We start from the raw sequence: 72,089 nt of genomic DNA, 5'->3' as shown, positions 1-72,089 counted from the left end.
GCAGAAGACCTTTTACTGAGCCATCTCCCCAGGCCCCATCATGCCCAACTGTGTCTGTGCCTCTGTGTTAAATGTGTGTGCATGTTTGTGTGGGAAAGGTGAGTGTACATGCATGACCATGTGTGTTATACACATGTGCATGTTCACCCAGGAGAATGCATGTGTGCCTGGAAAAGTGGAATTAATATGACAGTTTCCAGTGATTCTTTTTTTTTTTTTTTTTGGTTCTTTTTTTTGGAGCTGGGGACCGAACCCAGGGCCTTGCACTTCCTAGGTAAGCGCTCTACCACTGAGCTAAATCCCCAGCCCCAGTTTCCAGTGATTCTTAAGTGTCGTGTATCTTTTTATCTTTAAGATGGGGTCTCTCTGTGGTCTAAAATTTTCCAAGCAAGGTGGCTGATTTGCTAACAAACCCCAGGGATTCAGCTTTCTCCCTCCCTGGTGCTGGGATTTCAAGCATAGGCCACAGTGTCCGACTGCCTTTCCTTCTTCTTTTGTAAGAAGTTCATTATAATTTACTTTACAGAATTGTTTCCATCCGTCCCTCTTCAGCATCCATCTTGTTCGTTCCACTTCCTCTTAAATTCATCCCTTCCTTAATTGTTAGTTTTTTTATTTATACCATATTTTTATCTCTTCACATGCAACATGCGCAACTTAGAGTCTCCTTAGTGTTGCTTATTTGTATATGTGTTTAGGGCTGACCAGTGAGCAGCTCATTCCTAGAAAAACTGTTTCTTTAGCATGGGTTCTGGAGACAGAACTTGGGCTCTTGTTCTTCTTGTAAGGCAAAATGTTGTGTTATCTCTCCGGAAGGTATTTTCATTTAAGAAACGCTACCAAGTGACTCATAGGCCATCTGGCAGGAAGGGATAAGCCCCTAGCCCCTGACATTCCGGACGCCCCAGCCTGCACATACTCTTTTGCTGTGTAACCATGCATCCGCGCCTCATTTGAATCCACCAATCAAGTCCCTGTAACCATGCATCTGCTTCTGTATGCCTGCTTCTGCTCCCCAGAACCCTATAAAAACCCATCCCCGGTCTTGCTGGGCGCACCAGTTCTTCTGAGTTGACTGAGTTGCCCGCAGGTACCTGTGTATCCTGACAATAAACCCTCTTGCTGATTGCAAAAAAAAAGAAAAGAAAAGAAACGCTAGCAAGGCATCAGTATATGGATATATTACATTTAGCTCCTACATGGGATTTTGTTCTCCTCATTCAATTTCTGCTTTCATTGTTCCTATCGAATATTCATCTGCTTTTCTCTATTATTTGTGAAGACACCTGTGAACAGATGACGAAATGTCTCGAAGTCCATAATGAGTCCGTTATATAAAATGCCTTAAAACTTAGTCCTGGGGGTCTGGGGAAAAGCAGGGCTAAGCACTCAAATATATGGATCATGGGGGGCCATTCTTATTCAAACCACTACAAACATTATTTTACATATAAACTTTTTATCTTATCACGTTTGAATCCTCCCCACCAGCCAAATTGGCAAACTATCCATTCTTGAATGTGAGCACAAAGAAAACGTAAAAGCTGAGAACATCCCTTGTTCATGTAACTCAACCTCAGAAGGATAATGTGAAGATCTTTAGGTGGAAAGTGGGGTGTGCTGGCTAATGTCAACCAGACACAAACTACAGTCATCTAAAAGAAAGGAACCTCAACGGAGAAGATGCCTCCATAAGATCCAGCTGTGAGGCATTTTCTTTATTAGGGATTGATGGTGGAGGGCCCAGCCCATTGTGGGTGGAGCCCTTCCTGGGTAGGTGGCCCTGAGTTCTACAAGAAAGCAAGCTGAGCAAGCCATGGGGAACAAGCCAGTAAGCAGCACCCTTCATGGCCTCTGCATCAGCTCCTGCCTTCACGTTCCCAGCCTGTTTAGAGTTCCTACTTTGATTTCCTTGAATAATAAACAATAACCTGGCTGTGTAAGCCAAATAAACCCTTTCATCTTCAACTTGCTTTTTGGTTATAGTGTTTTGTTGCAGAAAGAGAAATGCTAACTAACACATGAGGTGTGTCCAAACATTGACTGTAAAAACAATTAGGAAGTGTGGCTTCCGTCTCACAACTATCTACCTTGGAGTGTGAGCAACTTAAATTCTATGGGCCAGAAGTCCATGAATAATAAAATAATGTGGAACAAACTCCTTTCCTTAAAATAGTAATGTTCTAAATTTAAAGATGCTAATTGTATTCAGGATACCCAGGAAAAAAGTCATTAAATTACTGAAGTTAATGGCTAAAGTACAAAGTTCTCAAACTATAGTTTGAGATCAAACAGAAATATCTCCATAAGCAAATATTTATCCTGAAATAATCATCTCTTTAAAGGATCTCAATTTTAGCCCTTTCAAAACTACTCCTGCTTATTAACATTTGGAAAATTAAACATATATTCAATAACAGAAACTGATAACAGAGTATGCTACAAAAATATGGTGCTTCTGATTGGAAGATAGGATGTAAGGACACGAGAAATCTACACTCATTGTTTGGCTTGACATATAATCGGTCTCGGCCTCGAAGGTGACTGAAGAGTTGTTGTGTTATACAATGAAGTACACAGAAGTCATAGGCTGTCAAAAATATTATAGACTGTCAAAATGGCACCCAGTGCTCCTGGCGAACTGTCACTAGATCAGCTGGGAATGCTAGGCTGGAACCCTCTGGAAGCACTCTTCTACTAGATCCACTCATAATAGTAAATTACACCAGAAACCACAAAACCATTTGTTAAAATGGCTCGGAGCTGTACAAACCAGACGTGAGATAGATAATCTAGTTATAACCCTTCCTCCCAGCCATGCCGTTCAGTCAGTGGTGGAGTCACGGGTTATTGCTTTCTATAATCTGTTTACTCACAGATTTGGAGATCAGAACCCCAACTCTTCAAATACCCTGAGATACTACATTCTATTCTTAGTGTCTTGTCTCCTTGTCTTCTTACACAGCAGATATTAAGAAACTCAACAGTACATGTATTTAATTATAGGAGAAAGGACTGGAGCATCGAGGGGAGAAACAATCACCAGCTAATTCAGCATGCAATCTCTAACATCATAGTTCCTAAAGTGTAGTCGTTCTCCCCCAGTGAAAAGTTCCTCTATTTGCCTCCTCAGCTCCAGGACCAGAAAGGTTAAAGAAGTCATATGACAAAACTCAGAGGCTTTACAAATATCCAAACTTGAAATAGAGTCCACTCTCGTTTATCTTCTATGTGGCACTGGCTACATCCATAATTTCTTGATCTAAACCAAGTATATTTTATAAACGTGTCAGATACACAGTGCGTATTCAATAACAGGATTATCTATCAAGGAGTAGGATTGTTTCTTAGTATAAGTTTTAGATCATAGGCCAGGTGTTTCAAAAAAATAATCCCTTTTCCCTCTTAAACAACAAAATTCAACTTGAACCTTATCCTCCATGAAACTAGAGTAGCGAGAAATTCGACATGGTTTATTTCTCCTTGCACCCCTCTCAGATCACAAAACAACTCCTAGAGGCGAGTGTAATGCTAGAAAATCAAGAGGGAAAAGGTCTCCCATTGCTGTGATGTGCTTTTCTTCTTACTCTGGTTCTTCAAGCTCACACCACTTCAACGAAGTGGGAAGCACCAAGCTTTCCTTCTTTGGCGTTATGAAATTCGGTCATCTGTTAGGTTGGGGAAATCGATATCTGCATTTTTTTTCTATCATAAAGAATCACACAGCTAAGTCCTTTACCGTTGTGCTGCTTTTGGAGGGCATTCCCACAGATGGTTTTCAAGTTCCCTGTGACTCAAGAACCCATGATGACCATGTGGGTCCGCAGACCCTGCCACTTGCATTTCACCACTGTGTTTTTCTCTACATTTAAACATGCTTCATTTTTTCCCCTTTACTCCCAAGACATATTTTTCCCAACCTCTCAGAAACAATGTGAGGTGCACGTGTGGTTAATGACATAGTACAGTATATTGACTGAAAGAACAGTGTTGTCCAGCAGGTTTCTAGAGTTTGAATTCCCTAAATATCTACTCCCCATCTCCCCAACTCCCTGCAGACACAATTCTATCCTCCATTTCCTTGAATTTTATCAGCATTTTTTGACATTCCATGAGAGTGGAATAATACAGCAGCATATCTTGATCCCCTGTGACTAATTTATTTGGCTTAACAAAATGCCTCACATTCAGGCATTAGAAAATATAACATAATCCCATTGAATATGAATTATATATTGGGGATGTATATAGCATTTTCAAGATTTATTCATTTTTAATTAATGTTTATGAGTGTTTCACCTGTGTGTGTGTGTGTGTGTGTGTGTGTGTGATCTGTGGATGACTCAGATCCCTGGAACTGTAGTGACAGATAAAGAGTTGTGATCCAATATGTGAATTCTGGAAATTAAACCCAGATCCTCTGGAAGAGCAGCCAGTGCTCCTAACTGCTCAGCTATCTCTCCAACCCACACCACATGTATTAATCTACCAATAAACAGCTAAGTTTTTGTGTATATTATATATTATGAAAAATATGTAAATAAAGACAACAATGTCAATATCTTTATAAGATCCTGATTAAAATTAGTTCCTTGGGCAGATACCTGAAAGTAATATATCCAGATCATACTACATTTTTTCTATTTAAAAAATTTCATATATGTGTATCATGTATTTTGATCAAATCCCCCACCCTGTCCAATTCCCTCACTACCCTCACCACCATTTTTCTTTCCCAACTTCATGTACTTTTTTGATTTTTGCCCATCGAGTTCGTTTAGTACTATCTGCATGGGAATGGCCCTGGACCCAGCTAGTGAAACGTAAGTAGCCTCTCATGGCCCACATTCCTGAAGAAAACCAATTACCCCTCAAGCAGCCATTAGTAATAGCTCTTCAAACAGAGATGGGACTTCATCACCTCCCCATCCATGCTGAGATTACTCCTGGCTTGATCTTGTCATGTCTTATACTATTTCTTATCCCTTAATGCCAAGAAAACTGAAGTATTTGTTTTATTCTCTAGGCAGCACATTGCCTGGAACACAGTTCAGAGTGTTTTGTGAATGGTTGATAGTTGTGACAAAATAATTAAGGATAGAACACTGTTTTGAGATTCAAATCTTTGATCTTATAATTTAAAAAAAAAGTTTTTTTCCATAGACTATTGTTGTACATCTATTGAATTTGTGACAAATCCATGTGCTTCCAGGGAAACCTAAAAGGTCTAAAACAAAGAATACAACAAAAATGTTAAAAGATTTTTCAAATCATTCGATAGCACAATAGTATAATAACAAATTGGTATTTTTAAATTTGCAAAATTAAAGCACATTATTAGGTATGAGTATATTTCTTCTTAGCTTCAAAGTTATTATATTTAAAGATGATATCAGAACCTGGAGATCTTGAATAGAGTCAGCAAACTGTGTTTGTTATATGCCAGCTACTGAATATTTTAAGAGATTCTGTGACAGAGTATAATCTATAACTACTCCCTGTAGCTCAAAATGCCATAAATAATTAATAAGCACAAATGAATGAACATAGCTATGTTCCAATAAAACTTTACAAAACAAGAAAATGGGCCAGATTTACCGCAGAATGCTGTTTGCCCAACCCATGGTTTAAAGGTTGAACAATAAATATTGATCACAAAATAAAGGAAAGATACAATGTAACAGCAATTTGCTACCTCAAAAGACATAAAACTATTTCCCTAAAGGGCCAGAGAGAGAGCTCAATGGAGTCCAGGCCTACTAACGCCCACCCAACTGAAGCTCCAGCTCCAAAGAGATTTAGTAGCCTCTTGTGGCACCTGAACACGCACACACACACACAAACACACACACACACAAACACACACACACACAAACACACACACACAAACACACACACACAAACACACACACACCACACACACACAAACACACACACACAAACACACACACACCATACACACACACACAAACACACACACACCATACACACACCACACACACACAAACACACACACACCACACACACACACACAGACACCACACACACACCACACACACACACACCACACACACCACACACACACACACACACACACACACACATATATATATATATATATATATATATATATAATCTTTTTAAAATTTCTTCCCTAAAGCAAGATATAAATGTAAAGACAAACAAGAAATATACTCTAAAAATAGCTTGGACTGTTTTACTACTGTAAAAGGAAAAGGTGGGTGCCCTTAAAGAAGTTTCTGTTCTCTCAAACTAAGAGGCCAGAGAGAAGAAAATGTTTTGTGTCTTGGGACTTCACAGAGAAAGAAATACTGGCTCCTACAACAAACAGAATGTGATAGAGTGGAGCAAATTCAAATGGCTGAAACAAAAGCCATTCTTGAGTGTGTTGGCAATGGCTGTGTAGATGCCTTTGAACCACAGTTGGGATTGATGGGTCGTGCATGTGGTTGAGTATCCAACAGCAAGACTTCCTTTTATCGCTAAGCCATATTCTCTGGGCACAAACATGTATGATTAGTTCTTAACTATTTAAACTACAGCATCAGACAATAATAATCACCATGTGGGCAGGGATTAAGACTAAAAGGGAGAGCTGGCCCTCAAGTGCAGTGAAGGCCAGTAAAGACCAGACTCCTTTTCCCACTGTTTCCTCCTCATAGTTACTCCTATGCCCATGAGGCCATCTGCAACAGAAGAAAAAGTAGCCCTGGAGAATGTGTGAACAGGAAATGGTTTGGATAAAAACCATGAGCTAAGCAAACGAGAAAAAATACAACTGTTAAATTAGAAGATATTTATGAACCACGAAGTAAGTTTCCGAGTCCCTGAATCAAAGTTGTCTTTAGTCATATGAAAAGTAAAATTAGTTCACATTTTACTTTACTCAATTAATTCATGATAAAAATTCAGTTACATTGCTCAATTCATTTCCTAATTCTGTGTGTCATTCTCTGTGTCTTTGTCTCTGTCTCTGTTTATGTTGTTGTAGAAAATACTTAATCCAAATCTTGGATTTCTACTCTGCCTTTGGTCATTCAGTTTCTGGATAAAAGATGCACATGACCTTTGTATTTATAATAAGCCTTTATTATCACTAATGCTGGGCACCTATCTACCCTCTATGCTATTAAAATCTATATTCATTGACAACACCAAGTTATTACTTGCTATGTTTCATCTGGGCTGCTCTTAACTCCTATTTGCTAGGCCTCAGGACCATGCTTTCTTAACTCCTAAGCCATGGTGTTTCTCCTCTCCTTATATTCTTCTCTGACCTCATGGTCTTCTTGGACCCCAAGGCCAGGAGCACCAAACCTGCCTGCCTATCTTAATTCTTCCCAGCTATAGGCTGCAGGCATCTTTAGTCACCAAGCAGAAATAACTTGGAGGCAAGGTCACATAGAATCACTTGGGTTTATGTGTTGACTCTCTCTTCTTTGGAGTAACCAACACATAGCAACAGACCAAACCTCAACTCTCTCTCTCTCTCTCTCTCTCTCTCTCTCTCTCTCTCTCTCTCTCTCTCTCTCTCTGTGTGTGTGTGTGTGTGTGTGTGTGTGTGTGTGTCTCTGTAAGTCTTTGTCTCTCTGCCTCTGTCTCTCTCTGTCTCTCTGTGTGCATGTGAGTGTGTGTGTGTGTGTCTGTATGTCTTTGTCTCTCTGCCTCTGTCTCTCTGTATGCGTGTGAGTGTGTGTGCACTCGTGCACATGTGTGCATGTGCATCTTTCCCAAATGACTGAAGTATTTGAGCTCTGCTTTATTCTCTTACAGGTTTACTCATAATGTAAAGTGGACACAGATATCTCTCTCCTTTTATAAATGTATAATTTCTTTGAAACATGCAGAGAAATTATTATACTTCTCCAGCTGCAAAGAGGCAGTAACAATGCCAGTATCCAACTAACCATTCATTCCATTTATGCTAGAGAGGAGTGTACCTCCTTTATAAGCACAGAGGTCTTTCTTTTCTTCCCATTTCTCAAGTCTCTGGTTCCCGGGGCTCTATAACAAGGGACATTCCCCAGAGAGGTCCCCTAAATGGAGTTATGTATAAGAATTCACTCACAGAACCTGTCATGAATTTCTTCTTATAAGTCCTCAGCTAGAACTTCTGTGTAAAATTATACATAAAGGTTTTGTTAGCTTTCACGGTAAAGAAATCACAAATCTAACCGTAACTCCAAATTTCCATAAAGCTCTTGTACACACAGAAACAACTGGAGTAGAATGCCTAGTGTCACAATGCCAAGACAGCACACAGGAGAAACTTTCACTTATATCTTCCCCTTCTTCAAGCAAAAGGGAACTGTGGTCACAGAGCGAAGGGGACAACCTTGTCTGTCGTAGCCAGCTTCAGGTTCAGAAACACGCCTGTGTCTGAGTCCTGGATTGAGATGAGGAACAAAATCCCATCAAAGCTGATCTTGTCATTCACGTCAGTGTGCTGTGACTTATTCTATAAGTCAGGCCTAACACCAATATGGCCTCAGCCACCCTGTCACTGTGAACTCCCAGGAGCGTTTTACAGGTTGAACCCACTGGATCCCTTCTGCCTGCGCTGAGCACAGTTCAGCTGGTAAGGATCCAGGAAACACATTCCTAGGGGCTCTTGGAAGTATTTTCCGATAAATGCTACCAAAGGGAACTTCACTGTTACTACTTTGATCTGAAAGAACTATGTTGGCTTTTAATTCGGGAGAAATTTAGTTAACTTATAGGATAACACAAGGAGAGAATATTAAGAGAACTTGTCTTTAAGGCAAACAGTAGAGGGGGGAGGGAGGGATTTAAGGAGGGAGGAAGAGAGAAAGAGAGAGAAAGAGAAAGAAAGAAAGGAAGGAAGGAAAGAAAGGAAGGAAGGAAGGAAGAAAGGAAGGAAGGAAGAAAGAAAGAGAGGAAAGAAGGAAGGGAGGAAGGGAGGAAGGAAGGAAGGAAGGAAAGAAAGGAAGGAAGGAAGGAAGGAAGGAAGGAAGGAAGGAAGGAAGGAAGGAAGAAAACTTTTAGGTATTCTGAAAACTGTCTGACTCTATATATCTCCAACCAAGCTTTAGAGAAGGCCACTGTCATTCTCTAGATATCTTTCTCCCTGTCACAGCAGATAGTATAGAGTGTATAGATCATATAGAAGGCATGATAGATAGATAGATAGATAGATAGATAGATAGATAGATAGATAGATCTCACAAAGGAAAGTTGACAATTTATTTTTATGTAATTCTATTATATACCGGCACTACACATCATTTGTTAAATTAATTTTCAAAAAGCTATCTGGCATTTCTCTTTGAAATATTTAGGATGAGATGGGCGAGCAGAGCACATCACAGATAAAAGGAGTGCACTGCAAGGAGATGCTTTCTTTTTGACTGCCGAATGTGTTACTCTAAGGTTTTGTAATCCCTTTCAGGGTAGATGTAGCCCTGTTGGCAGTCTCCCTCAGACAAGAGGGAACAATTAGTCTCACTGCACTGAAGTCCTACTGGGGTTTAAGAGCTCCATATAAATGGCTGAGCCACAAAGTAAGGAGCCGCCAAGGATGAAAGGGATCGCACTAGGGATGCAGAGACACTGTATGTTTTCATTTTGATATAATGTTGATGAGAGAAAACTGAAAGCAGGCTTACCTATTGTGCTATTTTGAATGATAATTGTGTATCATACTCTTAGGTATTTGAATGCTTGTCCTCAGTTGGTGAACCTTGTTTGAGAAGGCTTAGGAATTAAAGACTTGCACCATTTAAGATTCTGTCTATCTGTTATCTGTCTATCTCTCTTTCTCTCTGTGTATGCTGTGTGTGTGTGTGTGTGTGTGTGTGTGCTTTCCCTGCATGCTGTTCAAACTGTAAACTCTGAGCTATTCCTGCTATCATGCCCTGTGCTTTTTGCCAGCAAATGGAAAAGGGAACCCATACTTCTACAATAAAAAAAAAACAGGAATAAACAAACACTGCTCATTGATTACTCTCAACATCAAAGGTTTCGATTCCCCAATAAAAAGACCTAGGCTAATGGATGGGAAATGAAACTAGGATCCATTCTTCAGCTTTATCCCATGTCTTACTTAGAGTTTCATTGCTGTGAAGAGACACCAGGACCATGGCAACAATAGGTGTGATAGAAAAACATTTCCTTGGGGCTGACTTACAGGTTCAGAGATTTAGTAACCATTATCTTCATGGCAGGAAGCATGGCAGTGTGCAGGCAGACATGGTGCTGGAGTTGCTGAGAGGTCTACATCTTTATCCTCAGGCAACAGGAGGAGACTGGGTACCACCCTGGGTGTAGTTTGAGCATAGGAGACCCCCAAAACCCATCCCCCACAGTGACACACTCCCTCCAACAAGGCCATACCTACTCCAACAAGGCCATACCTACTCCAAAAAGGTCATACCTACTCCAACAAGGCCATACCTACTCCAACAAGGCCATACCTACTCCAACAAGGCCATACCTACTCCAACAAGGTCATACCTACTCCAACAAGGTCACACCTCCTAATAGTACCACTCCTTATGCTATGTATGGCCAGGGATTCAAACATACAAGTCTATGGGGGCCATTCTTATTTAAATTGCCATACCAAGAAACACACTTCAGCATCAAGAATAGATGTAATTAAAGATAAAAAGATAGAAAAAGGTGTTCTAAACAAATGGACCCAAGGAGTCTAAGGACCTGATATTTTATAAAGAAGCCAGAAATACACACTGGAAAAGGACAGCATCTTCAAAAAATGGTGCCGGTTAAACTGGATGGTGGCTGCATATAAAAGAATCTAAATGGAGCCTTACTTGTCACCCTGTACAAAATTCAACTCCAAATGAATCAATGGCCTCAACATAAGAGCAGATACACAGAATCTGATACGAGAGAGAGTAAGGAATAAGCTTAAACTCATAGGCACAGGGAAAGACTTTCTGAATAGGACACTGATCACACAGGACCTAAGAACAACATTTAATAAATGTAATCACCAAACAACAGGTAAGATGAGAGATGGGCACATCTCACCTTAAGGAATGGGTTACATCTAACCAAGTTATTAGCCAAATGGTCCTCATGGGAACCTTCAAACAACCCATGCTATTTCCAAGGACTTTGCTCTCCACAAACTAATGGTAAGGTCCTATTGCTAGATATAATACCTCCTCAACTCACTGAACACAGAGAAGTCTAATTGGTACCTACCTAGAGGCAAAAGGAAAAAAGACACCATCTTCAAAAATGGTGCAGGTTAAACCGAATGGTGGCTGCATGTAAAAGAACCCAAGTGTGTCCGCACTTGCCAACCTGCACAAAACCCAATCAATGGCCTTGTTGGCTAACGTCCATAGCACCTGGAGGTACTCTGTGTGCTACCAATGGAGAAAGGCAAGCAGAAGCCCAACTACAAACCTTTCAATCTACAGTGGAGACCTGTCTGCAAGATTTTCTGGTACAATAGTTGCATGAAACTTGGGAAAGTATTCAGCCAATACGTCGTTTGATTTTTAGCCCACTCCACGAGGTAGAACCCATGTCTAATGATGCTTAAGTTTCTAAGAATCTGAGACTTAATTGGTCAGGACCTGGGGGAAAACCAAATACTACCATTTCGCTAAAAGAAAGGAGCAATGAAATGAATCTTCACGTTCTGCTATACTCATAGGTCACTCTCTCATTCACCCACCATCAGAGACACTTCCCCCCACAGTAAATAGGAACAAAAAGAGAGGCCCACAGCCAGGCAGTGTGCAGGTGATTGAGAGATCTTCAAACAATAAGGCCTAAATAGAATGTCTTCATCAAGTACCTTCCCTCTGAGCTCAGGAAACATTGCCCAAAAGGTGAGCCAAAGGGGAGGGAAGACACCAAGGAAACAGAGCCTTCAAGACACAGCAAGACCAAGACACATATGATCTCATAAAGATGGTGGTAGTGTTATAAGGCCTGCGCAGATCTGGGCCTGATGAGGCCCCAAGGCTAAGAATGGACATGGACGCAAGCCACCATCCCCAACGCAGAAGCAATCTCCAATTAATAAACACTCTCAATTGAAAAAATTAGTTTTCTCCAATGGAGTTTCAGTTTGTATACACAGCACTCTTAAGGGCAGGCAGACCTCTCACCCAGCAGTAGATGACCAACACGAAACAAACTCAGTGGCATTTTAGGAATTATTTTCTTGTTTAGTTATTTGATTGGTTGATTGGGATGGGGCAGGGTATTTTGTCTTATAATGCTTTGTCTGGACTTTTCCTTTCTTCTTTTGTTCTTATCCTATAAGTCTTTTGCTCCTATGTTGTGATTTCCAAATTTGTGTCTTTATGGAAAGTTTGTGTTTTCTAATCTGGGTGTCTCTGTGCTTTTTCTTTGACACTTTGATTTTTTTCTGTTCACTTGTTTTCTCCTATCCAGGCTTGTTTGGTTTTATTTTAATTATTTTTTCTCTCTTCATACACTCATTTGTTTTTCTAATGAAAGAGACCAGTAAAGGTGGATCTAGATGGGTTGGGAGGTAGGGAGCATTGTATGAAAAAAAAATTTACTTTCAAGAAAAAAAAAGAAAAAAATCTAAATTCATAAATAGAGCCAAAAGCTAAATTGTTGTGGAAGTTGATATGTGCTGTTTAAACAGTGAAAGGAACAGCCTGGCACACACACACACACACACACACACACACACACACACACACACACACAAACACACACACACACTAATTGCTAATTTAAAACCATGAATCATATGTTACAGTAGGTATTTGACTTCAGTGATTCTCAGAACTTAGGACGCTATGGAGGTCTGAGTAAGAATGGCCCCCATAGGCTCATACATTTGACTGCTTAGTCACCAGGGTGGAGCTCTTTGATAGGTTTAGAAAGGTTAGGAATTTTGGTCTTGTGGGAGGAAGTGTGTCAATGGGGATGAGCTTTGAGGTTTCAAAAAGCCCATGCTTGGTCAAGTCTTTCTCTACCTGAAGATCAGAATGTAGTTCTCAGCTACTGCTCCAGGGTCTGCCTGCTGGCCACCATGCTCCCCACCATGATGGTAACGGACTTAAACCTCTGAAAATGTAAACAAGGCCTCAGTTAAGTGCTTTCTCTTGGGGAACCACCATCCCTGACCTCAAGCAGTATTACAGAGCAATAGTCATAAAAACTGTATGGTATTGACACAGAGACAGTGGAATAGAATTGAAGACCCAGAAATGAACCCACACATCTATGGTCACTTGAGTTTTGACAAAGAAGCCAAAACCATCCAATGGAAAAAAAGATAGCATTTTCAACAAATGGTGCTGGTTCAACTGGAGGTCAACATGTAGAAGAATGCAGATCAATCCATGCTTATCACCCTGTACAAAGCTTAAGTCCAAGTGGATCAAGGACCTCCACATCAAACCAGATACACTCAAACTAATAGAAGAAAAAGTGGGGAAGAGTCTCAAACACATGGACACTGGAGAAAATTTCCTGAACAAAACACCAATGGCTTGCTTCCTGGTTGCTGCCGCTGCAGAGAGCCCCTGGGCAGCACCCCACGAGCGAACTTGAGCCTCGGGACCACAGGTAAGACCAAATTTTCTGCTGCAAGAAAGCTGCCTGGTGAGCTTGGGACACACGGAAGCAGAATTTCTCTAAGACCGGGCACGTTCTATGTTTACCGGAAGTCCCACACCCGCGGATCCCAGCCCGCAGCAGCTCTCTGCTCCCAGACCCGGTGAGAGAGAGACCCAACCACCTGGTCAGGTGGGCACTCCTGAGGCTGCAGAGCGGAAGAGACCACCAACACTGCTCACCCCTGCCCACATCCCTGGCCCAAGAGGAATCTGTATAAGGCCTCTGGGCTCCCGTGGGGGAGGGCCCAGGAGCAGCAGGACACCTGCCTGAGACACCGCTGGACCCTGAAGGAAACAGACCGGATAAACAGTTCTCTGCACCCAAATCTCGTGGGAGGGAGAGCTAAACCTTCAGAGAGGCAGACAAGCCTGGGAAACCAGAAGAGACTGCTCTCTGCACACACATCTCTGACGCCAGAGGAAAAAGCCAAAGACCATCTGGAACCCTGGTGCACTGAAGCTCCCGCAAACGGCAGCACAGGTCTTCCTGGTTGCTGCCACTGCAGAGAGCCCCTGGGCAGCACCCCACGAGCGAACTTGAGCCTCGGGACCACAGGTAAGACCAACTTTTCTGCTGCAAGAAAGCTGCCTGGTGAACTCAAGACACAGGCCCACAGGAACAGCTGAAGACCTGTAGAGAGGAAAAACTACATGCCCGAAAGCAGAACACTCTGTCCCCATAACTGACTGAAAGAGAGGAAAACAGGTCTACAGCACTCCTGACACACAGGCTTATAGGACAGTCCAGCCACTGTCAGAAATAGCAGAACAAAGTAACACTAGAGATAATCTGATGGCGAGAGGCAAGCGCAGGAACCCAAGCAACAGAAACCAAGACTACATGCCATCATCGGAGCCCAATTCTCCCACCAAAACAAACATGGAATATCCAAACACACCAGAAAAGCAAGATCTAGTATCAAAATCATATTTGATCATGATGCTGGAGGACTTCAAGAAAGACATGAACACACTTAGGGAAACACAGGAAAACATTAATAAACAAGTAGAAGCCTACAGAGAGGAATCGCAAAAATCCCTGAAAGAATTCCAGGAAAACACAATCAAACAGTTGAGGGAATTAAAAATGGAAATAGAAGCAATCAAGAAAGAACACAGGGAAACAACCCTGGATATAGAAAACCAAAAGAAGAGACAAGGAGCTGTAGATACAAGCTTCACCAACAGAATACAAGAGATGGAAGAGAGAATCTCAGGAGCAGAAGATTCCATAGAAATCATTGACTCAACTGTCAAAGAAAATGTAAAGCGGAAAAAGCTACTGGTCCAAAACATACAGGAAATCCAGGACTCAATGAGAAGATCAAACCTAAGGATAATAGGTATAGAAGAGAGTGAAGACTCCCAGCTCAAAGGACCAGTAAATATCTTCAACAAAATCATAGAAGAAAACTTCCCTAACCTAAAAAAAGAGATACCCATAGACATACAAGAAGCCTACAGAACTCCAAATAGATTGGACCAGAAAAGAAACACCTCCCATCACATAATTGTCAAAACACCAAACGCACAAAATAAAGAAAGAATATTAAAAGCAGTAAGGGAAAAAGGTCAAGTAACATATAAAGGGAGACCTATCAGAATCACACCAGACTCCTCGCCAGAAACTATGAAGGCCAGAAGATCCTGGACTGATGTCATACAGACCCTAAGAGAACACAAATGCCAGCCCAGGTTCCTGTATCCTGCAAAACTCTCAATTAACATTGATGGAGAAACCAAGATATTCCATGACAAAACCAAATTTACACAATATCTTTCTACAAATCCAGCACTACAAAGGATAATAAATGGTAAAGCCCAACATAAGGAGGCAAGCTATACCCTAGAAGAAGCAAGAAACTAATCGTCTTGGCAACAAAACAAAGAGAATGAAAGCACACAAACATAACCTCACATCCAAATATGAATATAAAGGGAAACAATAATCACTATTCCTTAATATCTCTCATTATCAATGGCCTCAACTCCCCAAAAAAGACATAGATTAACAAACTGGATACGCAACGAGGACCCTGCATTCTGCTGCCTACAGGAAACACACCTCAGAGACAAAGACAGACACTACCTCAGAGTGAAAGGCTGGAAAACAACTTTCCAAGCAAATGGTCAGAAGAAGCAAGCTGGAGTAGCCATTCTAATATCAAATAAAATCAATTTCCAACTAAAAGTCATCAAAAAAGATAAGGAAGGACACTTCATATTCATCAAAGGAAAAATCCACCAAGATGAACTCTCAATCCTAAATATCTATGCCCCAAATACAAGGGCACCTACATACGTAAAAGAAACCTTACTAAAGCTCAAAACACACATTGCACCTCACACAATAATAGTGGGAGATTTCAACACCCCACTCTCATCAATGGACAGATCATGGAAACAGAAATTAAACAGTGATGTCGACAGACTAAGAGAAGTCATGAGCCAAATGGACTTAACGGATATTTATAGAACATTCTATCCTAAAGCAAAAGGATATACCTTCTTCTCAGCTCCTCATGGTACTTTCTCCAAAATTGACCATATAATTGGTCAAAAAACGGGCCTCAACAGGTACAGAAAGATAGAAATAATCCCATGCGTGCTATCGGACCACCACGGCCTAAAACTGGTCTTCAATAACAATAAGGGAAGAATGCCCACATATACGTGGAAATTGAACAATGCTCTACTCAATGATAACCTGGTCAAGGAAGAAATAAAGAAAGAAATTAAAAACTTTTTAGAATTTAATGAAAATGAAGATACAACATACTCAAACTTATGGGACACAATGAAAGCTGTGCTAAGAGGAAAACTCATAGCGCTGAATGCCTGCAGAAAGAAACAGGAAAGAGCATATGTCAGCAGCTTGACAGCACACCTAAAAGCTCTAGAACAAAAAGAAGCAAATACACCCAGGAGGAGTAGAAGGCAGGAAATAATCAAACTCAGAGCTGAAATCAACCAAGTAGAAACAAAAAGGACCATAGAAAGAATCAACAGAACCAAAAGTTGGTTCTTTGAGAAAATCAACAAGATAGATAAACCCTTAGCCAGACTAACGAGAGGACACAGAGAGTGCGTCCAAATTAACAAAATCAGAAATGAAAAGGGAGACATAACTACAGATTCAGAGGAAATTCAAAAAATCATCAGATCTTACTATAAAAACCTATATTCAACAAAATTTGAAAATCTTCAGGAAATGGACAATTTCCTAGACAGATACCAGGTATCGAAGTTAAATCAGGAACAGATAAACCAGTTAAACAACCCCATAACTCCTAAGGAAATAGAAGCAGTCATTAAAGGTCTCCCAACCAAAAAGAGCCCAGGTCCAGACAGGTTTAGTGCAGAATTCTATCAAACCTTCATAGAAGACCTCATATCAATATTATCCAAACTATTCCACAAAATTGAAACAGATGGAGCCCTACCGAATTCCTTCTACGAAGCCACAATTACTCTTATACCTAAACCACACAAAGACACAACAAAGAAAGAGAACTTCAGACCAATTTCCCTTATGAATATCGACGCAAAAATACTCAATAAAATTCTGGCAAACCGAATTCAAGAGCACATCAAAACAATCATCCACCATGATCAAGTAGGCTTCATCCCAGGCATGCAGGGATGGTTTAATATACGGAAAACCATCAACGTGATCCATTATATAAACAAACTGAAAGAACAGAACCACATGATCATTTCATTAGATGCTGAGAAAGCATTTGACAAAATTCAACACCCCTTCATGATAAAAGTCCTGGAAAGAACAGGAATTCAAGGCCCATACCTAAACATAGTAAAAGCCATATACAGCAAACCAGTTGCTAACATTAAACTAAATGGAGAGAAACTTGAAGCAATCCCACTAAAATCAGGGACTAGACAAGGCTGCCCACTCTCTCCCTACTTATTCAATATAGTTCTTGAAGTTCTAGCCAGAGCAATCAGACAACAAAAGGAGATCAAAGGGATACAGATCGGAAAAGAAGAGGTCAAAATATCACTATTTGCAGATGACATGATAGTATATTTAAGTGATCCCAAAAGTTCCACCAGAGAACTACTAAAGCTGATAAACAACTTCAGCAAAGTGGCTGGGTATAAAATTAACTCAAATAAATCAGTTGCCTTCCTCTATACAAAAGAGAAACAAGCCGAGAAAGAAATTAGGGAAACGACACCCTTCATAATAGACCCAAATAATATAAAGTACCTCGGTGTGACTTTAACCAAGCAAGTAAAAGATCTGTAAAATAAGAACTTCAAGACACTGAGGAAAGAAATTGAAGAAGACCTCAGAAGATGGAAAGATCTCCCATGCTCATGGATTGGCAGGATTAATATAGTAAAAATGGCCATTTTACCAAAAGCGATCTACAGATTCAATGCAATCCCCATCAAAATACCAATCCAATTCTTCAAAGAGTTAGACAGAACAATTTGCAAATTCATCTGGAATAACAAAAAACCCAGGATAGCTAAAGCTATCCTCAACAATAAAAGGACTTCAGGGGGAATCACTATCCCTGAACTCAAGCAGTATTACAGAGCAATAGTGATAAAAACTGCATGGTATTGGTACAGAGACAGACAGATAGACCAATGGAATAGAATTGAAGACCCAGAAATGAACCCACACACCTATGGTCACTTGATTTTTGACAAAGGAGCCAAAACCATCCAATGGAAAAAAGATAGCATTTTCAGCAAATGGTGCTGGTTCAACTGGAGGGCAACATGTAGAAGAATGCAGATCAATCCATGCTTATCACCCTGTACAAAGCTTAAGTCCAAGTGGATCAAGGACCTCCACATCAAACCAGACACACTCAAACTAATAGAAGAAAAACTAGGGAAGCATCTGGAACACATGGGCACTGGAAAAAATTTCCTGAACAAAACACCAATGGCTTATGCTCTAAGATCAAGAATCGACAAATGGGATCTCATAAAACTGCAAAGCTTCTGTAAGGCAAAGGACACTGTGGTTAGGACAAAACGGCAACCAACAGATTGGGAAAAGATCTTTACCAATCCTACAACAGATAGAGGCCTTATATCCAAAATATACAAAGAACTCAAGAAGTTAGACCGCAGGGAAACAAATAACCCTATTAAAAAATGGGGTTCAGAGCTAAACAAAGAATTCACAGCTGAGGAATGCCGAATGGCTGAGAAACACCTAAAGAAATGTTCAACATCTTTACTCATAAGGGAAATGCAAATCAAAACAACCCTGAGATTTCACCTCACACCAGTGCAATTGGCTAAGATCAAAAACTCAGGTGACAGCAGATGCTGGCGAGGATGTGGAGAAAGAGGAACACTCCTCCATTGTTGGTGGGATTGCAGACTGGTAAAACCATTGTGGAAATCAGTCTGGAGGTTCCTCAGAAAATTGGACATTGAACTGCCTGAGGATCCAGCTATACCTCTCTTGGGCATATACCCAAAAGATGCCTCAACATATAAAAGAGACACGTGCTCCACTATGTTCATCGCAGCCTTATTTATAATAGCCAGAAACTGGAAAGAACCCAGATGCCCTTCAACAGAGGAATGGATACAGAAAATGTGGTACATCTACACAATGGAATATTACTCAGCTATCAAAAACAACGAGTTTATGAAATTCGTAGGCAAATGGTCGGAACTGGAAAATATCATCCTGAGTGAGCTAACCCAATCACAGAAAGACATACATGGTATGCACTCATTGATAAGTGGCTATTAGCCCAAATGCTTGAATTACCCTAGATCCCTAGAACAAACGAAACTCAAGACGGATGATCAAAATGTGAATGCTTCACTCCTTCTTTAAATGAGGAAAAAGAATACCCTTGGCAGGGAAGGGAGAGGCAAAGATTAAAACAGAGACTTAAGGAACACCCATTCAGAGCCTGCCCCACATGTGGCCCATACATATACAGCCACCCAATTAGACAAGATGGATGAAGCAAAGAAGTGCAGACCGACAGGAGCCGGATGTAGATCGGTCCTGAGAGACACAGCCAGAATACAGCAAATACAGAGGCGAATGCCAGCAGCAAACCACTGAACTGAGAATAGGTCCCCTATTGAAGGAATCAGAGAAAGAACTGGAAGAGCTTGAAGGGGCTCGAGACCCCAAAAGTACAACAATGCCAAGCAACCAGAGCTTCCAGGGACTAAGCCACTACCTAAAGACTATACATGGACTGACCCTGGACTCTGACCCCATAGGTAGCAATGAATATCCTAGTAAGAGCACCAGTGGAAGGGGAAGCCCTGGGTCCTGCTAAGACTGAACCCCCAGTGAACTAGTCTATGGGGGGAGGGCGGCAATGGGGGGAGGGTTGGGAGGGGAACACCCATAAGGAAGGGGAGGGGGGAGGGGGATGTTTGCCCGGAAACCGGGAAAGGGAATAACACTCGAAATGTATATAAGAAATACTCAAGTTAATAAAAAAAAAAAAAAAAAAACAATGGCTTATGCTCTAAGATCAAGAATCGACAAATGGGATCTCATAAAACTACAAAGCTTCTGTAAGGCAAAGGACACTGTCATTAGGACAAAACAGTGACGAACAGATTGGGAAAAGATCTTTACCAATCCTACAACTGATAGAGGGCTTATATCCAAAATATACAAAGAACTCATGAAGTTAGACTGCAGGGAGACAAATAACCCTATTAAAAAATGGGGTTCAGAGCTAAACAAAGAATTCACAGCTGAGGAACATCGAATGACTGAAAAGCACCTAAAGAAATGTTCAACATCCTTAGCCATCAGGGAAATGCAAATCAAAACAACCCTGAGATTCCACCTCACACCAGTAAGAATGGCTAATATCAAAAACTCAGGTGACAGCAGATGCTGGCAAGGATGTGGAGAAAGAGGAACACTCCTCCATTCTTGGTGGGATTGCAAACTGGTACAACCACTTTGGAAATCAGTCTGGAGATTCCTCAGAAAATTGGACATTGCACTACCTGAGGACCCAGCTATACTTCTTCTTGTCATATACCCAAAAGTTGCTCCAACATACAACAAAGACACATGTTCCACTATGTTCATAACAGCCTTATTTATAATAGCCAGAAGCTGGAAAGAACTCAGGTGCCCTTCAACAGAGGAATGGATACAAAAAATGTGGTACATCTACACAATGGAATATTACTCAGCTATCAAAAACAATGACTTCATGAAATTCATAAACAAATGGATGGAACTAGAAAATATCATCCTGAGTGAGGTAACCCCATCATAGAAAAACACACATGGTATGCACTCATCGATAAGTGGATATTAGCCCAAATACTTGAATTACCCAGGATGCAATGCATGGACCACATGAAACTCAAGAAGGATGACCAAAGTGAGGAAGGTTCACTCCTTCTTCTTCTTCTTCTTCTTCTTCTTCTTCTTCTTCTTCTTCTTTTTTTTTTTTTTTTTTTTTTTGGAGCTGAGGATTGAACCCAGGGCCTTGTGCAAGCACTCTACCACTGAGCTAAATCCCCAACCCCTCACTCCTTCTTTAAAAGGGGAACAAAAATATCCATAGGAGGGGATAGGAAGACAAAGTTTAGAGCAGAGACTGAGGGAATGGCCATTCAGAGCCTGCCCCACATGTGGCCCATAGATAAGATTGATGAAGCTAAGAAGTGCAGGCTGACAGGAAACGGATGTAGATATCTCCTGAGAGACACAGCCAGAACATGTCAAATACAGAGGTGAATGCCAGCAGCAAGACACTGAACTGAGAACAGGACCCCCGTTGGAGGAATCAGAGAAAGAACTGGAAGATCTTGAAGGGGCTCGAGACCCCATATGTACAGCAATGCCAAGCAACCAGAGCTTCCAGGGACTAAGCCACTACCCAAAGACTATACATGGACTGACCCTGGACTCTGACCTCATAGGTAGCAATGAATATCCTAGTAAGAGCACCAGTGGAAGGGAAAGCCCTTGGTCCTGCCAAGGTTGGTCCCCCAGTGTAGGAGATTGTTAGGGGGTGGTAATGGGGGGTAGATGGGGAGGGGAACACCCATATAGAAGAGGAAGGGAAGGGGCTAGGGGGCTGATGGACAGGAAACTGGGGAGGGGAATAACATTTGAAATGTAAATAAAAAATATCCAATAAGAAGAAAATGGAAAAAATTAAAAAATAATAAAAAATAAGTTGCTTTGGTCATGGTGACTCCTCACAGCAACTGAACAGTGAGAGCTGCTGGGCTGACCAACTCAGCTGCCACCCAGGCCCAGACCCAGGGCTCTCAGCTGGCCTACTCGAGCGTCTATCTACCCCATCTATGAACCCCTGGAGCATGTCTAAGGGATGTCCACGATACAGAGCTACAACAGGATATCTGAGAGGAGTCCCATCAAGGATCAAGTACTTAATAGCATAGCAGAGACCAGAGGGCCTCAGACGAATGACTCATTGCAATGAATGTTTGCAAGTAAAGCTGTTTGGTCAAAAGGGTGTGGCACACCACAGCTTCCACAGGGAGATTGTTTGCTTTTGTTTTTTTTTTTATTTAATTTTGTTCGTTTTCTTTTGAAGGAAGATTGCAAGGGCAGAGGGAGGATAGAGAGAGACAGGGAGATGAGTGGGATTGGGTGCGTGATGTGAAGTTCACGCAGAATAAAAAGTTTTAGAAAATAATAAAGACTTAATTCTTCCATGTTACTCTGATCTAGAGAAGCATCTGGAGGAATGCTGATGAACCCTGTGGCCCAATCACAGTGACGCATAAAACTAATGATCATACACCTGTGTTAAGTAATCTTAAACAGATTATGGTGGTAGATGTCTGTAATCCCAGCACTCAGATGACAGAGGCAGAATTGCCATAGTCCATAGTTGAGACAAGCTTAGACTACATAACGGAACCTTGTCTAAAAATAATCAAAAGGATCTCTCTCTCCCTCTCTCCCTCTCTCTCTCTCTCTCTGTCTCTCTCTCCTCTCTCCTCTCTCCTCTCCTCTCCCCTCCCCCTGTGTGTATGTGTGTATTTGTGTGTTTATGTGATGTTTTTAGACCAAGTATTAGTAGGAAACAGATAAAATAATTTACAATTCATATTTTTGTGCTGAAAATTAACTTTTCAGGACATTTTTAATCTGCACTCGAATGCTAATATGACTAAAGGTTAACTTGAAGCCCATTGCTATTATTCTCCTGTTGGCAGCTATCATTCCTAAAATAGTGTAAATTTGCAGGCAGAGTTGATTTACATGAAAGCTACAAGAAATATTTAGAATACTTTAATCCCTCTAATGGAAAGATGATTTTTTTGTCAAAAACAGAAAGTTTCTTCACCTTTTGAAAGTATGCATACAAATGTTAGAGCTCTCTTAGTGAGTGTTATTCCACTCGCTCAACTTATGATACATTTTTTTCTAGACATTTGAAACCTTAGTGGAGCTTCAATTACTGCTCAGCAATCTTATTTGTTTCATTGTTGCAGTTAGTGAAAGACTTCCTCAAATGCTGTCATTAGCCATCTGTATATGCTTGACACTTCCTCAGCACCTGTGAGGAGAGCTCTTAAGTGTTGCTATCCCTTGTGTCCACATTGGCTCCTACAGAATATCCTCCTAGACAGAGAAGAGGGTCAGAATCTCTTATACATAATCCTCTCTAGTCAGAATCTCGTCTAGAGCCTTGGCAGCTAAAATTTGTTCCTGTCCTAAGAACAGACAGGGACTAAAAATGGAGCAGAGACTGAAGGAAGGGCCATCCAGGAATTGTCCCACCTGGAGATCCATCCTGTCTGCAGACACCAAACCCAGACATTGTTGCTGTTGCCAAGAGGCACTTGCTGACAGGAACTTGGTGTGGCTGTTCCTTGGAAGGTTCTGCCACAAACTGACTGATTCAGATGTGGATGCTTAGAACCAACCATCAGACTGAGCTCAGGGAACCCGGTGGGGGAGGTTGCAGAAGGCCTGGGGGAGCAGAAAGGGATTGCAACCTCACAGGAAGAACGATGTCTGCTGGCCGCATCACCCACTGCTCCCAGGGACTAGACCACCAACCAAGGAGTATACAGGGAGGGATCCATAGCTCCAGCCACATATGAAGCAGAGGATGGCCTTGTCTGGCATCAATGGGAAGGGAGGCCCTTGGTCCTGTGCAGGTTTGATGCCACAGCGTAGGGGGATGCTGGAGCGGTAGGGTGGAAGAAGGTGGGTGGGTGGGGGAGCACCTTCACAGCAGCAAAGGGGAAGGGTAGAGGGTGGATGTGGAATGAGGGGTTTGTAGAGGGGTAACTGGGAAGGGGGATATCATTTGAGATGTAAGTGAGTGGAATGATTATTAAAAATAATCTGAAACATGACTATCAGCCCATTGGCAAGAATATTTTGAATGCCTATATGAGCAGTGTAATGGACTAAGGATGCACCTTTCAAGTTGGGGACAGAATTAAACACTTATAGTCCCACCTTCTCCAGAGAAGGCAAGAGAACATTTAACCCTAACCAGCATAACCAACATGGTTAAACCCTATCTCAAAAAACAGAAAACGAAGCCTCCTTTTTTGCATTGCTTTTTGTGTTTTAGCAGGTCAGATTCTCTATTAAGTTAATCACAGGGTAGATTTATATTTCTGTAATATAAAGTTAAGTCCAAATCCATGAAGTATGATATCAAAATATTATGAATATGTAACCTCAGCAAAGGAATGCCCATGGGGGTGCCATAATTCCCAACAAGACTCCTGAGGAACCATCCAAATGGGTGGCCAGCCAGCATCTATGACCTGTGGAAAAACCACCTATTGACTGGACCAGCATCTATAAACCAGTTTCCCAAGGATATCCTAGAAATAGAACTTACATTTTCAATCCTGTCCCTGAAGATGTGACCCACATCTGTGACCTAACAACAAAAAGGAATCCCCAGGGGTGTCACAAATATCTAGGACCCAGAAAAGGGAATCTGAATTCTTGAGCCTGGAACCAGCAAGGATAGTCTTCATTCATAGCTTACTCCTCCCCTCATCCAGCTCTCTGTTATTAATCTTTCTCATTTGTCCCTCACTAAATACCCAATGTGAATTTAGCAGGCCTTATTCTGTTCTGGTCTTGTCCCTCTTTATCTTTTTTTCTTTCTAACTTTTTTTTTCTTTTCCCTTGTCGTCTTCTTCTTCTTCCTCTTCCTCCTCCTCCACTATCTCCTCCTCTTCCACCTTCTCCTCCTCCCTTACCTCCTCCTCCTCCTCATCATCATCATCACCACCACCATCATCGTCATCCCTTTGCTAGACTTCCCTGAAGGACTCAGGATGGCATGGTTTGCATGGGGGTCGTTGTCCAATTCTAAATAATCAACCCTAAACATGTATGTAAATGAGAAACTCTAACTGAACAGGTGATGTGTGTGTGTGTTCTCTGTGTGTGTGCATGTGTATCTATGTTTAAAAGTAATAAAAAGATGAGGTCATAAATTTGAGAAAGCAAGACACCAAAGGAGTTGAATGGGGAGAGGGAGAGCTAGAAATGGTATAAATATAGTACTCGTGCGTGAATAAAAATTTTAAATTAAAAAATACAATAAGTAGAAAGAGACCATCAAAATCAAGGCTGAATTTAATGAAATAGAAATTTAAACATTACAAAGCATCAACTAAAGGAAGAAAAAAAATTTTGAAAAGATGAAATGGCATACACAACCTTAGCCAAGTTAACCAAAAGAAAGTTAAGATCTAAATTTAAAAAATTAGAAATGAAAAGGGAGACATTATAACAGACACTGCAAAAATTCATGGAATCATAAGATTATTCTTTCAAATGTTATATTATACTAAATTCAAACACTAAGAGAAATGGGTGATTCTCTGGACGTAAATATCCTTCCAAAGCTAAACCAACACCAGGGAATTAAAGAAATAAACCAGAACCACTAATAAGGTAGAAACAGTAACTAAAAAAATATCCTGGGCCAGATTCAACACAGGCTTCTACTTAGGGTACAATAATATACTTGCATGAAATATTTTTAAAGACTTATTTATTTTATGTATATAAGTACACTGTAGCTGTCTTCAGACACACCAGAAGAGGGCATCGGATCCTCATTACAGATGGTTGTGAGCCACCATGTGGTTGCTGGGAATTGAACTCAGGACCTCTAGAAGAGCAACCAATGCTCTTAACCTCTGAGCCATCTCTTTAGAAACAAATTAAATTTGGAAGGTTTCAGTTGCTTGAAATGAAAGAGCAGAGTAAAGAAGGGGTAGAGGTTTAAGGAAAGGAGAAAATTTTTTAACCTACTGCTATTCCACTAAACGGACTAAATATTAAACTGAGTTGCAATGAATTATCATTATATTAGGTTGATGTTGTTATACAAGATAAAACGAGGCCTGTCATTGGACAAGAAGGAAGGGAGGCGGGAACAGAGGTTTTTGTTTGCTTGTTTGTTTTTTATCTTTATCAACTTGAGTATTTCTTATTTACATTTCGATTGTTGTTCCCTTTCCCGGTTTCCGGGCAAACATCCCCCTCCCCCCTCCCCTTCCTTATGGGTGTTCCCCTCCCCACCCTCCCCCCATTGCCGCCCTCCCCCAACAGTCTACTTTACTGGGGGTTCAGTCTTAGCAGGACCCAGGGCTTCCCCTTCCACTGGTGCTCTTACTAGGATATTCATTGCTACCTATGAGGTCAGAGTCCAGGGTCAGTCCATGTATAGTATTTAGGTAGTGGCTTAGTCCCTGGAAGCTCTGGTTGCTTGACATTGTTGTACATATGGGGTCTCGAGCCCCTTCAAGCTCTTCCAGATCTTTCTCTGATTCCTTCAATGGGGGTCCTATTCTCAGTTCAGTGGTTTGCTGCTGGCATTCGCCTCTGTATTTGCTGTATTCTGGCTGTGTCTCTCAGGAGCGATCTACATCCAGCTCCTGTCAGTCTGCACTTCTTTGCTTCATCCATCTTGTCTAATTGGGTGGCTGTATATGTATGGGCCACATGTGGGGCAGGCTCTGAATGGGTGTTCCTTCTGCCTCTGTTCTAAACTTTGCCTCCCTATTCCCTGCCAAGGGTATTCTTGTTCCCCTTTTAAAGAAGGAGTGAAGCATTCACATTTTGATCATCCGTCTTGAGTTTCATTTGTTCTAGGCATCTAGGGTAATTCAAGCATTTGGGCTAATAGCCACTTATCAATGAGTGCATACCATGTGTGTTTTTCTGTGATTGGGTTACCTCACTCAGGATGATATTTTCCAGTTCCCTCCATTTGCCTATGAATTTCATAAAGTCATTGTTTTTGATAGCTGAGAAATATTCCATTGTGTAGCTGTGGGAACAGAGGTTTTAGAAAAGCAAGAGAAGGACAGAGCAAAGAGGAGCTGGGAGAACATGGCCGCAAATAAGATTCTTCTCTGCGCATAGATACAGGTTGTTATGACTATTTTTAAGGGATGGGTGTGTGCAGGATTTTGTGCTGTTTAGATGGGCAAATTATACCTTACCAACTGGATCAGAGGTTATTGTGTGATGTGTTCTTTCATGTGGCAACTTAATTGAGTCCACAGTAAGAGAGCCTCGATATAGGTGGTCTCTGTATGAAACTAGCATGGCAGCGACCTGCCAAGGGAGCTGTGAGTGAGGACAGGGAGGCTTGGCAGGGTGCTGCACTGGAAAGGCTTATGGACCGCCTGGGTCAGAGAGTACTTGGGGGCAGCATGGAGTCCCTGAGATAAATTAGCACTAGTTCCAATAACCTGCTGGAGCCGGAACGAGAGAGAGAGTGACCACCAGGTATGCACGGGAAACCATTTCGCCATTTTTTATTTTTACCACAACGATTATACCCATAGATTAGTGTGTCTACCAACCCTCAACACGGAATCCTCTTTCTGTAGCTTGTCAAAGTGCAGATAATAAGAGACTGTGTAAAGTTTCTTAAGAAAAGAAGGAAGGAAGGGAGGAAGGAAGGAAGACCTTATAAACATCTATATCATACCTCCTTCCTCCTCCTCCTTCCCCCCTCCTCCTCCTCCTCTTCCTCCTCCAGGGCGCAGAGATCATTGTGAAAGAGGAGTATAGTAAGATACATTGGCAGTGAAATATGACAAGGAAATAGTGTTTTCAGGTCTCAACAGAGAAGCTGTTCCTATGAGCTGACTAGAGCTGTGACAACACGCACAAGACCCACATGAACACTAAACCAGAGAATATCCGAGGATGGGAAGAAAGGTGAGCATAAAGTTCCATTCCTAGCAATGGAGTCACTGCACCTTACAACTGCTAAGAGAGGGAGAGTTTGTTTTATTCAGGTGTATGGTCCATGAACGGTCACTCATGACCCCAGACTCAAGAACAAATTAGGCAGCATAAACTGCGTAACATTCTTTATGAATGTGTATATACAAAGGATTTAGTTGGTGTTACCCTATACAAGAGGTAACATTACTTACGGAAAAGCCCAATGCCAGGTGTGAGATGCTGCCCCTTGAGTTACTGCTCAGGGGTGCCCTGGAGATATCCAATACACTGCAGACTATGGCACTGCTCTCGTTAGCCATGAGGATTTTTGGTAAAACCCCACTGCTGAGAACACATTTTGGCCACAGAACATAGAGAAATCAAGTTGGTACTAACCCAGGAAGCTTCCTGTCCATTCCTTCATATTTCTGGAAAATGCTATACAGGTTGCTAGAGAGCAAAGCCACTAACAGTATTACCCAGATGTGTACCCTATGAACTACAGTGGAGACCAGCGTGGCGGGACAGGCCAGAGAAGACTAGATGAGTGGAGCTCCTTCTATGGAGATGCCCTTATTCCTTTGGGTAAAGACTGTCGGGTGTGGCCTTCGGGCATGGATCACTTCCTGTAAGGAAGCCAAATGAAATCACTGGTTCTCTAGAGAGCACAGTGTAGACTCCTATCAGTTTGTTGCTGGCACCCCAGGAAGATGGGTATATGTGCTTACATCTCTCCCAGGAAGATTTTTGATAACAGGTGTTAAATACGTTTAGCCTAAGGTTTAGATTATGTTTTACTCTCTGACAGACTCCGTTCAAGTTCAGTCAGCATCAGCTAAAACATAAAAATACACTAAAAAAATGGTACATTAAATATGAGTAGTAAATAGACTGGATCCATCATGTCTCACGCATTTTAAAATACTCATATATGTATTTTATGGACTGGTGAGATTGCTCAGTGGGTAAATGTTCTTGTTGCTGAAGACTGATGACCTGAATTTGATCCCTAGAACCCACAATGAAGGAGAGAACAAATCTCCAAAACATTCCAGAGCACACAACCACCAATGCACACCACACACACACACACACACACACACACACACACACCTCTGCATGCACACTAAAATTTACATTTTAAAAGCATATATATTATAATGAATAAATGACAAATTAGTTTTGAAGTGCTACTGAATTCATTATGGTACAGTGTGGTAGGGAGGTAAATTTTTAAATAGCCAGGTTTGAATTCCAACCGCATTAAAACCCTGTAATACTAATGCTAAGCTAACAATTCTGTAGATTCTGGCTGTCCAAATGTTATATAAATCTGCTATTTGGTTGACATTATATAAATAACATAATGTTTCACACATATTGCTGTCCTCTAGCTAACAGATACTAAAACCTGTTCTAGCTTGACTTCTGCTGTTGTGATGAAGTCACTCTAACCGAAAGCAAGTTGTGAGGAGAAGGATTTCATTTGACTTGCTCTTTAGTGTCAGAGTGCATCACTGAAGGAGGTCAGGACGGGATCGTGAAGCAGAAGTCATGAAGGTCTGCTGCTTGCTGACTCACTCACAGGTTCATGCTTGACTAGCTTTCTTTTACAGTCCAGGTTCACCATTCTATAAATGGTGCCATCCACAGTGACATGGGCCCACCTACATCAATTAATAATCAAGAGAATCCCCCCAGAGTGTCCACAGGCCAACACGATCTAGGGATTCTTCTCAGTTGATGCTTTCCTCTGAGTTGACTCTAGGCTGCGCCATGACATTAAATCTAACTATGGCAGCATTGCTATTACAAAGTGAGTTTAGAGTCAGGTCACAATGTTATTAAAATTTCATTAGCTTTAAAATGCCTACAAATCATTGGCCTAGAGAGAAAAGGCATCACAGACATTGACATGCAGGGAAAGAAGCACATTGAATATTTGTTGCGTACACAAGCAGTGTGGGACACACGTGTACAGATGTCTGACATTTACTTGTGATAAAATCTTTTCCTTGAACTCCTGCCATATACAATCATCTCTGGACCACCAATGTAATGCATGTGTTTGCCTTTACTTTGAAATTGAATTAAAGTTACATGATCGAGGAGTGCTTCATCGACATCTATCTCTCATGAGCTTAATGTTTGAGTCCTTCGCTTCTACGATTTCGAAAATATTTTCTTTCTTCTCTTGAAAGGAGGGGTAGAAGAAAATGACCTTTGATTTGTGTTCAAGATATTGAGTATCTCCCCCAGGAAGCTCGAAAGGACCCCCTTTGATAGGATGAAGGGAGACAAAAGAACCAGGCGCACTCACTCTTGCTTGATTGCATTCTCTGTCTGTCTCTTACCAGAAGAAAGGAGCTGGGTTAAAGCAGGCCTGACTTCATATGAGATTGTAATGAGGATTATTTTCAAATGAAAAGAAAAGGAAGCAGGGCCAGGCGCCGAAGGCACAGCAAGGCTACACTATCTCCATTTTGAAGAAAGGAAAATTACCGGAAGCTCGGAGAGCAGGAAGGGTACGCTGCTTGCTGACTTTCTATCCTGAATATCAAGCTGTCCTTGTTTAACAAAGTATTTTCTACCAGAGGGACATGGTAAATGTTGTCTTATATCACCTAAAGAACAAAGTAGTAAATGAGTATAATGACTGGACATAAATATTCATGAAATCAGGTAATTACAAGTATAACCACTGCTTTTTGATTGTTTAGAACTGGACTGATTACCATATGAAAACCATTCATTTTTTTTTGAAAGAAAGTTCTTTCTTCTTAAGCATTCTGTACTGGGCAGTGCTTCTCTAGCAGAGGGTGCTGTGGTCTCTAATTTAGAATGCAATGCCATCAATTTAGGAAGCGCGAAAGGTGGGAATGCCATGACCGAGGTGTCTGCTAAGGTCACAGGCAGTGATCTGGGAGGTGCAAAGGCTGTGAAAAACAGGGATGCGAAGAAAGTATTAATGAAACCAGGCACCCATAAGACCTTGCATCGCCACACATTCTTCAAGAAAATGACCCTCGTTTCCAACTCCAAGCACTAAATATTGCTATAATTGTAGTTACAAAATGTCAGTAATTGCACTAGCTTATGAGATTTGCATCTATTTCTAGGTCGGGCTAAATTTAAGAACGCTTTATAGTATAATAGGGAAAGTGTTAAATCTTTAGAACCACTGTGTCGCTCTGGTGTTCTGTTGTAGACAATCAGTAAAGTATGGTTCACTGACGCAATAAACTTCAACGTAGTGTCTGTCAAGTGCGGGCATCCATGGTACATAGCACTCAGCTTCATCTGTATACTTCAGGCAGTCTCTTCTCAAACACAATAAAACAGACCTAGGGAAAAAAAAAAAAACGGTTTGGAGAACTGAAGCTGAAGAGATGGCCCAGCCGCTAAATGCTAGGCTCACGACCAAAACTATAAGAGTGCAGATCAGTGGGCAACAGCAGGGCAGAAAGAAATTACCTCAGATGTATGAAGGACCGAAAGGACTATTATGCTCTTAATTTAGAAATTTGGATCTGGCTAGCCCTGTGATAAGTTTTCACTTGGGCTTACTGGAAATTTGTTTTCCCTAAGACCTATTTCAAGTTCCATATTTAAAGAAGAATTACCATAGGACTTCCTTTGTACTTCTTTAAAAAAAAAAAAAAAGCAAAACAACAAGCAAGCAAAATAACAGACCGAATTATAACTTCAAAGGAGAAAAAAATCAGTAAGGAAACAATATTGATTATACTTTGATGGTGCAGGACTCTTTCCCCAGAAACAACAAGGAAGAAATATTAATCTGAAACTTCAATGTGTTTCTTGATTTAAAAAAAGAGAGAGAGAGATAATCACGGTTGTATCAGTTAGATAAGCGCTTATGAAAATATGAAGTTTCCCACGTTCACAGGTGATAAAAGGAGAAATCGCTTCTTCCTGAGACAATTCTTTCACTTACGCTCTCTCAAGTCAATTCTAGGGATTTTTATCAACTTTTCAAAATGAATGTCTTCTAATTGGCCTTGAGTCAGACAGACTACTTCTAAAATGCGTAATGCCATTTTGGGCACTGTTTCCATCAAAGCGTTTTATAGCCGCCATAACTTGTGCAGTGTGGAAAGCGCTTAGTCTGTCGTTTCTATCTGTATGTGACCAAATTTACATCGTCTTTCAAGTCTGGAGATTTGAGAGTTCAGGAAGTCTGTTCACATTATGCACTCCCGTTTCAACACTGAAAATGTCAATGAATTTTCCGAAATCTCTGTTGCGTCATCTTATCTGCAGGTCAGTGGTATGTCACGTGCCAAATAAGAAACTCAGTGTAGGAGTGCATGAGTCGTGAATTTACAATAAGCATCTGAAAAAAAAATGATTCTATGCATTGCTTGTTGAAAGAGTCTTTGTATGGGTCGATTAATAAATTTTAAATGTGATGTCTCAGTAACTTTCGTTCAACTCTTAGGCATCCTTTGGTTATGATGTTCAAAACCATATTCATCAAAATTCTTTGAAGACAGTGACCTCGGTCACTGTAAAACCACATAAACGCATTTTCACCACTTCATTGCAAACTCACCCTGCAACTTACCCTGCCCTCAAGTTACCGATAGAGAACCGCAAACAAAAATGGCTACAATGCTGTAGGCTACCCTATCCCTGCCAATCCCTGGGCTATGCAATGTGGTCCAGGCAGTGTGATCATGCCCTGAGTACAAAAATAACTAAGCGACATTTTAAAAATAACAGAACGTGCTCCAGAGGAAAAGATAAATGGCTAGGTGATCATGAAATGAGTTAGCCAATTAATTAAAAGCAATTCTGTAAGTTCAGCAATCCAATACTGCACAAGATACACGGTTATTATAGAGGAGAAAATACTAAATTACCAGAAAAAAAATAGAGTGGGAAGAAAAAGCAAATTATAGGACCAAATATTGCAGAACGGTTTGACTGAGGGGTTGCCAAAGAAAACCCAGATACAATAAGAATACTGTCGTGCCAGGCTACAAGACAGGTATAAAATGGACACGCAAGTCCTCCAAGGGTCTTACTGCAGGATCAGCAGATATAATGCAATGGCTGTGGCTGAAGACTACAGGAAAAGGAAACAAGAACGGGTCGTGTTTGGTAGCTTCAGACGCAATGAAATCCAACAAGAAAAGCATCAGTAACCAGTGCACATGGAGAACTCACTGTGTCCCAGGCCCTGAGTTAGCCTTGTGGTGTGCAGTGTCTGACTTCATCCTTCGTGTCTCATTTCACTCTCGTTTCACAGGTATGAAAATCCAGTCTCAAATTGATTAAACAACTTTCCTAAAGCCCTGAAGTCAGTACAGTCCCTGTCTGACCCAGGACACTGCTTCCAATATAACGTGTGTAGCTTTGAACTAACATAAACCACGGGCCAATAGTCTGCTTTACAACAGTGTTCTGGACCAGCTGAATAAGCCTTATTGTACCCTATTTTTATTTTAATGAAGGACATTTATGTTCGTTTTGGTTTGTTCTGTTTTGTTTTGGGGTGTTTGCTGATTTGGGGGAATTTTTGTTTTGTTTTGTTTTGTTTTGGGGGTTTTGGTTTTTTTTGGTTTGGTTGGTTGGCTGGTTTTTGTTTTTTGTTTTGTTTGTTTATTTGTTGTTTTTGCCTTTGTCATTGTGACTAGAATATCAGTGGACATGGCTAAGCAAGTCTCTAAGGTATAGGATGTCAAGTCCTTTGTGCCCAGGCCAAGGAGTTGTAGAACTATAGGATTGGCTTGGTTTCAGTTGTTTGAGGATTCTCCACGCTGATTTCCACAGTAGCCACAGCTGTTTGCAATCCTGCTAACAGTGACTGAGGGGCCCCTTTTCTCCTCATCCTCCCCAGCACCTGTTGTCATTTATTCCATTGATCTTCGACATTCTAAATGGAGTCAAATGAGTTCTCAAAGTTGTTTTAGTTTGCATATCCTGAATTGCTAGGAACGAAAGACATTTTCAGACCTATTTCCTAACCATCTTTATTTCTTTTTCTGAGAATTCTCCCTTCAGATCTCAAGCCCACTTTTTAAAATAGGTTGCTTCCTTGATTGACTCTATTTATCTAGTTCTTTATATATTCTGCATATTAAGCTTCTGTCTGATATATAACTGGTAAAGTTCTTTCTCATTCTGTCGGCCTCCTCTTCACTCAGTTGATTCCATGGGTATAGAGAATCATTACAGCTTTATGAGTTCCCAATGATCCGTTCTTAGCCTCAATCCCTTAGCAAAGGTGTCCCATTCAGAGAGTCTTTTTCCGAAACCTACATCATGTGGAGTAACACTTCTGTGTCCTTCTGGCAATTTCAATGTTTCAAGTTTCACGTTTAGGCATTTTTTTCCACCTGGAGTTAGTTTATGGTCAAGGTGATGGATTCTAGTCTAATTTCATTCTTCTGCTGTGAACATCTAGTTTTCCCAGTTCTATTTGTTGAAGATGCTCTTCTGTCTGCTGTATGTGGTTAGTATCTTTATCAAATAGTAAATGGCTGTACTTTGTGTACTAATGCTTGTAACTTTAATTTTTTCAAATGCTAATTTTCACCCTAATGATGGTTTAATCCTCATGTGTTTAACCTCCCTGTAGCCCAGAGGTGGTAGAAAAGAAAGGATACGGGGGAAGTAGACCTGCTTAGAAAGGTTCTTTGGAGCAACTCCTGTCTGTGTTGTCTGGAAATTGGGAGTTCAATTCCAGGTCAGCAGGCAGTGGCAGCTCGATCCACTTGCAAACACCTCACAGATACATCAGCAGTTCAGTTTGTAGAGTCGGGTGAGCAGCAGTAGTGACAATGACCTAGCAGAGACAGCCAGGCCTTGGCCTTGGCTCAAGTCAGCAGGAGAGACCAGCAGGAACACCAGGAGAAGTTTTTGTCTGTGGCTCTCTTAGGGAAGCAAAGATCAACGAAGACACAAGATCCACAAGCGTTGTACAGCTAGCTATACCAGCAAGCCAAGCTCTGTCTCCCTCACTCCATGGAGTCCTATTTATGCCCTCCAAACATCACGTGTCCTCCACATGCCTTGCCTCAGCACAGGTCTCATCTCAGTACCTGGTTTCCTGACAAATGCAGCTCAACTATGCAATGTAAGGTGGACCAACATATGTGCATCATTAACAAAGAATCCTTCATTGCATGTCCTTTCACATGCTTGCTTTAAAAGAACGTCCTCTCTCTCCTGCGTCTGCTTCAGTGGAACGTTCCTTCACCTGTTTGCCCCAGCAAAACATCATCCAACCGACTCTCCAAAAAACCCTTAAGTTCCCACTTCAAATGCTTGGTACGTCCATGTAGTTCTATTGGTCTTCGTGTCTGTTTTTGTGCTGGTGTCCTAATGTTTATATCCTTATACCCACAGACAAACTGAGTCTTGGCCCCCAGCAAAGAAATGTCTCCTTGCAACAGATGGAGACCATCATAGAAAAATTCAGCTTGTCAAGATGCCGAGAACAAGTGAGCATGTGGCATCCAACACAAACTGAAATTCTACAACACAATATCTCCTGCATGTAAGGAAGCAAAGCAAAACAGAAAGTGGAAAGACTGTAAGATCCAAAGTATCAAGGAGTTTGACATGAGGTTGTTTCCTGGAAATGTCAGAGAAGCTACATCCATGAAGTCTTGTCACCATGGCTACCTAAACAAGACCTCAAGAAAGAACCACACTGACAGACATGCTACATGGAAGCAGAACGTCTCCTGGGTCACAGGTAATGAATGGATGCTGAGAATAGAAGAAGAAATAGCCTTTCCTAGAAGAGAAAAAGAAAAATTGGTTGCCCGATACTAAGTGTTTAGCAAGGAAACATGCACACAAGTAACATTATATAGACAGACTTGGAAGACTGCATTTATGTATTTAAGAATATATATTTATATATTATATAAATATATAAATTTATATAATTTATAAATATTTGTATATTTATATAATGATAATTACAGAATTTTAGAGACAGCAAAGAGGTTATTATATGGGAAGGATTAGTGGAAAGGAAAAGTAGCATAAAAATAATAGAAAACAATTCTTTAAAACTGTCTTTCTTTTTTACATATATAATTTATTGAATTTTATGTTTCATGCGCATTGGTGAAACTTCAGATGTCCCAGAACTGGAGTAGACAGTTGTAGGTGCCATGTTGTGCAAGGAATTGAACCCAGACCCTCTGGAAGAGCACTCACTGCCCTTAACCATTGAGCCATCTCTCCAGCCCAGAAAGCAATTCTTTTTTTTTTTTTTTTTGCTTTCATAGATGGTGCAATAACAGTATTTATTTACTTATAAAGAGAATTTAATAACTGTCTTGTTTAGGTTTTGTTGACTTAACATACACTGGAGTCACCTGAGAGGAGGAAATCTCAATGAAGCTGCCTCCATTAGACTAGGCGGTGGTGTGTCTGTAGGGCATTTACAGAATTCGTAGCTGACAGGCAGTGCCATTCCTGGAAAGTTGATGTGGACTGTATAAAAAGTAAGCTGAGCAAGGCATGAAAAGCAAGCCAAGAAGCAGTGTCTTCGGTGGCTCTGCTTCAGTTCTCATATAATCAGTCTCAGGAAGTCTTCCGTGTACAAAAAGAAACAGGCCCTCACATATCTGTATGTGTTTCTGTATATGCACATACAAACATATAAGACAGTCCACTGACTCTGTACTACCGTGATGATGTTTTCAAACACTTGGTGAAATCCAGTGGTCTCTCAGGAGCAGCTTCATCACAGTATCTTTTGATTAGTTGATTTAAATCTTCATTCAAAAATGCGTCTCCTTGTAAAAATTTATCCTTCTTTTTGGAGTTGAAAGATTCAACAGGTGGGTTGAATGTCATTTCTGCCATGCTGTAAGCCTCAAAAAGTTCAAGTGCAGATCTTCGGCTCAGCTCAGGCTTGAGGGCCTCCGACCCCTCAGATGGTGCCCCAGCAAGCAGATGTGCTGCAAATCTTCGCACAATGGGATGGTAATGTCTCCGAAGTGCGTGTAGCTCCCACAGCGCGGTGTTCTGTGCATTACAGTACTCCGGCTCCTCCAGCTCAGGGAGAAACACCCCGCTACCCTGAGACTCATTGTCAAGCAAGAGATCTGTTCTGGGAAAAGTGTGCATCAATATCCTGGTCATTGCTAAAAGGCCGATGCTTGAATTTGGAAGAACCTGCAGAGCAAGCGTACAAAGGCGTTTGATGAAGGCAAGAGCTCGCTGATGAGAAACCTGCTTTCTGCGCTTGGTTAGCATGACATCAAGGCAGTGGAGCACAATCTCAATGCCGTCGTTGGTAGCACCTACATGCAATGTGAAGAGGGTCTTGTAGAGATGTGTATAGAACTTCATCGGGTCAATATTTAAAACATCACCTTGTCCAGAAAGAATATGAAAAGCAGTCTGAACGCAGTGAAGACTTTCTTGATAACTTAGATCACCAGACTCAATGAGGGTATGAAGAACCACTAATAAATCATCAAAAAAACTCCACATTTATAAGATGTGCAAACTTGGCGAGACCCTCTAGAACCGCTGGCAGAAGAGGTGACTTCTGGGCCTTCTTCAATATTCTGAAGTAGGTCACAAACACAATATTCAGAGTCTCTGTGTGCAGCTTCAGCTTCTTCTCAGTGCTCTCCGACGCTTCGGCCTCCCGAAGTTCCCGGAAAGCAATTCTTTTAGATAATTTAAAAAGAAAAATCACGAAATTAGAGGGAAAGTGCAGACAAAGAAATTCCAGAAATGGACTGCTAGCATTTACCTCTGCTGTCCTTAAATAAGAAACACTTCCAAGACTACCTATGGTATTCTGTGGGAAGGAGAAACAAAGAACTGAATAGTTCCTGAATTTTCAATCAGTCAAAGGTCTTGGTTGGTTGGTTGGTTGGTTGGTTTTATTTGATCAAACTCAAGGCCTTTTACATATTAGGCAAGAGTTCTAGCTGGCAGTTAACCTCCAAGCTTAAATAAAATGCTGTCTTCAATTTAATGAATCCAGCAACAGCCCAAGAATCTGGATGTCTGGCAAGATCATTGATGGCCAATGCCGTATGTCTAAAAACTATTTTTGAATAGAAAAATATGGGAAATGAAAATGTTATAGCTGGCCAGGGAAGCTTATGCTGTCACCACAGCACTCAGGTGACCAAGGCAGAGAGATTGCCATGAAGTCCAGGGAAGTGTAAACTACAGAGAGAAAACTCATCTCAAAAAGCAAAACAAAGCAAACCATTTTTACAGACACAATCTGTATTGTTATGTTAACTCACAAAGTTGTATTTGTGTGTTGTCTATGACAGGACATACATGGCAGAATCAAGATAATTAATACACCCATTACCTACATAACTACATTAAGCTAATTAACATATCTATTGCCCAATAACATTATCATTTGATGGCAACATTATTTGAAATCTATTTTTCATGTATTATAACTAGATACTATAACTGTGGAGGTCAGCTTCAACTGTCAACTTGACACAACCCAGAATCACCTGGGAAAAAAATCTCATCATGGCTACACCTTGTTGGCTTGGTACGGAGCAGAAGAAGCCCTGAGTTGAGTGGAGTCCTGAGTGAATACGTATTGTTGACCTCAAGGACGACAACTGCCGTGACAAGGACAAAGGCCTCAAATCCATGGGAAATTGGCAAAGTCTTTCCCCATATAGGTCAGGCTCAGACTTGGCAAGACCTTCCCCTGGCCCAAGTATGAGTGTTTAGGAATAAATGATCAATGTGTGCAAAAATAGCAGCTGCAGCTGCCTCCTTGTGGCTGCACACACCCCAAGACTGCAGTCTACAGATACCTCGTACCAAGACTAGCTAACCCCTCCCCCTATGCTGTAAATAATAAACACACTCAAGTTCTGGGTTGGTAGATAGTAGATGTGGACCCCAAGGAGTGCACACAGCCCATCCATGACCCAGTTCTTTTATATTTACATGCCTGTCCCTGTCTTTTCTTCATTTCCTAACAGGTCCTAGCTAGAATTCAAGGACCAAGTTGTACAGGTTGTGGTAGACATGTGCGTGTGATTATCTCAATTAAGTTTATTAATGTAGAAAGACCCAGTCCACTACAAGAAGGACCATCCTCTAGGCAGGAGCTTCACCAATATAATAGTAAAGAAACTGAGCTGAGTACAAGCAAGCAAGCAAGTAGGCATGTGTATATTCATTTCTTTCTGCTCTTTACTATAGAAAAGATGTGCTAAGCTGTTTGTGATCTCTGTCTTGACTTCCATACAATGATGAACTGTAAACTGAAATCATATAATGAAATAAACCTCCCCTAAGTAGGTCTTTTTCTTGCCTTCTTTATTGAAAAAATTTTTTCCATTTCATATTTGGGTCACACTTTCTCCCTCTCCCAGCTCTTCCAAGATCCAGTTTACCATAGCAACATCAGTAAAACTAGAACAGTCACTATAATGTACAATTAATATTTGAACCAATCTTTTCTATCTAACTGAAATTAGATACCTTTGAACCAAAGGCTTCCCAGCCCTCCCTACATCCTGGTGCTTGGAAACACCACTCAACTCTATCATGTCAATTGTTTCAGATCCCACATGTTGAATATATACTATTAATGTCTGGCTTATTTCATTTAGCATAATTTTCTACAGACCCATTTGTGTTGTCAAAAATGACAAGATTTCATTATTATTGCTGAATGATAGATACTCCATTTGAGAATGGTATTCCATTTGAGATATAAGTATATTTAACAATGAATATATGTCATGTACATGCATACACAAAGCAATTTCATCTATTTTTCAATCTTTAGACAATCAGGCAATTTCATAATTTGCAAACTGTGAACAATCTTACAATAAACATGGTAATGCAAATAGCTCATCAGCAAATTGATTTTATTTTCAATATATATTGAATATATACACTTATATAATATATGTATACACATATATATACATATACATATATATGTACATATACATATACATGTATGTGTATATATATATATATATATATATACATATATATATATATATATATATACACACACACATATATCCAGAAGTAGAATTGCTGGGTCGTATGGAAGTTGTACTTTTAATTCTTTGAGGAAATTCTGTGGTTTTCTTTCCACAATGACTACACTAATTTTTATTTGACCAGCAGTATGTGAGGGTTCCTTTTTCTCAGTAACTTCACCAAATGTATTCTCCTGTAAATTTTTGATAGCAGAGTACTAATAATATATGGTGGTTGATCATGCCTGTTTTACAAATTTCTGCCTGTGTTTTTTGGGGCTTGTTCCTTTTTATTTACTTATGTATTTTTAGGTTACCCAGGCTGGCCTGAAACTCATAATCCTCCTGTGTTAAGTGTCCCTCAAGCTGGGACTACAGGCATAGCATGTGTCACCATTTGTAGCAAAACTTAAACATTGTCTTAGTTTGGGTCTTATTGCTGTGAAGGGCCACCATGTCCAAGGCAACCCGTGTAAAGGCAAACACTTAATCGGGGCTTGCTTACAGTTTAGAGGTTCAGTCTATTATCATCATGACAGAAAGTATGGAAACATCCGAGCAGACATGGCGCTGGAGAAGAGGCTGAGAGGTCTATATCGTGATCTGAAGGCAGCCAGAAGGAGACTTTCTTCTGCACTGGTTGGAGTTTGTGCATTGGAGTCTCAAAGTCCACCCCAAAGTGACGTACATCCTCCAACAAGGCTACCCCTATCCAACACTGCCACACCTTCTAATAGTGCCATTCCCTGGGCCACCACATTTGTCCTTTCAAGTAAGATAGAGCAGATGGAGAAATCCAACTGCGCAAGTCCAAACACAGTAACTAGGGAACTATAATATAGTTAATATAATAAGATACTAGCTCAGGATAACCCTAGCCTCACCCTTCACTCTTCTTTAAGAGACTCAAGGAAGGAAGTCTCCTGATGCTCTTAGCCATACATCTTCTATTTAATATCTATAATCTATACCAGTAATATCAATAATATATAGATATCTATATCTATAATATCTATAGATATCTATAATATCTGTAATATACAAACTTCTACCTCACATCTCAATTCTCACGCCACAATCCCAACGTCTTCATCTCTGAGGAGATGAAGAACAGCTGACTCCAGTCAGCAGCGTTGAACACGTCCTTTCAATCAAGGTTGACCGAAGTCCTAATTATTTCAGGCTTTGCACCTTGACAGGCTAAGCTAATTATTTGATTTGATTGCCTGAGGGAATGACAGATGATTCACCATCCTATCTCACCACAAGCAGCTTGGAACAATTCAGCGAACTGTTTTAATGGCTTAATTACTGTGGTTCCTCAAATATCTGAATTAACCAAAAAATGAAAGCCATGTAAACAAACAAGCAGGTAAGGGTGTGAGGACATCAGAAGGTTGTATGAAAAATATTTATCATGTTTACTAAACATGCGTGACTTTGGTTCCTGGCACCTACAGCCCTTAGTCAAATCTAATGCTAGCATATGTGTATATTCACAATAGCGTACAGCACGGATTTTCACTGATTGAAAAATGTGGTAAAAATGTTATTTGCTGTGTAATTAACGAGTTTAAATTCTGCTCCCAACTGTGACACAGCATCCATGCGGAGTCGACTCAAGATAAAGAAATCAGGAAAATGCTTTCTCATAGGCTTCAGCATTCTTTCAGGTTTCCTATGTTTGTATCTTTATTTCAGCTTTTATATATTCATTAAGTATACATTGGCTGATTGGACTGTTTCTGAAGCTAACGGGGACTTGTGCTGATACACACATAGCAAAATTAGTATGGCATGGAATCCAGGCAAAGCAAACAGATTCACACAGCCTTTCAGAGAACTGCCACGAAGTAGAAGAAGTCACCCTCTGGGCTCAGGGAGACAGGCCGAAGAGGCAGAGATGATGGATGACTCCAAGGAAGCAGTGCCTAGGGGTCACAGCAGGGCTGATGCACATAGCAATTCAGACCCTGTGACATCATGCACAGGGCCTGCTCGGGCCAGACAGTGCTGAAGTGGGGAGTGGACACTGGTTCCCATCCCTAACAAAGAAGTTATCTGCAACTGGTACCTGATATAACAGAAAGATTAGTATTCTCCAAAGGAGTCCCGCTGGGCATATTAACCACAACCCAGGACACGCCCCATTCCCAGAAGTAGCTGGCCAACACAAAACAAATGCAATGACGTTTTTGTAGACTTTTATCTTTTTGACCTTTCACTTGTATGTTTTGGTTTGTAGGTTTATGTTTGAGTTTCTTTGTTTTTTTTTCTGTTTGTTTATGATCTGTTTTTTGTTTGTTTGTTTTAAGAGAAAGAATGTGGAGTTGGGATGAGTAGATAGGTGGGAAGTTCTGGGAGGAGTCAGAAGAAAGGGGAAAGGTGATCAGAATATATTATATGAAAACAACTTTTCAATAAAAAAATAATTGTCAATAGGAGAGAGACTTCCAGCAGCGAACAGTCTGGACTTGACTCTCGCCGTTGTCAGTTCTTATTTATACCAGCGACATAATCATGTCTGCCACCATTTTCCCCATCTGTTTTAAAATAAGGGGTCACCCAAAGAAAGAACCTTCTCCTAGATGAAGATTGGTCAGTTAAAATGTGTGGAGTCCCTAGAAAAGACTCTCATACACCATACGTTGGTGGTCATTTGTGCACAGCCTTGAGAAGAAATGAAGCTTAGCCTGCAAACTGTCAAGTAAAGGCCCAAGGTGTTCCTCTCAGTTTGACTAAAGTTAAAAGAAATGTCTCTCTCTCCATTCAAATGGGAGAGTAGGGGCAAATTGACTTGAAGTGTTTTGTCTGACCGGGCTTTTCTCTGAATTTGTGTCTAAGTTCTGAAGAGTTACAGTAATGGCAAGTCACCTGGACAGGGATTGAGGAGTTAATACATGATTTCCTCTGCTCTCTGTCCTCTCCTGAATCGTCCGTTATCTCCTCTCAGCCTCTAGTCCAATGGTCCTCAACCTTCCTAACACATCCACCCTTTAATAAAGTTCCTCAGGTTGTGGTGACCTCAAGCCAGAAAGTTATTTCATTGCTACTTCATAACTGTAATTTTGCTACTGTTGTGAATCATAATGTATCTGATATGTGACCCTCAAGGGGTCACAACCCACGGGTTGAGAACCACTGGGCTCTATGCAAGTAGTAAACAGATCCAGCCTCTGGTCTATGCGGCACTTAAAGCCTGAAAAGAATCTCTGCCTCCCGTCTGTGTTAAGATGGTGGGGGATGTATGACACTCCACACTGACAGCTACTTACAGCTAATCGAGACTAACAGAAAAAGTTACTTTCCTTCTGCCCAGCTTCTCACCAGAAACTTTCCTTGAGATGACAGCAAATCCCACTATAAGTTCTTCCCTTTCTGTTTCCAGGGACAGCAATGCCCCTTCTCCATTCTCTTCCTTTCTCTCCTTTCCCACCTTGTTCCTCACTGGTCTCCCAGAAGAAATGTTTTCTAGTGGTGCAAATGTACAATTGCTCCCAAATCAAATACTCTGCTTTTTTCACTAAACATGAAATTTCACTACAGCCTCTAGATGACTTCATCTGAGAAACCGGGAAAGGATCTCTGCCTCTTGTCTGGGATGCTTCCTTGTTTCCTGAAGGTTCCATTTGTACCCTTACAGCTTGAAAGAGAATGTGAGAGAGGAGAAGTAAGGGACAAAATAAGAGGGGGTTGATTATCCACGATGCTACCCAACAGAAATAATAGCAGGTACCTGTATCCACCATTAGGGAGGCTCTAGTTTAAGGCCAACCTGGGCCCTATGGCAAGACCCTGTCTCAAAAAGCGAAGGCAAGAGAATAAATACACTATCATCCAGAATAAATACCCATGATGTGAGGCAACACATTCTAAGTATTATAAAAAAAAAAAAGGTAAGGAGAGGAAATCCTGTGGGTTTTAAGCAAAGATTCCTGCAAGTGGGGCTAGAGTAGAAAAGTCCCAGGTGGATGCTGCATTTAAGATTATCATTAGGATGGGACTGGAGAGATGGCTCAGAGGTTAAGAGCACTGGCTGCTCTTCCAGAAGTCCTGAGTTCAAATCCCAGCAACCACAAGATGGCTCACAACCATCTGTAATAGGATCCGATGCCCTCTTCTGGTGTGTCTGAAGACAGCAACAGTGTACTCATATATAATAAATAAATTTTGAAAGAAAGAAAGAAAGAAAGAAAGAAAGAAAGAAAGAAAGAAAGAAAGAAACAGAGAAAGAAAGAAACAAAGAAACAAAGACAGACTGCCATTAGGAACCCAAACAAGCAAACTGGCAACACGACTGTCCAGCTGTCCACAGAGGGTTCAAACAAATGGTGGAGTAGGAAAACCCACTGGATTTTCATAAGTGGCAGTTTCTACTTAGAATAAATCTATCACAGTCATTGTTTTCTTTCTAAACAGACATAACGGAAAGTTATCCCCAGTGAACCTTGCCTTCATTGCTGAAGCAGCCTCCAGGGACCTGAGAATATACCTGACTCTTCAGGAAGTCATTAGGATTCCAAGAAAAGGTCTCTGTCGGTTGGTTTTAAAGAGTCCGGCCTCAAGGGCTGTGTTATAAGAATTAGGAGAACTTTTCTCTACAAGAACAGCACATTTAACTTCTGATTTACTCTCAAGTTTCAGAAAAGGACTATAAAAGTCCGTTTCCCGCCAGTCCCCTGTTGTGTAGTACATCGTCCTGATACAGTGTAAGAGAACTGATCCGTGCATAATAAATGTTTTCATTGTGACCATTGCTTCTTCCCCACCCCAGTGGCTCGTTATGGTTTGTGGTATTGAAATATTCCAAGTACTGCGATTTATTTCTTCCCCGAAAGTGCGTTGAGGTGTACGCTATCATCAGCCACTCTGCTCAATCATGTCGTTTAGATGTGAAACCTCTCTAAGCTTTGTTCTCCTATAGTCATTAATTTGGGATATTTTATAGAGTCAAAATTCAACCTCAGTTTAAAGAAAACACAAGAGAATTGTCTGTGTAATGGGATAGGTAAATGGAGCTTCCAAAGAAGAGGAGAGGATTCAAGGTTAAGGAAAGTTCTGTGTGAAACTAAGAAATGCTTTTAAGTCCTATTATACTCAAAAACATATTTCAATATACAATTATATAGAAAAGTAATGTGCAAAATTGGACTCGATGCTGTGAAAAGAAATCCCCCAGCATCGGTCTTACTAAAAATGATTTATATCTTCACGCAGGGTGAAATGTATCCATCACCACTGGGTCGGGTGGGATTTGCATAGATTATCTCTATCCTTCTATCATATTTGCAAATCTTAAGCTTAAAGCACTAGAAAATCTTTCTGCGGGTCAATAAGGATGAAAAGCAGGGAAAGATAAAAATCTAGAAATATGGAAATCAACAGGGACAATGTTTCATTTTTTTCCCCTTAATACCAAAAGAATTACCTGACATAAGATAAAATCTTCAGAAGAAAAAAAAGTGTTGGCTTTCAAAACACAATGTAACTTTTCCAATTTCCTCCATTTCTAATTCCTCAGAGTTGTGAAACGAGACTGAAAATTATTACAAGTGCCTTTGTGCTTCGAGATTAGAACACATACACTCCACTTTTAAGGAAATAATTATTTTTTTTCACCCTTGAAGCACAGTTAGTGTTCATCTAAGTGTACACTTTTATGGGGTGGGTACACAGTGGTGGTCCAGTGTACGCGTACACAGTGTAGTCTTCAAGCTAGGGTGACAAGAATCCCCATCTCATTAAGCAATGGTCCCTTGTGTTGGGAGTCTCGTCATCTTGTCATTTTGGCATGTGTCACTGGATGTTCTAAGGGAAAGTCACCACTCTGTGCTGAAGAAGAAACAGAAATGCTTTCTCCACACTGTGCTCTCTCATGCAGATGCCCGTTGCAGAACTTCCTTAAGTTCCCCTTCCTCATGTCCTCCCTAGTATCTTTTCTTTGCATTCCTCCTTATTCTTCTGCAATACTATCGCATTGAATTTTAGGGATTAACTTTTTAAAAAAAGGTTTTAGTTTTGTTTCCATGTCTTGCTTTTGCTTCACTTAAAGAAATGACTTCCATCTCTAATGTTGTAATTGATAAGCGTTGCCTTTTATGGCCGTATAGTATTCTCTTGCTAAAATGAGTATTTTCTTTACCCGTTGACAAGAACCCTTCCTCTACTGTGTACAACAGATAGTGCTCAAAATGAAAACTAGAACTAACTGCCTTGATATCCCGCCTCACTCTAGTCTAAATAACAGTCATTCAAAAAACAGCTAACAACGAATCCTGGCACAGATGTAGAGATGAGGCAATCCAGCATGGAGGCTTCTCAGAAAACTGAGACCACACTTACTCTAGGACCCAGCTCTACCACTTCTGGTTCTTACACAAAAGATTCCAAGTCAATTTACCCTGGAGACATTTACACATCCGTGTTTATTGCAGCACTATCCACAGTAGCTAAGTTACAGGATCAATCTATGTCTACCGAAAAAGAAGAGAAAATTTTGCCATATATATATATATATATATATATATATATATATATATATATATACAGTACAGTATTTTCTGCCACAAAGAATGAAAGAGTGTCATTTTCAGGAAAATATAAATAAATATAATCATATTGCACAAATTAAGTCAGAGAAATACAAATATTCCATGCTTTCCTTTATTTTTCTTTTATTGAAAATAGATTCCTTTCTCATATGATAGATTCTGATTATAGTTTCCCCTCTCTCTTCCTCTCCCAATTCCTTCCCACCTCCCCTCCCCTCCAGACACACTCCGTTTCTGTCTCTTGTTAGAAAAGGACAGGCTTTGAAGAGAAAACAACTAAACATTACGAAATAAAATTTAGTGAGATGAAGCAAAAACTATCATATCGAGGTTGGATATGGCAACCGAAAAGAAGGTGAAGAGTCACAAAAGCAGGCACAAGAACCGTAGACCTACTCACCCTCCCAGTCAAGAGTCTCATAGAAACACTAGTCTAAACGCTGTGGTACGTATGCAGAGGGCCTGCTGGAGAGTCATGTAGCTCCTGTGCTTGCGCCTTGAGCACACATGTACTTTGTTTAGTTGAGCCAGAGGGCCATGTTTTCCTGTGGCTCTTTAAAAAGGTCTATAGGATTCCCTGAGCTCCGAGGGATTTGATGGAGACCTCTCATCTAGACTCTCTCTCCACATAATGTCTGTCTGTGGGTCTCTACATTTGTTCCCATATGCTGCTGGAGGAATGAAGTGGAAACTTAAGGGTTCTTTGGAAAGTCAGTTGTGTTGGCTGGTGTTTTGCTGGGGCACACACGTGAAGGAGTGTTTTCCTGAAGTGGACACGGGTGGAAGACTAAGGCAGACATTGAGTGAAAGGATGTTCTGCTAAAGTAAGCACGTGAAAGGACACGTGAAGAAGGATTCTCAGATGACAGCATGCATGCATTGGTCTGCTTTACACTGCATAGTTGAGCTCCATTTGTCTGGACTTCATAGAGAGAAACCACGAAAATCCTTCTGGTAGTCTGGTCTGGCTTCTTGCCTCTTCTGAGTACCTGGGGGGATGGGCAGAATGATATCAGCTGAGACAGACACACATACAGAGGCAAGACACATACTGAGGCAAGACCCGTGGAGGACATGTGATGTTTGGGGTGTATAAACAGGACTTGAAGGACTGTGATGGAGGCTGAGCTTGGCTTGCTGGTATACCTAGCAGTACAATGCTTGTTGGTCCCATGTCTTTATTGATCTTCACTTTTCTGAGAGAGGCACAGCCAAGAACTTCTCCTGGCATTCTGGCTGGTCCTTCCTGCTGACTTGTGCCTAGGCTGAGGCCTGACTGTCTCTGCTAGGTAGTGCTATCACTGCTGATTCCTGTTTGCTCTCCCGACTCTACCTACCTAGACTGCTGGTGTAGCTGTGAAGTGCTTGCATGTGGATCAAGCTGCCGCTGCTGACTCCTGTGAATCTAATGGCTGATTTCCAGACAACACAGACAGGAGTGCCTCCAAAGAACCATTTCTAAATAGGTCCATTTCCCCCATATCCTTCCTTTTCCACTACCTCTGGTGGGTGGTGGGTTACCAGGGAAGTTAAAGCACTTAAGAACTACCATTAAAAATAGGTTTTGGAAAAATTGAAGTTACAGAGGAAGGCTGTCTGATGATGACTGGATAACACACTGATCCAGGAGTACAGCAGAATCTCATTAGGAGTCATTTTATTGATACATTATTTTTCTTTTAGACCAATAGTGTTTGGTTTTACCTGAGATCTCTGGGCTATCCAGTTTCTGGTTCCTGTTTACCCTAGCAGTGCTGGGTATAGACTCCTTCTCATGGAGCGGACCACCCTAGTGTACCTAGTTCCAGTCCATCCAGACCTACACATGAGAACATGTCTCACAAAGCAGAAAAGATTCACTTTTAATTTATGTGCATTTATGTATGTATGTATGTATGTATGTCATGTCATGTCTGTGTGAATGCCTGTGTAGTACAGAAAAGGATTCAAGGCCAGCCTGGTCTACAGAGCAAGTTCCAGGACAGCCAGGGCTATTACACAAAGGAAACCCTATCTCAAAACAAAACAAAATAAAAAAACTCACATCCATTAGTAGCCCACTGAAAAGACAACCTCCAAATATCTCTTTAACGATTGTTAGGTTTCTTTTAGTTAGATGATGTGGTGGTGGTGGTTATTGTTATTAGTATCTTTACTTTAGCTTTAATATGGAACCTATTTTTCAAAAATTTCTATGGAAAAGAATTCATATCTGCTCAATCTGCTTTTGCTCATAAGCCACAAAAAATGACCAGAATGCAAATGGCTTGTCTATACTCTCACAAGTTCCTTGTTTGGCCTTGTTTCAAACATGCGTCATCAGTTTCAATATGTGTCCAGCAAAGCCTTAGTTTCTGGGAAGCCTTCTAGTCTTCTCCCTTCAAAATATATTAAAGCTAGTCTGTGCAATGTGGCCTTCATCTGTGAAGCCATAAGCCAAAAATTATACATAATACCAAGAACTCAAGGAAATTAGCCTGTGTTGTTAGTTTTTAACCAAGTTAAGACCGGGGAACCTCTGTTAGTGTCTAGATTGCTGTCTGATTTTCTTTATGGGGAAATCACACAAGTTTTCCCAGCAAGCCCACCAAGTTGCTCTCTGTCCTACTTTGCTTCCCATTGCTACGATAAAACACTATAGCCACAAGCAATTTGAGAAGATACATTTCCATGTCACAACCCATCATGAAGGGAAGGCTGGGCTGGAACACAAGGCAGGAACTGAAGCAGAAACCATGGAGGCAGGCTGCTTACTGTCTTGCTCCCACTAGCTTACTCAGGTTTTGTACAACCCATGATCTCCTTCCCAGGAGTGGCTGCTCCTACTTCAATCATTAATCGTATATATACGATTATATAAAAATTTAAGCTCCATAGACTTGCTTATAAGCCAATTTGATCAAAGAAATATTCTCAACCAGGTTTTCCTCTTGATGGCTCTACTTCATCAAGTTCACATACACACGCACACACACACACACACACACACACACACACACGCACGCACACACATGCATGCATGTGCGAAGAGCACACACACCAAAAACAAAAGCAAACAAACAAACAAAAAAAAAAACCCTATCCAGATGTTCCTATTTCTTTATTTTCAACTCCCCGGGTCAGTTTCCAATTAGCCCAAACCGACAGATAATCTAGCACAAATATGCAGCCTGTAAAGGAGCCCTTTCCCACCAGCCTGTGCTTTACCTGCTCCAACTCCTTAACAGCAGTCCCAGCTAAGGGTTTTATGGACAGAAAACCGGGAAAGGGGATAGCATTTGAAATGTAAATTTTAAAATCCAATCAATCAATCAATCAATAGAACTTCGAGAGGTCTTGTCGTAATCTTCCCACTCTGAGAAAGCTCTGTTCCCTTTTTCCTCTTCCACTCCCTTCCCTCTGGAAAACTTTTCTCCTCTCTTATGGAGAGGCTGCCCTTTATTGCTCCCTTCCTTCCTTCTCCTATCATCCGCCTTCTGTTGCACCCCAGCTGGGAACTGATTGAAAGGAAAAGCTGAGAGCTGGAAAGGTTTCAAGTCATTTTCTTCAGAGCCTCGGGATACCCAGAAACTGATTCATACACTTCTCACCTCCTTGCAACTTTCTCTTAACTCTTCCAAGCACAGTCGGAAGGCACGGAACAGCATGTGGCAACCTGTCACCAAAGGAAACCACACCATCCCAAACCCCATTATCGCTCTGACATTTGATGCCCTAGACTGTGAGACTAATGCATTGCCTTTGCCAACACTTGTCAAGTCAAGAAAATTATAAAACGTAATCAAGTTATCCATCTCTGTCTGTGCGCTGCTGAGTGTCTGTCTGCTGCCGTAATTATGTGGGATGTGTTTCAGAGACAGGAAGGAAGTCAAGAGAGATCAGAGGGCTCAGGCTCAGGCTACTTGCAATGCCTGCTTGGGATTTCTGATGTGAGCATTTGCCCTCCACCACCTTCCTATAAAAAAATATATTGGTCATTATGAAGATAAATCAGGGCGACGAAATATAAGATTTTCTAATCATGAGCAGGAAGCACGTGATATAAACATGAGATGCCCATTCCTCCAGCCCTCAGTCTCATCCGAGAAAATAGTATCATAGAAACCCAAACTCTAATAATATAATGTAATAAGTTAATACAAACCAGGAAATGTCTTTTAATCAGGCATTTTATTGGTATAAAGACTCCAATGTAACAGTATGTGGGCATATAGATGTTTATCCAGTAAGAATACAAAGGAAATACAGAAGCCATTAATCCTAAGAGTCCAGAGAGTCTAGTACAAGACTACAATATAGTCTATCAAAGTTGTACACTTGTTTACCAGATAAGCCTTGGACCTTTCCAAAACCTATGGCAAGAGTCAATAAAGTATGGGAATCACTAGTGTAAAAAGAGAAAGAGGGAGAGGAAGAAAAGGACAGAGGAAGGGATAGAGGGAGGGAAACAAGGAAGGAGGGTAGGAGGGAGGGAGGGAAGGAGGGAGGAAGGGAGGGGAAAGTTCATGTTGTTGACTAATGTTTCTGTTTTTGGTCCATGTTCTCCTTTTTATCCGTTAGTCCTAAGGGAAAACCTTTCCAACTTCACTGTAGGCTTGATCATGGCTCTTTTACGTACAGTAATAAACTGGGTTAACTGTAGATTCTGCTGCACAGTGGCTGCTTACTGAGCTTGAAGTTTCAACTGTTGGAATCATCACGCTGCCTTTATTTAGAAATGAGCAGGACTTGGCGGGGGTGGGAGGGCTGCCTTCTAAGTTCTTAGGATTTGAACAGGTCAGAAACAGGTGAAAGCAGGGCCCAGAACAGAAACAGAGGGGAATTACAATAAGATTGTTCGTTTTAAGCACCAAAGAGAGCATGTAAAATCACTTGCTTTTTAAAAACTGATATTTTCTTCCCACAAGCCAGAAAGCCTCGTGTATGCATATCCACACTCCCCACTTAACCTGTAAACAGACTCACATACGTCTTCAGGTTTCAAATAGCTTTAGCAATAAAAACTTCAGTAGGTTGTTTTATAGTAAAAATATTACCCAAAGCTACCTACCTTACTCAAATTCTTTCCTTTGCCTCTGGTGATTGTACATCTCATTCTTCAAAAGACTCAGTCCTTAAGAACGCGCCTATGCCTTTTAGAAATGACTACTAAGTACTGTGTAACATGGTATTTCCCTTCTGTATTTCAAAATAGAAATCTTGAGTTTCCTGTGTGATAGGCCGAGAACAGTGTCTGTATTTCACAGGCTTCTCCCATTCAGATCAGGTATCATAAGATTAAGTTTAGTAGTGAAAGAAGGAGCAGAAATGATTGTAACTTGAAACATCACCTCTCTCCTTAAGTTTTCAATGAAGACGTAGGATGGTTGAGGTAAGTTTGCCCATACAAATGAGGGTAACACCTTAAACTAAGATAGAAACAAGATGGCCTAGTTCTTGAACACTGTCCTGGACCAAATGCATCTACCTCCTCACACTGGTTTGCCTACCTCTGCTCTGCTACATCAGAGAAGAACAAATGTCTCCTTACCTCGAGTCATTACTTTAGGCTGCTTAGTTTTAGCAACCCAGATTAGACCCTATCAAAAGTGTCTTAGTTCTTCTTCATTAAGCATAGTTTTTAATGTTTAATGAGAAACTAGATAGCAGAGAATCACAAGTTAAAAAAAATGTTGATAGTATAAGAAAAATGTTTTTATATCAATTAACGAACGAGCAGCTCAACTGCCTAAGTAAAATCATCATGGAAACTGAAAATGCTATGTGGCCCTGTAGTGGAATATGAATATATATTCCACTCTGTGGGCTCCAGCAAACTTTGCAGCTGACCCAGCTCTCTTCTCTCATCCAACTATACTTAGCAACACTCTTGTAATGGTATATATATGCTCTGGCCAAGGAGTGGCACTACTAGAAGGTGTGGCCTTGTTGGAGTAGGTAGTCACTGTGAGTATGGACGTTAAGACCCTCATCCTACCTGCCTGGAAGCCAGTATTCTGCTAGCAGCCTTCAGATGAAGCTGTAGAACTCTCAGCTCCTCCTGTCCTATGCCTGGATATTGTCATGTTCCTGTCTTGAAGATAATGAACTGAACCTCTAAACCTGTAAGCCAGCCCCAATTAAATGTCCTTATAAGAGTTGCCTTGGTCATGGTGTCTGCTCACAGCAGTAAAACCCTAAGAAAACTCTCTACCTGGGAACAGAGTGGTGGGCCACAACTGACTGAGAATCAGGTAAGCTCTCCTTTATGTAGTCCATTTCAGTTTTCCCAGTCTTACATCCACTTTAAGGGGGCCCTGAACTTCCACTCAACCCTCATTCTCTCCTTACCACACAGTAGACCTAGCTTTCTGCCTTCCAGTGGATCCTCTTAGTGTCCCTCCCACTGTCCCCAACACACACACACACACACACACACACACACACACACACACACACACACACACACACACACTGCTAGCCCATTCCTGTGCTATTGGGTAAGACACTAATACCTAGAAGCACTTTCTACCTGAGATCCTCAATAGTCACATCAGACCTGAACTCAGGAAGGCGATGCCCACTGTCCTTCTTGTCCTCCAATACTACCTCTCAGTCTTATCCCCAGCCCTGTGGCAGGCTGTTTACAGGGGCCTATCCTCCTACCCTACCTCCATTCCCAGGGAACCCTGAAAAACTTTGTACTAGTGTACCCAGATTTTCTCCTTCCTGTGAATCCTCTCAGCCCCCCCCCCCCAGTCTAGCCAGTCATCATTCCTTCATATCAGCCTGTGATACCTAGGCTAAGACTCCCAGTGGCCACACCTGATAGGGACTTAGGTAGATGAACTGAATCACGCTCTGCTTCCTGACCTCCATGATGATCTCTCCACTCTCAACCTCAGCTAGGTAACAATCTTCTTACAGACTCCTCTGTTCCCACCTTGGCTTCTTTCATTGGACACTCAAAGTGTTGGTTCGCTCAGGATCCTCTCAGCCCTGTCACATCCACATCACCAGATAATTCTTGCCCATACTGATCCCTTCTTCTTACCACATTTCCGATTCCCTGTGGACCTACCTCTATGTATGAACAGGTTGCCCTTTGCTCTCCCTCCACACCTTTCCTTCCATCCATCTCTGACACCCCCCAACCTGCATAAGCACTCCCTACCAGGCAACTCACAGCCACCACACTCTCCTATGATCCAGAGAGGGCAAGAGAAGTCAAGGAACAATATACCCAATAAAGACAAAGTTAGATAGCAACACCTAGAATCACAATTATCCCAACACCAGATGCCTCAGCACCAGGGGGAAAACACAATCAGTGGCAGCCAAAACTCTATGTCTTCAGGAGAACCTGGTAACCCTACTATCATAGATACAGTTAAAGGTAAGACAGCAGAAATACAGGACAAGAACCTCAAAGCTGTTATGAATATGTTCAGAGACCTTAAAGGAGACATGAACGCGTCACTAAATGAGATCTGTAAAAATCAAACAGAGTAGTGAAAACAGCTCAATATATTAAAGTATAAATAGAGCCAGTAAAGAAAACACACATGAGCTAACATTGGAAAAAAAAATTTAGAAGTCAAAAAAAAAAAAAAAAAAGAGCCATCAAAGGGAAACCTCAACAACAGACTACAAGACGGGGGAGAAAGTTTCTCAAGAAATGAAGACAATATAAAAGAAATGGATACTTCAATCAAAGAAAATGTTAAATATAATAATAATAATAATAATAATAATAATAATAATATAATTCATAAAAGTACAAAACACACAGGAAAGAAATACACCTTACCATAAGAGATAGACATCACCTCAGGGTAAAGGGGTAGCAAAGATATTCCAAGCAAATGGACCCAAGAAACAAGTAAATGTATCCAATTTTAATGTCTGACAAAATTGACTTAAACTAGAACAAATCAGAAGAGATAGGGAAGGACACTGCATACTCCTCAGAGGAAAAAATCTACTAGGATAATATTGTAATTCTAAACACTGGTGCTCCAAACACCATGGCACCAAAGTCCATTAAAGAAATGCTCCTAGACTGGAAAATATCATCCTGAGTGAGGTAACCCAATCACAGAAAAACACACATGGTATGCACTCATTGATAAGTGGCTATTAGCCCAAATGCTTGAATTACCCTAGATGCATAGAACAAATGAAACTCAAGACGGATGATCAAAATGTGAATGCTTCACTCCTTCTTTAAAAGGGGAACAAGAATACCCTTGGCAGGGAAGGGAGAGGCAAAGATTAAAACAGAGACAGAAGGAACACCCATTCAGAGCCTGCCCCACATGTGGCCCATACATATACAGCCACCCAATTAGACAAGATGGATGAAGCAAAGAAGTGCAGACTGACAGGAGCCGGATGTAGATCGCTCCTGAGAGACACAGCCAGAATACAGCAAAGACAGAGGCGAATGCCAGCAGCAAACCACTGAACTGAGAATAGGACCCCTGTTGAAGGAATCAGAGAAATAACTGGAAGAGCTTGAAGGGGCTCGAGACCCCATAGGTACAACAATGCCAAGCAACCAGAGCTTCCAGGGACTAAGCCACTACCTAAAGACTATACATGGACTGACCCTGGACTCTGACCTCATAGGTAGCAATGAATATCCTAGTAAGAGCACCAGTGGAAGGGGAAGCCCTGGGTCCTGCTAAGACTGAACCCCCAGTGAACTAGACTGTTGGGGGGAGGGCGGCAATGGGGGGAGGGTGGGGAAGGGAACACCCATAAAGAAGGGGAGGGAGAGGGATTAGGGGGATGTTTGCCTGGAAACCGGGAAAGGGAATAACATTCGAAATGTATATAAGAAATACTCAAGTTAATAATAATAATAAAAAAAAAGAAATGCTCCTAGGACATAAACCACATATCCACCTTCACACAGTAAGAGTGGGTGACTTCATTAAACCTCAAATAATATACCTCTCAGCACCAGCATGGAAATTTCTCCAAAACTGACCATATACTTGGGTAAAAGCAAGTCTCGACCTATACAAAAACAACACCATATGCCCTACATGACCACCACGGTGTAAGCCGGACTCAACAGAAACAGCAGAAAGCTTACAAACTCATGAAAAATGGACAACTCACACTCGACCTGAATGAAATGTAGGTCAAGACAGACATAAGGAAAGATTTCTGGAACTGAGTGATAATTAAAACACAATATGCTCAAACGCATGAAGATAGTTCTAAGAGGCAAGTTCAGAGCACTAAGTGCCTGCATTAAAAAGTGAGAGATCTCATATTAGCAACTTTACGGCACACCTAAAAGCTCTAGAACAAGAAGAAAACCACCAAAACAAATAATCAGACTCAGGAGTGAGGTTAGGTAAATAGAAACAAAACTTAAACAAGATACAGAGAATCGATAAAATGAACAGTCCGATCTTTGAGAACTTCAGTGAGATGGACAAACTCTTAGCCAAATTAACTAAAAGTCACAGAGAGACTACACAACTAAAAAAATAATTTAGAGATGAAGAGGAGTACATACCACAGACACTGAGAAAATCCAGAGAGTTACAAGGCACACTTTAAAATTTTCTATACTCCAGGAAATTGAATTTTTCATTTATAAAATGGATCGATTCCTTGATATGTACCACCTACCCAAGTTAAATCAAGATCAGATACATAATATAAACATATTTATCCCTCTAATCAAATATAAACAACAACTGAAAGTCTCCAAGCCTAAAAGACCCAGGACCAGTTGGTTTTAGCACAGAATTCAACCAGACTTGCAAAGAAAATTAATGCCAATACCCCTCAAATTATTCCACAAACAGAAATGGAAGGAAGGCCCAGGTTTTATGTTTGTTTATTTGTTTGTTTGTTTGTTTGTTTGGGGGGAATTAGATTCTTTTTTTCCTGACACAGAAAAATTCATAGACAAGGAATTGGGAAAGACATAATGAATACACACTAACCAGAAGAACATGAAACAACCATGTCAACACTACAGACACAAATTCACACGATGACAAAAAAAAATTGCCTTAAAATAGAATAATTTGGGGCATGCAATTACCTAACTATATAACCCAAATATACGCTAAGAACTTTAAAACCTATTTTAAAAGAAACCTACAATTCCTTAACCACAGAGCTATAAAAAACAAGGATTTAAACAAAATAACAGTAAATTTTGGGACTTAATGGGATTACAAAGTTGTCTCTCATTGTCTGTGGGGATTTGTCCTGACACCACCCCAAAGATTCAAATCCTAGGATGCTTGTCTCAATAAAATAGGGTAACATTTGTGTATGACCTACACACCTGCCCCCCACACATTAAATCACCTCTGGATTCCTTATGATGCCTACAGAACTCATGTGCTCTGTAAATAAGTGTTACACTATATCATTTAAAAAAAAACGACAAGGGGAAAAGTTAATACACTTAATGTGGGTAAACATTTTTTAAATATTTTTATTCACAATTGGCGGAATCCACAGGCAAAGTGCCTACAGATACAGGTGCAGACTGTATATGAGTCTTAAGCACAACTTTTCAAATACAGGAAAAACTTAAAATGCCTGACCTCATACAGCCCCTACTGAAAAGAATGAACATAATATCACATTGTCTATCCACAACTCATTAAGGTGGATAATATTAATGAAACAGGTAATTTCTCAAATACCTACGTTTGGATTTTTGTTTTTTGTTTTGGTTTGGTTTTTTAGATTAATTTTTTTTTACTTCAGTCCCTTGTTGAAGTAGGATCTCTCATCTTTTTTTGATTATCCATCTGATAAACATGCAAGACAAAGGCCTTGCTGGTGTTGCCCAAGCTATCTTTGAATCCCTGGACTCTATACACCTTCCTGGAAACTCAGTCTCTAGAGTAGCTGGGGTTAGTTGTCTACCTTTTAAAAAAATTAAATAAATAGCATACTGCTGGATATGTCTACATAGCAATTCTAGGACAGTCAAGTCTACATCCTGGGAAATCATGTATCAAAGCACAAACGTTTTGATTGTCCACAGCTGTGACATTATCCAATAGGCTTGTACCCTGCTGCATTATGACAAAACCTACGGGTAGACAACCAACACGGAAAGGATTACAAAAACCCGGGCTACATGATCACGGAAACACACGTGAACATTGTCCCTGCTCCTGCCCACCCCATTGTGGAGAGCCTGCAACAGAAGGCTTAGACAGTCTAAAATGACTGTCTAAGTTGCCAAGGGCATGGTGGCGCTCCTGTGTGAAACTGCTCTGGTGTCCTCTGGATTCTCCCATGAGGATCCCCAGACCTGTTCCATCTACCACAATCCCACATTCCATCCCTCAACACCATCTTCCCTCCCCCTCTTCACCTGACCCTCCTTTTTTTCCCTATGGCTTTATTGATGTTTGAAGATTATGCAAAATTCAGTCAGTAAAACTTTAATAGTTTGGTCTTTGTTACTCTTTTATTACCATCTGTTCCCCTAATTTTCTCTACTCGTCCTAAATTACATGGTTCATCTGAACTTAGTCCCACCTCTGTGCACTGCCTCATTGATCAGCATTTCCTCCCTTTAGCTACCACAACCCTCCTGGTCCCTTCATGCTCCCATCCCGATTCACCCATGAAATCTAGTCTATTTCCTCTCCCAAGGAGATCTACGTGTTCCCTCTAGTCCCTTCCTCTATACTTGACCTCTGTAGGACTACAGATCGTAGCTTAGCTATCATTTATTTAATGGCTAATATCTACATTTAAGTGAATAAATGTCATATTTATCTTTTTGGATCTGAGTTACCTCACTCAGGATGATTTTTTGTTTCTAATCCCATCCATTTGTGTTTCATGATGCCATTTATTTTAAAGATTTATCTTTTTATTTATATGCATATAATGTTGCTGACTTCAGACATACAGGATCCTATCACAGATGGTGATGAGGCACCATGTGATTGCTGGGAATTGAACTCAGGGCCATTGGGAGAGTAGTCAGTGCTCTTAACCATTGATCCATCTCTCCAGCCCATAAGGTCATTTTTTAATGACAGACTAATACTCCATTGTGTGAATGTACCACATTTTCTTTATCCATCCTTCTGTTAAGGGACATCTAGGTAGTTCCCAGCTTCTGACTCTTGTGAATAAAGCAAATGAATGTTGTTGAGCAAGCGTCCCTATGGTAGGATGAAGCATACTTTGTTTACATGCCCAAGAGTAGTATAGCTGTATCTTGAAGTAGATTAATTCCCAACTTTCTGAAGAACCACCATACCAGTTTCCATAATGGCTCTATTTTAAGAGATCACAATTAAAACTAAACAAAATAAAGACCTAACTAAAAGAAAAAGAATTACAAATCAATTTCCATTATGTACATAGATGCAAAAATTCTCAATAAAATACTTGCAGAGAAAATCAAATAACACATCAAAAAGACCATCTACCATGATCAAGTAGGTGTCATAACAGAGATGTAGGGTTGGTTCGACATACATGAATAGATAAATGTAATTCACCATATAAACAAAGTAAAAGACATGGTTTTTTAAACGCATGATCATTTCATTAGACACAGAAAAGTCTTTGACAAAAATGTGACATTCTCTCTCTCTCTCTCTCTCTCTCTCTCTCTCTCTCTCTCTCTCTCTGCCTTTTTAGTCATAAAACATTTATTTTTGGCCTATTTGTTTTCTAAAGAGAGAGAGAAAGAAGGCTTTGCATTGAAAAAACCTATTTTCAGACACGCCTGGGAAACCAGAAGAGACTGCACTCTGCCCACATCTCTGACTCCAGAGGAAAACACCAAACACCATCTGGAACCCTGGTACACGGAAGCTCCCGGAAAGGGCAGCGCAGATCTTCCTGGTTGCTGCCACCGTGGTGAGCTCGTAAGCAACACCCCCTGAGCAAACTTGAGCCTCGGGACCACAGGTAAGACAAACCTTCCTACTCCAAGCGACCTGCCTAGTGAACTCAGGACACAGGCCCACAGGAACAGCTGAAGACCTGTAGATAGGAAAAACTACACGCCCGAAAGCAGAACACTCTGTTCACATAACTGGCTGACAGAAAACAGGAAAACAGGTCTACAACACTCCTGACACACAGGCTTATAGGACAGTCTAGCCACTGTCAGAAATAGCAGAACAAAGTAACACTAGAGATAATCTGATGGCGAGAGGCAAGCGCAGGAATCCAAGCAACAGAAACCAAGACTACATGGCATCATCGGAGCCCAATTCTCCCACCAAAGCAAACACTGAATATCCAAACACACCAGAAAAGCAAGACCTAGATTTAAAATCACATTTGATCAAGATGCTGGAGGACTTCAAGAAAGACGTGAAGAACTCCCTTAGAGAAACACAGCAAAACATAAATAAACACATAGAAGCCTACAGAGAGGAATCACAAAAATCCCTGAAAGAATTCCAGGAAAACACAATCAAACAGTTGAAGGAATTAAAAATGGAAATAGAAGCAATCAAGAAAGAACACATGGAAACAACCCTGGATATAGAAAACCAAAAGAAGAGACAAGGAGCCGTAGATACAAGCTTCACCAACAGAATACAAGAGATAGAAGAGAGAATCTCTGGAGCAGAAGATTCCATAAAAATCATCGACTCAACTGTCAAAGATAATGTAAAGCAGAAAAAGCTACTGGTCCAAAACATACAGGAAATCCAGGAATCAATGAGGAGATCAAACCTAAGGATAATAGGTATAGAAGAGAGTGAATAGGCATACAAGAAGCCTACAGAACTCCAAATAGATTGGACCAGAAAAGAAACACCACCCAACACATAATAGTCAAAACACCAAATGCACAAAATAAAGAAAGAATATTGAAAGCAGTAAGGGAAAAAGGTCAAGTAACATATAAAGGCAGACCTATCAGAATCACACCAGATTTTCGCCAGAGACTCTGAAAGCCAGAACATCCTGGACAGATGTCATACAGACCCTAAGAGAACACAAATGCCAGCCCAGGTTCCTGTATCCTGCAAAACTCTCAATTAACATAGATGGAGAAACCAAGATATTCCATGACAAAACCAAATTTACACAATATCTTTCTACAAATCCAGCACTACAAAGGATAATAAATGGTAAAGCCCAACATAAGGAGGCAAGCTACACCCTAGAAGAAGCAAGAAACTAATCGTCTTGGCAACAAAACAATGAGAAGAAAAGCACACAAACATAACCTCACATCCAAATATGAATATAACGGGAAGCAATAATCACTATTCCTTAATATCTCTCAACACCAATGGCCTCAACTCCCCAATAAAAAGACATAGATTAACAAACTGGATACGCAACGAGGACCCTGCATTCTGCTGCCTACAGGAAACGCACCTCAGAGACAAAGACAGACACTACCTCAGAGTGAAAGGCTGGAAAACAACTTTCCAAGCAAATGGTCAGAAGAAGCAAGCTGGAGTAGCCATTCTAATATCAAATAAAATCAATTTACAACTAAAAGTCATCAAAAAAGATAAGGAAGGACACTTCATATTCATCAAAGGAAAAATCCACCAAGATGAACTCTCAATCCTAAATATCTATGCCCCAAATACAAGGGCACCTACATATGTAAAAGAAACCTTACTAAAGCTCAAAACACACATTGCACCTCACACAATAATAGTGGGAGATTTCAACACCCCACTCTCATCAACGGACAGATCATGGAAACAGAAATTAAACAGAGATGTAGACAGACTAAGAGAAGTCATGAGCCAAATGGACTTAACGGATATTTATAGAACATTCTATCCTAAAGCAAAAGGATATACCTTCTTCTCAGCTCCTCATGGTACTTTCTCCAAAATTGACCATATAATTGGTCAAAAAACGGGCCTCAACAGGTACAGAAAGATAGAAATAATCCCATGCGTGCTATCGGACCACCACGGCCTAAAACTGGTCTTCAATAACAATAAGGGAAGAATGCCCACATATACGTGGAAATTGAACAATGCTCTACTCAATGATAACCTGGTCAAGGAAGAAATAAAGAAAGAAATTAAAAACTTTTTAGAATTTAATGAAAATGAAGGTACAACATACCCAAACTTATGGGACACAATGAAAGCTGTGCTAAGAGGAAAACCCATAGCACTGAGTGCCTGCAGAAAGAAATAGGAAAGAGCATATGTCAGCAGCTTGACAGCACACCTAAAAGCTCTAGAACAAAAAGAAGCAAATACACCCAGGAGGAGTAGAAGGCAGGAAATAATCAAACTCAGAGCTGAAATCAACCAAGTAGAAACAAAAAGGACCATAGAAAGAATCAACAGAACCAAAAGTTGGTTCTTTGAGAAAATCAACAAGATAGATAAACCCTTAGCCAGACTAACGAGAGGACACAGAGAGTGTGTCCAAATTAACAAAATCAGAAATGAAAAGGGAGACATAACTACAGATTCAGAGGAAATTCAAAAAATCATCAGATCTTACTATAAAAGCCTATATTCAACAAAACTTGAAAATCTGCAGGAAATGGACAATTTCCTAGACAGATACCAGGTACCGAAGTTAAATCAGGAACAGATAAACCAGTTAAACAACCCCATAACTCCTAAGGAAATAGAAGCAGTCATTAAAGGTCTCCCAACCAAAAAGAGCCCAGGTCCAGACAGGTTTAGTGCAGAATTCTATCAAACCTTCATAGAAGACCTCATACCAATATTATCCAAACTATTCCACAAAATTGAAACAGATGGATCACTACCGAATACCTTCTACGAAGCCACAATTACTCTTATACCTAAACCACACAAAGACACAACAAAGAAAGAGAACTTCAGACCAATTTCCCTTATGAATATCGACGCAAAAATACTCAATAAAGAAGTGCAGACAGACAGGAGCCAGATGTAGATCACTCCTGAGAGACACAGCCAGAATACAGCAAACACAGAGGCGAATGCCAGCAGCAAACCACTGAACTGAGAATAGGACCCCCGTTGAAGGAATCAGAGAAATAACTGGAAGAGCTTGAAGGGGCTCGAGACCCCATAGGTACAACAATGCCAAGCAACCAGAGCTTCCAGGGACTAAGCCACTACCTAAAGACTATACATGGACTGACCCTGGACTCTGACCTCATGGGTAGCATTGAATATCCTAGTAAGAGCACCAGTGGAAGGGGAAGCCCTGGGTTCTGCTAAGACTGAACCCCCAGTGAACTAGACTGTTGGGGGAAGGGCGGCAATGGGGGGAGGGTTGGGAGGGGAACACCCATAAGGAAGGGGAGGTGGGAGGGGGATGTTTGCCCGGAAACCGGGAAAGGGAATAACACTCGAAATGTATAAAAGAAGTACTCAAGTTAATAAAAATAAATAAATAAATAATAAATAAATAATAAAAAAATAAAAAATACCTAAAATTAAGCTAAGGAAACCTTTTAAATAATTTTATGTTCACAATAAAAATAAGGACAGATATGAAAAAATTAAATTAGATTAAATGGCAAATTATGCATTTGGTTTCCCAGTGGGGACTTCACTGCTGATTTCTAGTGCTCACTTAGTAGGTTAACAGAGAGCTCAGATGCTTGCTAACACTTCAATAAGAAAACATAAAGTTGTTTTATTTTAGTATTACAAGCAAAAAACACAATGTGAAGTAGCCTCATGATTGTGGGTGTTTGTTTGTTTGTTTGTTTGGTTGGTTGGTTGGTTGGTTGGGGTTTTTTTTGTTACGGATTTCCACAAAAATTCATCTCCTAACTTTATACTCTAGCCCCTCCCTTGTTCAATCGCCTTCTTTCATTTTATCTTTATGTCACCCTGAGGAAAAGCCAAGTTGTTGCTGCTTCTTAAATTCTATCTCAAGTAGCCTGTATTACAAGCAACTGTGTTATTGCTTATCTGTCGGTCTGTCTGCATATATGTATTTCCCTTGAGTCACTGGAGGTCATTTCTTAAGTCTGGGTTTACTCTAGCTCACTCTTATCTTCCTCTAACTTTTGACTGCAGAAAATTTATTCTTTATCATCTACTATTCCATAGCACAAGTACCCTCAATTTCAGGCAACTAGGGAAGATCCACAGCCAGTAAAAATTAAATGCACAAGTAGAAACAACAGCCAATTCCAAGAACTAAGATATGTTATAATTTGGTGCAGGATTTCACACAGATTAGAGAACACTGAAATTCACAGGCTAAAAATATAAGAAAAAAATATTTTGGAGAAAATAAATAGGCAACACAAAAATATAGAAATCTGAAATGGTGCTTACATTTACTCAATTTGCATGGAATAATCAAAAAAAATACTCAATAAAATTCTGGCAAACCGAATCCAAGAGCACATCAAAACAATCATCCACCATGATCAAGTAGGCTTCATCCCAGGCATGCAGGGATGGTTTAATATACAGAAAACCATCAACGTGATCCATTATATAAACAAACTGAAAGAACAAAACCACATGATCATTTCATTAGATGCTGAGAAAGCATTTGACAAAATTCAACACCCCTTCATGATAAAAGTCCTGGAAAGAATAGGAATTCAAGGCCCATACCTAAACATAGTAAAAGCCATATACAGCAAACCAGTTGCTAACATTAAACTAAATGGAGAGAAACTTGAAGCAATCCCACTAAAACCAGGGACTAGACAAGGTTGCCCACTCTCTCCCTACTTATTCAATATAGTTCGTGAAGTTCTAGCCAGAGCAATCAGACAACAAAAGGAGGTTAAGGAGATACAGATCGGAAAAGAAGAAGTCAAAATATCACTATTTGCAGATGATATGATAGTATATTTAAGTGATCCCAAAAGTTCCACCAGAGAACAACTAAAGCTGATAGACAACGTCAGCAAAGTGGCTGGGTATAAAATTAACTCAAATAAATCAGTTGCCTTCCTCTACACAAAAGAGAAAGAAGCCGAGAAAGAAATTAGGGAAACGACACCCTTCATAATAGACCCAAACAATATAAAGTACCTCGGTGTGACTTTAACCAAGCAAGTAAAAGATCTGTACTATAAGAACTTCAAGACTCTGAAGAAAGAAATTGAAGAAGACCTCAGAAGATGGAAAGATCTCCCATGCTCATGGATTGGCAGGATTAATATAGTAAAAATGGCCATTTTACCAAAAGCAATCTACAGATTCAATGCAATCCCCATCAAAATACCAATCCAATTCTTCAAAGAGTTAGACAGAACAATTTGCAAATTCATCTGGAATAACAAAAAACCCAGGATAGCTAAAACTATCCTCAACAATAAAAGGACTTCAGGGGGAATCACTATCCCTGAACTCAAGCAGTATTACAGAGCAATAGTGATAAAAACGGCATGGTATTGGTACAGAGACAGACAGATAGACCAATGGAACAGAATTGAAGACCCAGAAATGAACCCACACACCTATGGTCACTTGATTTTTGACAAAGGAGCCAAAACCATCCAATGGAAAAAAGATAGCATTTTCAGCAAATGGTGCTGGTTCAACTGGAGGTCAACATGTAGAAGAATGCAGATCGATCCATGCTTATCACCCTGTACAAAGCTTAACTCCAAGTGGATCAAGGACCTCCACATCAAACCAGATACACTCAAACTAATAGAAGAAAAACTAGGGAAGCATCTGGAACACATGGGCACTGGAAAAAATTTCCTGAACAAAACACCAATGGCTTATGCTCTAAGATCAAGAATCGACAAATGGGATCTCATAAAACTGCAAAGCTTCTGTAAGGCAAAGGACACTGTGGTTAGGACAAAACGGCAACCAACAGATTGGGAAAAGATCTTTACCAATCCTACAACAGTTAGAGGCCTTATATCCAAAATATACAAAGAACTCAAGAAGTTAGACCGCAGGGAGACAAATAACCCTATTAAAAAATGGGGTTCAGAGCTAAACAAACAATTCACAGCTGAGGAATGCCGAATGGCTGAGAAACACCTAAAGAAATGTTCAACATCTTTAGTCATAAGGGAAATGCAAATCAAAACAACCCTGAGATTTCACCTCACACCAGTGAGAATGGCTAAGATCAAAAACTCAGGTGACAGCAGATGCTGGCGAGGATGCGGAGAAAGAGGAACACTCCTCCATTGTTGGTGGGATTGCAGACTGGTACAACCATTCTGGAAATCAGTCTGGAGGTTCCTCAGAAAATTGGACATTGAACTGCCTGAGGATCCAGCTATACCTCTCTTGGGCATATACCCAAAAGATGCCCCAACATATAAAAAAGACACATGCTCCACTATGTTCATCGCAGCCTTATTTATAATAGCCAGAAGCTGGAAAGAACCCAGATGCCCTTCAACAGAGGAATGGATACAGAAAATGTGGTACATCTACACAATGGAATATTACTCAGCTATCAAAAACAACGAGTTTATGAAATTCGTAGGCAAATGGTTGGAACTGGAAAATATCATCCTGAGTGAGCTAACCCAATCACAGAAAGACATACATGGTATGCACTCATTGATAAGTGGCTATTAGCCCAAATGCTTGAATTACCCTAGATCCCTAGAACAAACAAAACTCAAGACGGATGATCAAAATGTGAATGCTTCACTCCTTCTTTAAATGAGGAAAAAGAATACCCTTGGCAGGGAAGGGAGAGGCAAAGATTAAAACAGAGACAGAAGGAACACCCATTCAGAGCCTGCCCCACATGTGGCCCATACATATACAGCCACCCAATTAGACAAGATGGATGAAGCAAAGAAGTGCAGACTGACAGGAGCCGGATGTAGATCGCTCCTGAGAGACACAGCCAGAATACAGCAAATACATAGGCGAATGCCAGCAGCAAACCACTGAACTGAGAATAGGACCCCCATTGAAGGAATCAGAGAAAGAACTGGAAGAGCTTGAAGGGGCTCGAGACCCCATATGTACAACAATGTCAAGCAACCAGAGCTTCCAGGGACTAAGCCACTATCTAAAGACTATACATGGACTGACCCTGGACTCTGACCTCATAGGTAGCAATGAATATCCTAGTAAGAGCACCAGTGGAAGGGGAAGCCCTGGGTCCTGCTAAGACTGAACCCCCAGTGAACTAGACTGTTGGGGGGAGGGCGGCAATGGGGGGAGGGTTGGGAGGAGAACACCCATAAGGAAGGGGAGGGGGAGGGGGATGTTTGCCCGGATACCGGGAAAGGGAATAACACTCGAAATGTATATAAGAAATACTCAAGTTAATAAAAGAAAAAAAAAAGAAATACTCAAGTTAAAAAAAAAGAAAAAGAAAAAACCTATTTTCAACAAAAGCATAAAATAAAATAAAAAATAAAATTTAAAAGAGAAAGGAAATACTAATTTTGATTTTCTGACATATACCAAAAATGGATTCTTTAAATACCATAGTGTATGTATGCTCATGCATGTATTCCTGCTACTCTATTGGCACTGGGGTGCCAATTGGCCACTCAGTAATGCTATATATTTATCCTTACTCAGGATCCCGTGGCCAACACAAACACTGAGAATCTGAGTGAATTGCGTGTACAAGAGTTTGCCATCATTACTTCAGACATCAGAGGAAAAGACCTAAACAGGAGCAAGAACAGAAATTTAAACTCAGGGTTCGCATTAGTCTCCTCACCATTCACCTATGCTGTCAATGTGGTTACATATCTTTCATGCCTTGACACGTGAAAAGACTATGCTAAAAGGACCAGCTTCAAATGGTTAAAGAAACCTGGCTGCCTGACAATGCAGGATGCTATATTTTAAAATACTATCACAGAAAAAGGGAAGCCTTTGGGTAGTATATCATAGTCAAGACAACATAGACATCAGGTGAAAATCCATCATGTACATAGTAAATCGATTGAGTTTATTCTTAGGGGCATAATTATTTTAGTCCCTTCGTCCACTTCTCCACAAAAGATAGACATGTTATCGGATGTAAAATAACTTAAAGAGTATATCAAAGAGATTAAAGACTGGTACTTCTCAAACGATGACACAAAACCCAAAAGTGTGGGGCTTGTGACAACTCCAAATGAAGGAAGTCACTTGTGCTTAGGATTGTATTTTTGCAAGAAACATTCACAATGAAATCCATCTTGGGAAAAATTTACATAATATAGTAAGTTACTGTAGACTCAGAACGGAATAAATATGAAGTGTGGGAGGAAGGGGGAAGGCAAACTGTGTCACGTAAAATAATAAATAATAAGAAATGACAAATGGCATGAAGGTGACCAGTTACCTTTGCAAGTGCAACACATTGACAGTTACACCATCCATGATTCCAGAGTTCCGATCGTTGCTGGCACCAGACAGATTCTCTCTAACCTTAGCGTCTTCCTTCCTAACCAGTTTCTCTCATCCCTTAACACATTCTATCAGGTTAATTCCTGCTTCTATTTCAGCATGACAAGGATGACAGAAGGCGTTCTGTGAGCTGCCCAGGTAGAAGTGCCATCAAACTATTTCGTTAGCACTTCCTTGTACATTGTCCCCTCACTCTAGCCAAGAACACAGCTCCTCCCACCCCCCTCCCCCATTGACGCTTCCAAGCCTGTACTAGCATCCTTGGCTTCTGGATCTTCCATCTCCCTTTAGTTATATCTCCTCTCCCAACATAATCCTCACTGACTTTATCCTCACACTGACTGCCATACTCATTTACAGATGCCCTTCCTACGGCTTCTAACGTGCTCTGTTCCTTTCCCTAGCATTTATCTCCTGCACTTATCTGAGTTAATAAAGCCATTGTTTCAAATGTCACTAATGATCTTTCTCGGGATACTTAACTCTTCTAGAGTAGTGGACAGAAATGTCGAACTTGAAATTCCTTGATCGTCAAGACTGCACCCCGGTCTTCTTCACACTGGTTTCCTTTCCTATAATGAAGACTACGTTGTAAACGGTGCACACAGAAGAGGTAGAACAGTGTGCAGTAGAAATAAACTGATAGATGTTTACCTCTTTAGTTTTTGTGTCTTCGGCACCCTTTCTTCCACATATTCAAGGGCACAAAGACTAAGATATCGCCTCTCCACTCATTTTGGCACTTAAGGGGTAGCTTTTCATTTCCCCAATTCCTCAAACGTATAAAACTTTTTTTTCTTTTAAATTAACTTTTATTTGATATTTTTTTTATTAACTTGAGTATTTCTTATATACATTTCAAGTGTTATTCCCTTTCCCGGTTTCCGGGCAAACACCCCCCTCCCCCCTCAAACGTATAAAACTTAAACATATGTCCAATCTTGACCAATTCTTTCATCCCATAGTTTCCTTTTTGTCTGAATTGATTTTGTCTCAGGTTTTTCTGTATTTGAGACAGAGTATCGTTATATACATTGACCTGGTCAACAAATCAGCAGGCAGCTCAGGCTGGCCTTGAACTCACAGTAATCTGCAGCCTTCCTCTCCCAAGTTCTAGGACTAAAGATGGTGGTTCTATGCCTGGTCCTCATTTTTTTCTTCTTTTCTTACTATTTAATTTGTTACTATGTAATTGTACTATTACAAATGAATAGTGAATTTGTAGACTGTATTGTACATATTTCTCATGTTAAGGTGATATTTGGAGGCACATGCCTATGTGTAATAGCCAGACCGAAACAACCAACACAGGCATTACTTCACCTAATCATCATTTCCGTGGTGACTACCCCTATAATCTACTCATCCCATATTTTAATTTGCCTAAACCTTTCTTCTTATCCCCAAACCACCTCTTCTTGGTAACTAAGCACACAAATTTGAAACATTCTTTTTTATTTTTTTTTTTTTTTTGCTTTCACATCTGTGCCTTCTACATGGCATGCAACCAAATCCTACTAATTCTTACTTCACAATGTCTACATTTTATTTTTTTTTGGTTTATTTCTCCCATCTTTTATTACAATTTACAAATATATATGTATTTTTTAAGGTTAATATAGAGAATTATTCTTTTTTTTTTTTATTAACTTGAGTATTTCTTATATACATTTCGAGTGTTATTCCCTTTCCCGGTTTCCGGGCAAACATCCCCCTCCCCCCTCCCCTTCCTTATGGGTGTTCCCCTCCCAACCCTCCCCCCATTGCCGCCCTCCCCCCATAGACTAGTTCACTGGGGGTTCAGTCTTAGCAGGACCCAGGGCTTCCCCTTCCACTGGTGCTCTTACTAGGATATTCATTGCTACCTATGGGGTCAGAGTCCAGGGTCAGTCCATTACATTTTATTTTTTATTCCATTCCTGTATTTCAAAGGAAAATCAGCTCATGCTTTGGGCAAAGGAATAATTTATTCATCCCAACAACCTACCTTTTCTCTCAACAACCTTCGACACACAGTATTCCATGAGCAGGCACCACTCTGATCCTCACTGAAAGTGATGATGTCACCCAGCTCCTCTGACTTGATCAAGTCTTCCTTTCACTAGACTTCTACCTTGAAACTTTACTCCTTACTGTGGCATGACTTCCATCCCCAGGTTCTTCCGGAGCCTCCATTACAATCTGTGCTGTGCTGAGCTGTGCTGTGCTGTGCTGGGCTGGGCTGGGCTGGGCTGGGCTGGGCTGGGCTGGGCTGGGCGGGGCTGGGCGGGGCGGGGAGGGGCTATTTCCCTGAGTCCTTTACCGTCCATACTGTGCCGGATTGTGCTAGTCCCGATTTTCACTCACTCTCTTTCTGTTCTTGCTTTCAAATGGGAAGAGTACAGTCTTAATCCAAAACTCTGTGTCAACTTTTATGTGACGTTTCTCCAGCCTTGTTACACTTTACTTCTCCCATATCTCCCCATATGTTAGGCAAAGGAAAATGTGGACAAATCTGCAGAATGGGTTGTTTGGTTTCTTTGTTTGTTTGTTTTTGTTTTTTGGACAACAAGCATCACATTGCACTTTCATTAATTTATTAACCTGAACTGAGCACTGATATTGTTTTATGGGTTTGTTCTAAAAAAAAATTTTTTTTTGAAAGGCAGAAATGAAGAAACCCAACAGTAGTGACATGGAAAGGAATTTTTTTTAATAAATAAGTACCATGTGCAGATGTATTGTTTGTAATAATTCAATGAGATACATATTTATGAAGTTCCCATTGTATATTTTTAATAAAAATGTTTAAATAAATGGGTAACAAAAAAATTATGTATGACACACTAAGAAGATTGTGTCTATGTCCCAGTGTTACCTAAAATCAGTCCTGGAAGAAGAAAAAAAGAGATGAAAAACTGAAGTGTATTAATACAGAAGTGCTGGGAAGAGGACGAATAGGAATCTACCTCTGCCCACAGGAGCTACCCTGCAGAACAAAAAGGCCACACCTGAATGGCAGGAGCTGATTACAGCTCAGCTCTATACTTACTGTGGGCAGCATAATTCCTTCAGGCTAGCCTGAGGTGCCTTAAATCCATCTAATTCTCTTTGATCTGGCTGATTGTATGCTCGCCAAGGCCATCTAGCACTAACAAACTGAGCTTCCCATAGACAATGATGTCGGAGAGTAGTGTGGTAGGAAGACAGCTGTTGCTAAGCATAGATAACACTAGACGGACTTCCCTAGACCAGTAAGCTGCGTTCTGACTTACAAATCAGTCCCTTCAGAGTCTGATGACTGTGAACCAATTCAACATGAGAACAACTGAAATGTGCTGATAACTGAGAACATCTCTACAAAAAAAGTGGGGGGGGGGGAGGCAGCACAACAGTGCAGAAACCAGTGTGTGTGCACCCTTGTCATTCCAGACGAGAAAGTGAGCATAGAGAAACACGCGGCCCCCTGGAAACAAAGGCAGTCGTAAAATGTTACTTTTTGTGAAGAAAAAAAAATGCAAAGTTTGAAAACAAATAAATAAAAGAATATCTTTGGTACTTCCTATCCAAAAGAGAAAAAAGCACTCATTTTCCAAGGAATAATAGTGCTTTTTGTTACCCCATTTGTAGTCTCAAATTCCTCTGAAGAGCATTGAAGCAATAGTGAGGCATTCGGGAATATGCATATACACATGTAGCTCAGGGCACCCATAACAGGCGGAGTCTAGCTCAGGACACCATTAACAGAAAGAGTCTGTGTTAAGGTCTGCGCCAGCACTGGCTAATAACTTGGTAAGACTGGCATTCTTTAGGCTATCTCCACCACACCACCAAGACCAATGCTGTGGCCAGCAAACGGTAAGATCCTACAATTAAAAGTCCAACATCTGTGTCCAATACAAATGCCAAGCAGGCTCCCGGGTGAATGGAAAACAAAACTGTAAAAGGAGAATTTGACGATATGAAGGAGAACGTGGCCAGAGGCAGAAACATCTTGGAGAGTCCAGAATGAACGCGACCTGAGCGAGGCCATAGGAGGAGATGGGTGTCATCGGCCGGAGCCAGGAAACAAGGAGGCGAGGACGGTAAACGGTAAATGAGGATGTAAAACGACGAGTGTAGCCAGAATGGCTGGATTCTACAGGGGAGGGCAGCTGGAGGGAAGGACAGCCCAACCCACGTGCTGGGTAAGGAACAGGGTATACCAGTCACACCCTGTAACAGGTAAGCACTGAGGGATGCTGGGAGAACCTGGGGGCAAGGTTGATCTTGATAAGTTAATAGGTCAGGAAACTATCTACACACTCAAATAGAATAACGGCCAAAATAACCTGGCCAAAGAAATAGGGAGAAGTAGAATCTGCCTGTTTCCAACTTTTGATTGATTCTTTGTGAACCAATGCACTCCCATCCCACTCATCTCCCCATCCCTTCCTATCTACCCTCTGCCTTGCAACCCCCCTAAA

At 40.8% G+C, this 72,089-nt stretch overlaps 1 pseudogene; it reads right to left on the bottom strand.

Annotated features, from left to right (window-relative positions):
• Positions 1 to 36,292: 36,292 nt before the first annotated feature.
• Noc3l-ps2 (NOC3-like DNA replication regulator, pseudogene 2) lies at positions 36,293 to 67,617 on the bottom strand (annotated as a pseudogene).
• Between the last annotated feature and the right edge of the window lie 4,472 nt (positions 67,618 to 72,089).

Source organism: Rattus norvegicus, chromosome 9 (genome assembly GCF_036323735.1).
Source record: "Rattus norvegicus strain BN/NHsdMcwi chromosome 9, GRCr8, whole genome shotgun sequence".
Lineage (NCBI taxonomy): Eukaryota > Metazoa > Chordata > Mammalia > Rodentia > Muridae > Rattus > Rattus norvegicus.
The sequence above is the reverse complement of the archived record's forward strand: the minus strand, read 5'-3'. Positions and strand labels throughout refer to the sequence as shown.